The sequence below is a fragment of the Cervus canadensis genome, chromosome 28 (genome assembly GCF_019320065.1).
Source record: "Cervus canadensis isolate Bull #8, Minnesota chromosome 28, ASM1932006v1, whole genome shotgun sequence".
In the NCBI taxonomy this organism is placed as follows: Eukaryota; Metazoa; Chordata; class Mammalia; order Artiodactyla; family Cervidae; genus Cervus; species Cervus canadensis.
In genome coordinates this window covers 21,315,394-21,373,047 of record NC_057413.1, presented here as the reverse complement: position 1 = coordinate 21,373,047, position 57,654 = coordinate 21,315,394, and the positions used below count along the sequence as shown (strand labels likewise).

At 36.9% G+C, this 57,654-nt stretch overlaps 5 protein-coding genes across 5 annotated transcripts; 1 reads left to right on the top strand and 4 right to left on the bottom strand.

Annotated features, from left to right (window-relative positions):
• The first annotated feature begins 7,989 nt into the window (after nt 1-7,989).
• On the top strand, nt 7,990-8,952 carry LOC122429571 (putative olfactory receptor 2B8). The gene has a single exon (XM_043450003.1). It carries the CDS (start codon nt 7,990-7,992, stop codon nt 8,950-8,952), a length of 963 nt encoding a protein of 320 aa, XP_043305938.1.
• Nucleotides 8,953-13,714: 4,762 nt separating this feature from the next.
• LOC122429243 (olfactory receptor 2G3-like) lies at nt 13,715-17,754 on the bottom strand. Its single transcript, XM_043449480.1, has 2 exons — nt 16,839-17,754; nt 13,715-13,746 (listed from the first exon to the last, which is right to left on the bottom strand). Exons 1-2 carry the CDS (start codon nt 17,752-17,754, stop codon nt 13,715-13,717), a joined length of 948 nt encoding a protein of 315 aa, XP_043305415.1.
• A 6,464-nt stretch (nt 17,755-24,218) lies between these two features.
• Nucleotides 24,219-25,169, bottom strand: LOC122429242 (olfactory receptor 2G3-like). Its single transcript, XM_043449479.1, has one exon. It carries the CDS (start codon nt 25,167-25,169, stop codon nt 24,219-24,221), a length of 951 nt encoding a protein of 316 aa, XP_043305414.1.
• Nucleotides 25,170-40,305: 15,136 nt separating this feature from the next.
• Nucleotides 40,306-41,238, bottom strand: LOC122429653 (olfactory receptor 2H2-like). The gene has a single exon (XM_043450178.1). It carries the CDS (start codon nt 41,236-41,238, stop codon nt 40,306-40,308), a length of 933 nt encoding a protein of 310 aa, XP_043306113.1.
• An 8,565-nt stretch (nt 41,239-49,803) lies between these two features.
• On the bottom strand, nt 49,804-50,736 carry LOC122429735 (olfactory receptor 2H2-like). The gene has a single exon (XM_043450323.1). It carries the CDS (start codon nt 50,734-50,736, stop codon nt 49,804-49,806), a length of 933 nt encoding a protein of 310 aa, XP_043306258.1.
• Between the last annotated feature and the right edge of the window lie 6,918 nt (nt 50,737-57,654).

Below are 57,654 nucleotides of genomic sequence, written 5' to 3'. Positions count from 1 at the left end.
GTGCACCAGGCCCAAGCACTTGTCTCATGCATCCAACCTGGGCTGGTGATCTGTTTCACCCTAGATAATATACATGTTTCAATGCTGTTCTCTCGAAACATCCCACCCTCGCCTTCTCCCACAGAGTCCAAAAGTCTGTTCTGTACATCTGTGTCTCTTTCTCTGTTTTGCATATAGGGTTATCATTACCATCTTTCTAAATTCCATATATATGTGTTAGTGTACTGTAATGTTCTTTATTTTTCTGGCTTACTTCACTCTGTATAATGGGCTCCAGTTTCATCCATCTCATTAGAACTGATTCAAATGCATTCTTTTTAATGGCTGAGTAATATTCCATTGTGTATATGTACCACAGCTTCCTTATCCATTCTTAGAGAGGTCTTATCCTCAGACCCCAGCCTAACTATCCTATCTCTTTGTTTCTGCTATGTTAACTATACAGTCTATTTTGGTGAATGCTGTTATGTGTTTTGTAAAAAAAAAAAAAAAAAATTGATTCACTTCAACTAGTTCAAGTTGGCTGAGTTGTTTTCAAATACATTCTATATCATTATTATTTTCTTGTCTAGTTGTCCTACTTATTATTGAGAGAAATGTGTTGATAGTTCCAATGATATTTGTACATTTGTCTATTTGTCCTTTGATGTTTTCAACTTCTGCTTCATAAAGTTTGAGATTTTATTAGTTGCACACACACTTGTGACTGTTACCTATTTAAGATAGATTGACAATTTAAACTTTATATAATATTCCACTTTTTCTCCTATAATGCTCCTTATCTTGGAGTCTGATTTATTTGATATGAACATAGTTAAGTCTGCTTTTAAAGCTTTGTGTTTGTATGGTATATTTTGCTAACTCTTTTAGTAAAAAGAGTTTAAAAAGAGTCAATTTATCTTTTATTTTTAAAGTCTATTTTTCTGAAAACAGGATATAGTTGGGTGTTGTTATTTATTAAGCATAACAATTTCTGCCTTTAGTTTAGAATGATATTTCTGTTTTTGTGTAATGTAAGTGAATTAATATATGGTTGGGTTCAAGTCTACAATTTTTTGCTTGTTTTCTATTTGTCTCAATTCTTCTGTTTTTGTTTTATTTCTCCTTTGTTGCCTTCTTTTGTATGAATTCATTTTTTTTTATTATTTCATTTTATCTCCTTTATTAACTTCTTAGATTGTGTCTTTTTTTTGTTGTTCAAGTTGCTTTAGTGGTTAAAGTACATATTTTTAACTGATAGGAGTGCACCATCAAGCCATTTTATTCTAATCCAGAAACAATAAAAGAAAACTAAAGCAATATAATTCCATGTCGTTTCTCTTCCTTGTGCTCTTATTGTCATCTATAGATTTTATTTCAATATATGCCAAATAACACACGTGCATTTTCCACACACATTTTTATGTTTTAAACAGTCAGTTGTCTTTAAACCGATTCATACATACGTACATAAAACAGACAAATCTTTGATATATTTATCCACATATTAATACTTGTGTATCTCATTTGTTCTGTATTTTCAGACTTCCCTTCAGCCTGAAAGGCTTCTTGAACTTTTCTTGTACAGCTTTTCTCATGCAGATGAGTTATTTTAAACATTTATAAAATCTGAAAATGTCTTATGTTGCCTTAATTTTAAAGATAATTTTCACTGAATATAATATTCTAAGTTGATAGCTTTTTCCACACCTTAAATATGACATTTTATTGTCTTTTGGCTTTCATTGTTTCTGATAATAAATCACTCACTGTTATTACTATCACCTTGTATTCAATCTTTCTTTTTCTCTGGCTTCTTTCAAGCTTTTCTCTTTGTTTTTAGTTTTCATCAGTTAGATGTAAGTTGACTACATTAATTTTATTTTTATTTATCAAGATTTGGCTTTGGTGAAATTTTAAAAATGTGTAGTGTGCTATTAACCAATTTTGTATTATTCCAAGCCATTATTCAGCTTCCCTGATAGCTCAGTTGGTAAAGAATCCACCTGCAATGCAGGAGACCACAGTTTGATTCCTGGATTGACTGGAAGAACTGACTCATTGGAAAAGACCCTTTCCCAATTGGGAAAGATTGAAGGCAGGAGGAGAAGGGGATGACAGAGGATGAGATGGTTGGATGGCATCACTGACTCAATGGACATGAGTTTGAGTAAGCTCTGTTGGTGATGGACAGGGAAGCCTGGCGTGCTGCAGTCCATGGTCACAGAGTTGGACACGACTGGGCAACTGAACTGACTGACTGAAACCATTATTATCTTTTCAAATAATCTTTCTAATTCTTTTTTTCTCTTGTCATGATATGGGACTTCAATTACTCATATGTTAGAGGAGTTGATTTATCCTACAGAACATGAATGCTCTGTGTTTTGTTTTCTGATACCATATTTTTTATATCTAATACTTAGACACTTTTTTGTATAATGCTCATCTCTTTGATGAAGTTCCCTGTATGTTCATAAATATTGTCTGCCTTCACCACTCAAAATTTAAACATATTTGTTACAGCTTTTTAAAAGTCCTCATAATCCTCGGGAAAATGTAAATTTAATCATAATGAATGAGATATCCCTTATGTACCAAATAGAAAGAATACTTTTTCCCAAAAGTTGACATTTCCAAGTGAAGAGGCTATAAAGGAAATAAATGCTCAACTTTGAAAATTTACTGGCAGTTTTTAATTAAAAATGAGTATACTCAATACCATTTAAACCAGAAATTTCAATCCAAAGTACAGACCCAAAGAAATGTTTGATTTTTTTCCCCTTGGTTATGCCATGTGGCTTGTGGGATTTTAGTTACCCAACCAGAGTTAGAACTCAGGCCCTTGGCAGTGAAAGTGGGGAGTCCTGACCACTGAACCACCAGGAAATTCCCCAGAAATGCATAAATTTGTCCACTGAAAGACATATCCAATAATGTATATATTGACACTATTTGTAATAGCCTTCCAATGAAACTATCCAAATGTAGGCAATAAAAATAAATTGCATTATATTCATAAATGTATAAGTATCTGGTAATGAGAATGAATGATGTAATGTACATGTAAAAACATAGATGAATCTTACAGACACAACATTGAGATACAAAATTGTACATCTTAGATGAGTTTAGTTATTTAAATTTCAAAACCAAGCAAATAAGGCTTATGGTTTTGGTAATCAAAAGAGTGTCTTAGGGGATAGTGACTAGGAAGAGACACAGGGGGAGCTTCTGACCTGATGGGTATATTCTCTCCTGCTTCTATGTGCCACTTCACAGGAGTCTTTCAACTCTGTAAAAATTCATTGAGCTTATATTTATGACTTTTTCATTTTTCTCTATATGTTTTACTATTATACAATAAAAATGTAATAAGAGAAGTTAGACCACAAATTACAACCAAAAAAATCATATTCATATTGTTGCTAAAGGGCCAGTCTCCTAATATATAAAAAGCTTCCCCAAACCAAGAGGAAACTTATAAACTCAAAGTAAAATGGACAACAACATCTTCAAATGCTAATAGCTTTTTCACAAATAGGCAGCAGCATCTGAACATACAGAAAGAACAGCAATCTCATTCATTATAACAGAAATACAAAATACAGTGACACAAAGATACAGTTTCTTAACTATCAGGTTGAAAAATAAATCCAAAAGTTTGACAACATACTATATTGGTGAAGCTCTGGATTACCAAATGATGTAATTCATATTAAGCTTTTTTTTTTTTTTCTTTTTTCTTTTTTAAAAAGAATGGAACACTTCATGAATTTGCGTGTCATATTAAGCTTTAATAAAAAGCTGCCAAGCCCTGATAGCTCAGTTGGTAAAGAATCTGCCTGCAATACAGGAAACCCTGGTTCAACTCCTGGGTTAGCAAGATACCCTGGAGAAGGGATAGGCTACTCACTCCAGTATTCCAGCCTGGAGAAGTCCATGGACTATGGGTCGCAAAGAGTCGGACACGACTGAGTGGCATTCACTTCACTTTCTTTCACTTTCAAGCACAAAGTAAACACCACTTATTCATTTTAAGATTCATGAGTGTGTATACTATGGCAGAACTATGTATAATTCACTTGCTTTGTAAGCAGTTTATGATGCTATTTTTTGTATTTTCCCCATGGCCCAAGCACTTTTCTCTATGAGTTTTAATTGCAACTGGGAGATTGGTTCCCCAAGGTCAGAATTTCTAGCATGCCCCATCCAAAGTCACTACATTCCCTGAGGAGTAAAAAACAAGGAGACCCTAGGTATCCTTGTATTCTTTTAAATATGGCATAAAAAAAAGAGGAGAGTCAATATTGTGATGAGATTTAGACACAAGGAATTTGTGCTAGGACGAACTAGCGAGAGTGAGACACCTTACAAGCTGAACAATGCAGCAAAACTGAGAAGTGAGTGACACAGAGCCTCTGCAGAGGCTTCTTTCAGAGAAAAAGGAAACTTGATTCCAAAAGAGGGGAAGTTACTTTTACTCTTTGTGCTATTCTTAGTCTTAGAAACTGTTGCTTAGAAGACTGCCACTTTGACAATCAACAGGTTTGTTTGTGGAGACCGAGACTACAGACAACAGCAGAAGGGAGAGGTACAATGATGGCATGGAATTAAAATAATTTTATTAAAGATAAAATTAATTAGAGGTAAAGAAAAAGGAATAATGATATTTAAATATTTGAATAGTAAGAATGAATAGGGTATTCAGTTTCCATCGGGTAACTTTTTTTCTTTTTTAATTTCCGAGATTGTTAATTTTGGGGAGAGCTCACTGGCAGGTGAGGAAAATTATGCTGAGTAATCCTTCTAAAGCATGAACTGATCTCTCGCCCCAAGTCAATGTAGATTTGGTAAGAAATCTTAGAGTTTTGGGAAATGACCCAAATAATCAAGTGGATGAGCTCCTATTTACTAAGGAACCATATTTCTACATATTTGTAATTTGTAATCAGGAAAGGATTCCTAGTGGATTTAGGGGTAGTACAAATTCATCTCAGCAACATGACAACAGAATACAGAAAGTTTGCTGATGTGCAACTTGCACAAGTTTCAGTGAATTTATTATTATGCCAGTTCGGTAGCATAAAAGGTACAAAGAGATACTGTATTTGTTTCTAGGACCAATTTGATTACATACTTCCTGTTCACAATGTCTTATTCTGTCAAAGATAAAGAAAAAATTCCATTTTATACTATTTTATTCTAAGAATGCATACAGTAAGAAAACATATACTAACTTACTATATACTAAGAAAGCATGAGGAAAAACGTTTTGAATGACTGTTGTGAGGTATTTGTTTAGATTAAGTAGGATGTAAAAGTATTTTCTGAATACATCTTCAGCTTATATTTATCATATTTATCATATGACACTTGGTCTTCAGAAAATGTCCCTATGTAGTAATTGCTATTCTTAGCAATTGTTCTTTTCAGGAAACATTAAAATCAGAATCCCTTCCTTCCTTTCTTTCTTCTTCCTGTCCTTGCTTTCCTGCCTTCCAAAAGGAGTAGTGAATAATATCCTTTGAGAGGTGAACATTACAACTGGCCACAGACTAATTTTTGAATTAGTTGAATTCTGACTTTGGTGACTTCATTTCTGTGTCATAGTCTTATGCCCCATTATGATTCCTTCTCAGTTTGGAAAGTTTTCTACACTGCCCTCATAACCATCCATGCATAGAAGATTACATATGCTGTAGAAGGACCTCTTCTTTCCATAAAAATGACTCTCATATTCATATCAAAGAGATCACAATATGAATGGTGAATGATGTATATATGGAAACAGTATAAATTTTATCAGGACACTATGCTAATCCAAAGGGTTTAAGCTTTTAATTTTTTTCCTTACTGCCTGTCAAATAATTCTGCATATTTGTATTATGGATTTGACTAATCATAAAAAACGAATACTCCAGTATTCTTTCTAGGAGAATTCCATGGACAGAGGAGCCTGGCGGGCTACAGTCCATAGGCATCATGAACAGTTGGATACAACTGAACACCTAAAACACACACACACACACATACACACACACACACACACACACACACAAGAAGCATGCTTAATCACTGAATATAATTTGGAAAAGTGGAACATAATTATGTAATGAAAATCATTAGTAATCTCAAACCCAATTATTTTTTGTAGTTTTCTCATCCTTTAGTAAGCATAATTTACATGTTTTTTAGCAATATTAAAAAATGTCATATTTTATATTATGCATGTTTCATATACTAAAATATTATGATGATGAATAGGCATTGCATATATGTAATTAATTTTATTGACTATAACCATCTAATCAATAGATAAATTATATTCAACATTTTGCTATTCTGAAACATTAAAGTTATTTTTTCTGATTTTTTAAATCATGTAAATATACCAGCAATGCCTATCCTAGCATGTAAATATGTATTTTATATCTCAAGTGTTTTCTTAAGGAGAAGTTGACAAATGATATTTTTAATATCACTTAAAATAACATTCCTTTATTCTTTTAAATTATTGGTGATGTTTAAAAATTTTCAGTATGAAATTTTATTTGCATTTATATGCTGATCTTTTGAAATTGCGTCTTTATTTAGTATTAATAATTATTTGCTATATGGACTTAATTTTAATAGGATTTTTAATAATTAGATCTCAGGATAGTAATTATGTATAAATTATGTCAAAATATTTTATTCTTCCTAGTCTTTTACTTCTTATTTAATTTTATTATTTCACTATGCTAGCTGATAAACCATCTCACTGATCTTTCCAGGACACGATCCTGTTTTGCTTAATGTACTTTGCCATATCTAAGTTCAGACAAGAGTATCCTTGAATCCAGGCATACAGATAATTGAAGATAACAGATTTCATATCTTTTTTTTTTATATTTACTAGCTAATATCCAATGTGACAAATAAGATGTTATTAAGTGAATGTTTATTCATATGTTACAGGTTTATTCATGAATCCTGTGGCTGCATACAATAGTGTTTAAAAAACAGGATTTTGTCAGAGGCAGAGACAAGGAGTCTGATGCTTACACTACCATTTACTACCTATGTAATTATAGGCCATTTACTACCTATCTAATCCAGGACTCACACCAGAGAGTTTGTATAATATTTTTCACAACTTTCTCCACTTTGCTACGGCCCATTTTGAGAATTTTTATCCTTAGAAGTGTGGCTAAATGGAGGGAATAGTAAAAACATCCATGGAAAACACAAATTTTTTAAATATAAATATATATATATATAGACATATATATCAAAACTTTTTTGGATAAATATATACTATTTGGTAAAAATGTGTTCAACATAGGTAAAATAAGTGAAAATTTTAGTCCCACTTATGTTAACTTCTACTAACTATTTCTTGGCTAAATGTGATAATAAATTAATTCTATAAGGGATTGTCTTTGGTCCTTGGAATTTTATCCATATTAACTTAATTACAATAAGCAGAAAGGAGACAAACAGTAATTAAAAAGGAGGATTTATATTCTTTAACTGACAGTGCCTATCAAAGATGATAAATTTCATCTGCTATGATATAAATGTATTAAGATCAGCAAGAAAGTGAACTGAATTGAGAAAAAAATAAGTTAGAAAAATATATCGAGTGAATTAGAGGTTTAATGAAGCTCCAATGAAGTCTTGGTGTCTCTCCATCTTAACAGATCCAACACTTTCTTTTTGCAATGAGTATTGTGTAATACATCTTTACAATATTTACTTTTGTAATACCTCGACTTAGCTATGTGCTTACCAAATGAAAGTCATGGCTTAAAATATGGTTGTTAAAATATAGATATATTATCATTAACTCTCATTCTTCTTGCCTAGGTAGTAAAAGGAAATATATTAATGATTTTATTTGTTTCAGCATCCCCTACCCAGTTCCTCTGTTACAGGTAGGTTCATGAACCAGCATTAAGTTCTAAGCAAAGGCTAATCAAGCTCCAAAATCTGACTGTGGTGTGTCCAGCAAGTAGAGTCACAGCAATGAGAAGATTCAATAACACTCTTCATCACTCCAAGGGCTTTGTTCTGGTGGGCTTCTCTGAATGGCCCAAACTAGAAATGGTTCTTTTCGTGGTCATCTCCATTTTCTACATAATGACTCTCCTTGGGAATTCAGCCATCATTATCTTGTCGTGCCTTGATCCCAGACTCCACATCCCAATGTATTTCTTTCTGGCTAATCTCTCTTTTTTGGACCTTTGCTATACTACCTCCACTGTCCCCCAGATGCTGGTCAACATACAGGGTGGCCAGAGAAAAATCAGCTATGGAGGCTGCATAGCTCAACTATTCATCTTCCTTGGCTTAGGATCCACTGAATGTGTCCTTCTCTCAGTAATGGCCTTTGATCGTTACGTAGCTATCTGCCAGCCTCTGCATTACACAGTTATCATGCATTCTCGGCTATGCCAACAACTGGCAGCTGTGGCTTGGGTAACAGGTTTCAGCAACTCTCTGGTACAAACTGTGTTGACTTTCCTGTTACCTCGCTGTGGTCAATATCAGGTGGAGAATTTCTTCTGTGAAGTACCTGCCATGCTTCAATTATCATGTGTTGATACATGGATCAATGAAGTGGAGATGTATGCTGCTGTGGTGGTCATAAAAGTTATCCCAGTGGGATTAATCCTGTTCTCTTACATTAACATTGTTAGGGCAGTGGTAAGAATCCAGTCTTCTGAGGGTCGCAAGAAGGCTTTCAACACATGTGGGTCTCATCTGCTTGTGGTCATTATGTTCTATGGCTCAGCCATTAGCGGTTATGCATATATGGCACCCAAGAGCAATTCTGCCAAGTTGAAGGGCAAGCTTCTTGCACTCTTCTATGGACTTGTAACTCCAATGCTCAACCCCCTCATCTACACCTTGAGGAATAAGGATGTAAAGGAAGCAGTAAAGAAGCTGCTGGGGACAGAACAAGAGCAAGGGTGGAGCATGGCTTAGGAGAATGTAGTCCTCTTATCATTCAAACACCACACTCCCAGGATGTCTTTACCAACTTTCATTATTCCTTTCACTCCCAAGTAACAGTGGCTGATTGTTACTATTATCACCCAAGTATTTCGTAGAAAGTCAAATGTTGGTTATTCTCCTCTTGAAATAATGAAGCAGCTTGAAAAGTGGATAATGAATATTTATAGGTTTTAATTAAATATTGCATTTTGACTCTGTCTTTTCTAATGAAACTTAAAAATTAATATCCAAATATGATACTAAAACTGGTGATTAAGGAAGCAATCTTGAGATTTCTTTAAAAAGCAGAAAAATGACTACTTGAAATGACTAAATTATGCGGAATGCACCTATAGACCATGAAGAGTGCAGTTCATTTCTTCTTTTCATATACTTTCTTTAAAATGCTGTCAGTGTAGCTGTTGTATATGTAATATAATTTAAATCAAATGAGAATGGAAGCTCCTCAGGGAGCCAAGTGCATGCTGTGGTTCTCCACACTGTTCTGAAGAAAAGGGGCATACCTGTAGAAAACTCTGTGCTTCTGACTGTTAGTTCACTTATCCTTCCCTGCTAGCAACCTCTTACAGAATATTTTTACAACTCTGCATGTCATTCTACAGAAGTTTTTCCTCATGGCACTCATCTCACACACTAGCAAAGTAATGCTCAAAATTCTCCAAGCCAGGCTTCAACAGTGCATGAACTGTGAACTTCCAGATGTTCAAGCTGGATTTAAAAAAGGCAGAGGAACCAGTGATCAAATTGCCAACATCCACAGGATCTTCAAAAAAGCAAGAGAGTTCCAGAAAAACATATACTTCTCTGCTTTATTGACTATGCCAAAGCCTTTGACTGTGTGGATCACAAAAAGCTGTGGAAAATTCTTAAAGATATGGGAATACCAGACCATCTGACCTACCTCTTGAGAAATCTGTATGCAGGTCAAAAAGCAACAGTTAAAACTGGACATGGAACAGTTCCAAATTGTGAAAAGAGTAAGTCAAGGCTGTATATTGTCTCCCTGCTTATTTAACTTATATGTAGAGTGTACATCATGAGAAATGTTGGACTGGATGAAGCACAAGCTGGAATCAAGATTGCCGGGAGAAATAGAAATAATCTCAGATACGCAAATGACACCATCCTTATGGCAGAAAGTGAAGAAGAACTAAAGAGCCTCTTGATGAAAGTGAAAGAGGAGAGTGAAAAAGCTTGCTTAAAACTCAACATTCAGAAAATGAAGATCATGGCATCATTTCATGGCAAATAGATGGGGAAACAAAGGAAACAGTTACAGACTTTATTTTTCTGGGCTCCAAAATCACTGCTGATGGTGACTGCAGCCCTGAAATTAAAAGACGCTTGCTCCTTGGAAGAAAAGTCATGGCCAACCTAGACAGCGTATTAAAAAGCAGAGGCATTACTTTGCCAACAAATGTCCGTCTAGTCAAAGCTTTGGTTTTTCCAGTAGTCATGTATGGATGTGAGAGTTGGACTATAAAGAAAGCTGAGCACCAAAGAATTGATGTTTTTGAACTGTGGTGTTGGAGAAGACTCTTGAGAGTCCCTTGGATAGCAAGGAGATCCAACCAGTCATCCTAAAGGAAATCAGTCCTGACTATTCATTGGAAGGACTGGTGCTGGAAGCTGAAAGTCCGATACTTTGGCCACCTGTTGCAACTGACTCATTTAAAAAGACTCGTGCTGTGAATGATTGAAGGCAGGAGGTGAAGAGGACAACAGAGGATGAGATGGTTGGATGACATCACTGATTCAATGGACATGAGTTTGAATAAGCTTTGGGAGTTGGTGATGGACAGGGAAGCCTGGCATAGTGCAGTCCATGGGGTCACAAAGAGTCAGACACAACTGAGCAACTGAACTGAACTGAACATACGAGGAATGTGTACATCTCTCAGTAATGGTGTTTTATCTAAAAGTATCTTGTTGCCCAGACAGTATATATTTTATTCTTGGTGCTCAATCATCTTTATCAGCATTGTAATAGCTATTCTTAGCAGGCCAAATGGGAAAACTATATTTTCTTGAAATTGAAATGCAGGAAATCATATAGCTTCTTTACAAGGTTGTATTTCCCTAAACCCATGTTTTACAAACTCTGTTTTTATGTAATAACTACTGGATGTAAAAGCCTATGCTGTACTATGCTTAGTCACTCATTCCTGTCCAACTCTTCGTGACCCCATATACTGTAGCCCATCAGGCTCCTCTGTCCATGGGGATTTTCCAGGCAAGAATGCTGCAGTGGGTTGCCACTCCTCCAGGAGACCTTCCCAACCCAGGGATTGAATCCAGGTCTCCCACATTGTGGGTGAATTCTCTACTGTCTGAGCCACCAGGAAAGCCCAATACCAGAGTGGGTAGCTTATCCCTTCTCCAGGGGATCTTCCTGACCCAGGAATTTTTACCAGCTGAGCTACCAAGGAAGTCTGGATGAAAAGCCTACCTCTCAGCAACAGTGTCAGGGCTTGAAACAGTCAAGAGCCTCTTGGATGTACTCTGAAAATAACCTAAATATCTGAAAGAAGTTCCTACTTGGATACATGTCACTATATAGTCATCACATCATTTCTTACCTTCTTATGCAAATTGTGATGTTCACATTGGAAACATAGGAGAAAAAAGCAGACTGAGTGGATTTAGCACAAAGTACAAAAAAAAAATCCACTCTCAAAGATTGTAATGCAATAGGTCATTTAATTAATGGTGATGTACCCTTGTTCTTTCCAGATAATGTTTCAGCAGTGGATATATAGTTTATTTCTCCTAAAGAGTATGGAAGTGAGTTGCTTGAAGATGTTATAAAATGCCTATCATCTTTTTTTCTCAGAGTATTTTTTAAGAGCAGTTTTAGCTACAGGGGCTTCCCTTGTGGTTCAGCTGCTAAAGAATCAGCCTGCAATGTGGGAGACCTGGCTTCAATTTCTGGGTTGGGAAGATTCCCCTGGATAAGGGAAATGCTACCCACTCCAGCATTCTGGCCTGGAGAATTCCGTGTACTGTATAGTTCATGGGGTCGCAAAGAGTCTAACAGGACTGAGCGACTTTCACTTTCACTTAGTTTGACAGCAAGTTTAAGAAAAAGGTTCAGAGATATTCCATATATCTGCCTCACCTCCCTCCCACCACCACCCCCCACCCCCCCGCCCCCCATGACACAGACAAAGCCTCGCGTACTATCAACATCCCACAACAGAGTGCTACATTCGTTCTAACTAATGAACCTATACTGACACATCATTATCTCTCAAAGTCCGTGCTTTACATTAGGGTTCATTCTTGGTGTTGTACATTCTATGAGTTTGAATACATTTATAATGACATATGTCCACCATTGAAGTATCATACAAGATATTTTCACTGTCCTAAAAATCCTCTGTGCTCTCCCTATTCACTTTCCTTCCACCCTAACACCTGGCAAACACTAATCTTTTCGATCTCCATAGTTTTGCCTTTTCCATATATGATACAGTTGGAATCATTATAGGCTGTAGCCTTTTCAGACTGACCTCTTTCACTTACTGATATGCATTTAAGTTTCTTCTATGGCTTTTCAATGCTTGATAGTGCATTACTTTTTAGCACTGAATAAGAGTCCATTGCCTGGAAGTATCACACTTCATTTATTTATTCACTTACTGAAGGATATCTGGTTGCTTCCAAGTTTTGACATTTACAAGTGGAGCTACTGTAAACATCCATGTGCAGGGTTTTGTGTGAACATAGGTTTTCAACCCCCTTGCATAAATACCAAGGAATATGATTGCTAGGTCATAGGGTAAGAATATGTTTAATTTTGCAAGAGACTGCCAAACTATCTTCCAAAGTGGATGTACCATTTTGCAATCCCATCAGCAATGAATGAGGATTTCTGGTGCACCACATGCTCACCAGCATTCAGTGTTGTCAATGTTCTGAATCTTGGCAGTGCTTGTAGGTGTATAGTGGTATCTCATTGTTTTAATTTGCATAATTTGCATTTCCCTGATGACGTGATATGGAGCATCTTTTCATATGCTTATTTACCATCCGAGTACCTTCTTTGATGAGATGTCAAACTCTCTGGCCCATCTTTTAAATCGAAATGTTTAATTATTGTTGTTTTACTATTTCCTTGTATATTTTAGACAGCAGTTCTTTATGAGATTCTTTTGCAAATATTTTCTCCCAGTCTGTGGCCTTTCTAGAGCTAGCTTCTTTTAAGTTTTACCTATATAATTTATTCTTCCTCCTCTGTTCAAAACCTCACATACTTTAGCACTATAAAAATAGAAATTTCCTTGTTTTTTCTAATATGTATATGTATTTGATGTATGCATTTGAGAGGTACAAGATGTTAAATATTTCAAATATCCTTGCATATATGGTCCAGTATTTTGGGCTTTGTCTCTTGGTCACACATTTTAACTATGAATTTGGACATAGTTTAATTCCGTTTAAACTAATTTAAGATTTAATTCCTTTTAAACCAGCATTCATTGGCTGTTCAAATTGTGCTAGCTATTGTTAGACATAAGTAGTGATCTTCTCTTGTAGGACGTTTATAGCTACACTTTATCATATTAATAATGTTCCCTTCTAAAGCTAGTATGTCAAATGTGGTTTTATGTTAGCTTGAATGGATGTTGAATTTTATCAAAGGAATTTTCTGCACCTATTGAAATGATCCTATGGTTTTTTTTCCCTTTTTTTGTTAATACAGCATATTCTATCGATTGACCTTGCAACATTAATACAACTTTGAATTCTTGGAATAAAATCACCTTGGTCATAATCTATTCTCCTTTTGTTATATTTTAGATTCAAATGCTAATAATTTGCTTAGAATTTTTCATTACGTTCATGAGAAAGAGAGAGAGATCTATAATTTTCCTCTCTTGAAAGACTTGGGAATCTTAATATCAAGATTTATTATTAATAAAATGTCTTATGGGCACAAGAATAGACAAGGAAAATAATGAAACACAATGGAGAATCCAGAAAGAGACCCACATGATTTTAGACACTAGATTTATAACAAACTTGGTCCTGAAGAGAAGAGAAGAAACAGTAATTTTTAAATAGTGCTTTGTCAATTGGGTATTCATAAAAAATAAATACTGACATTTCTCTCACAAAAATTATTTTAGAGAATATAAATGTGAATGCAAAACGTCAAACCATCGGAATATAATACTGATGAGCATGTTTATGATTTGGAGGTTGGAAAGAAAAGTTTTTTTAAAAAAATAATGCATAAATAGCACTAATATAAGGAAGTCATTGATAAATCAGATTTCATTAGCAACTTTTCTAATCACAAGATACCATTAAGAAAGTGAAATGTCAAACCATAGTGCAGGAAAATATGTTTATAAACTTACTACAGCAAAAGTTAGACCAGAAAATAAAAACATCTACAAATCAAAAAGAAGAAAAAGCAGATAATCTAACATAATCCTAAAATCTTGAATAGATGCTTCACAAAAATTGATTCTTAAATTACCAATCAATATACAAAAAAGATGCTTAACTACTTTAGTCATCATGGAAATGCAAGTTAAACTCACAATTTAATACTACTATAAGATTCCCAGAATACCTAAACTAAGACAGACCAATACCTCCAAGTGTGATTAAAAAATATGAGCAGAAGGTATTCTCATACATGGCTGGTGGGAGTCTAAAATGGTTTCTCCACCTGAAAACTATTAGGCAGTGCACCTACTAAAGCTTAGCATGTGCATACCATATTACTTAGAAATTCTATTCCTAGATACACTCATCAAAATATTTAAATTAAAACACTCATACAAGCAGTACTGATAATAAAACCAAATAGAAATGATCAAATATTCAGTAGTTAAAATAATCAATAAATTGTCTTATATTCATAATATAGAACTATACAGCAATGAAAGCAAAATACTGCTACATGCAATGTTGTGGATGAATCTCACAAACAAGTGAAATGAAAAGACTATGTACTGCTTTATTGAATCTATGCAAAGTTTGTAAACATGTAAAACAAACTTTGTTTTTAGCTATCTGGGTACTAATTATATGTGGGCAAGAAAATTAGATAGTGAATGGAATTGGAATGGGGAGGGGCTTGGAGAGTGTATAATGTTCAAGTTTCATATCTGGGAAATGGTTGCATGTGTTTTTATTTTATTTTTGTGATTAATCATCAAGGTGACAGTCATGTGTAGTGTTTTCTTCTTTATGTCAAGATTGTATAACTAGAACTTTATGCTAACATTCTTACAAAGAGAAATATATAGAGCAGTTTTTAATGACAAAATTATTAAGCAGTCTAACATTTCAAAAGAATAAACTTAAGTAATGATAATACATATGTGTTTTCCATACATAATTACATATCAGATTTTAAAACTTTAAAATTGTTCAAAAATAATGCAGCTTGACACAGTTTTATTTTATCATGTAGCCAATAATAAAAGCCATTAATCAGATTCAGAAAATATGTTTTAACTTGGAGTTACAATTTGAGCAAAAAAAATTCTAAAAAGTCTATTCATAATTTAAAGCAAAATGATACATGATCTTAGAAGTCTAAGTTTCTTTTGCTTTAGGTTGATATAGCACATAACTTATCTTTGTAAATCAGCCATAACACCATGGCATTTTAAAAGAAATTATATTTTAATTAATTATCTCCCTCTGCATGAAGAAAAGGAATACTGATTTGTTTACTTAAAAACATATATATTTATTAAAATTGAAATTTTATCAATTCATAAATATTTGATAAGTAAATGTAGTAGAAAATGATTTAAAGTAGAAACAGCATTGCTACATAGTAAAGAAAAAAGAAATAAGGACATATAATCAAATATTGTTAGATGTCTCAAGAGGCCTCATTGGTGAGAAATCTTAGGTATCACGACTCTCTTTTGAATTTGACAGGACATTCTCTTTTCTCAGAATCCATGTCCTTTAATAATGGCATTGGTTTCCCTCAGTTTTCCATTAAAAGACTAGCTTGTTTATAAAAATTAGATTTAAATGCCCTGTCAATTTTCACATGGCAGGGACTGGATCCTATAATCTGTCACTTGATAGAAATCATTTAATCATCTAAATGCAACATGAAAATTCAAAATCCACCATTTCTGGCACCAGTGTGGATACAATTTCTATGGACAATCAAAATATCAAGGAAAAGCTAACCTGACAACAGCTCAAATTAGAATGTAAGAATGAGAACAATTAAACAGCAGACTTAAACAGAATGGCCAAGGGATGGTGAGTTGCAGAGTCAAGGAATTCAGTGCAGTTAAGGTGGATTTTCAAACTACACGCTTCCAAGGTCCAAGGTCCAAGGTCCAAGGTCCAAGGGTGGGATCCAATGGGCACTATTGCAGCAGACCGCCAGAAATAAGCTGCTAAAGAGTAGTTACTACTACTCTTTAGTAGTAGTAAAACTACTAGGTTTAAAAACACCTAGCTTGTGAGTATCACACTGCTTATTTATACAAAGGAACCAACCAATAGATTGATTTCATTTAACAAGGCTAAGCCAAGACTCACCTAAGAGAAAGACAGAGAGAGAAGAAAATAGGTTCTGGAAATAGTAAGTCATGCTTGTAATTTATTGACTGACAGATAACAAAGATGTCTGTTTAGACAGTTTATCCTCAAGTACTTTAAATAAGGAAATGAAAGAAAGCAATTTCAGGCTCATGGGTTCTCTAGAAAGTCTTGCAGGTTTGGTTTTGCAGCATATGTGTGAAGCTGTCTCCAGATAATGCCTTCTGGTGTATCTTTCCTTCGGCACCTCAGCCTTAGTCAGGCCACATCTCTACTTTTACCTCACCAGAGTTTCTCACTCTGCTGTGCTCTATCTTTCTGTAGCAGCCTCTTCAAAGCCCCCTTCACATCTTTGTTTCTCAGAGTGTAAATGAGAGGGTTAAGGGTGGGAGTCACAACAGTATACAAAAGGGTTATGAACTTCCCTTGACTGTGAGCATAAGAACTGTTGGGTTGGATATAGACAGCTGTGATGGTTCCATAGAAGAGAGTTACTACCAAGAGGTGAGACCCACAAGTGCCAAGGGCTTTTCGCCAGGCTTGAGCTGACCTGATCCTCATTACTGCTTGAGCAATGCATCCATATGAGATCAAGATAAGTGTCAGAGGGAGGAGGAGAAGCACCAAGGAAGCCATGAAGAGTTGGACCTCATTGGCATGAATGTTTACACAGGCCAACTTGACCATGGCAGGCACTTCGCAGATGAAGTGGTAAATCCTGCGGTTCCCACAACGGGGCAGGCGAAGGGTGATGGTGCCCTGAATTAGGGTGTTTCCCACTCCGCTCAACCATGCCATTCCTACCAGAGACTGGCAAAGTCGTGAGTGCATAACTGTGGCATAATGGAGTGGTCGACAAACAGCAGCATAGCGATCAAACGCCATGACAGCTAGGAGAACACATTCAGTGGATCCCAGTGCCAGGGATGCGTAGAGTTGAATGGCACAGCCCGTAGGACTGATTGTCTTGTATGGACCATGGAGGTTCCATAGCAGTTGGGGAGCAATGCTGGTGGTAAAGCAGAGATCAACTAAGGAGAGATTGGTAAGAAAATAATACATGGGTGTGTGGAGCATGGGATCCAGACAAGAGATCAAGATGATTGCTGTGTTGCCTACCAGTGTCAGGAGATAGGAGATTAACACAACCACAAAGAGGATCTTCTCAAGCTGTGGGTGGTCGGAGAAGCCCACCAGAATGAAATCCCCTGCCAAACTCTCATTAATCGTCATCATCACCCTACTCTTGAAAAGAAGAGAGGCACATGTAAAAATATAGAAGTCAGATAGTGAGAAACAGTTAAGATCAGAAATACCGTTGGGAGAAACTGATCCTGAAGGTGAGATAAGAAGAGAGAGAACCGTTTGTCTCTAGGAGGGAATTAAAAGTGTGCAAGAGCTTAGAGAAAACTGTTAAACATATGATGACATAATGTGGACCATATAAGAAATGATTAATCATTAATTGCTACTTAGTCCTCCCAAACGAAGGTTTCCCTGGTGGCTCAGATGGTAAGGAATCTGCCTGCAATGAGGGAGACCTGTGTTTAATCCCTGGATCAGGAAGTCCCCTGGAGAAGGGAATGGCAACCCACTCCAGTATTCTTGCCTAGACATGGACAGAGGAGCCTGGTGGGTTACAGTCCATGAGGTCCCAAAGAATCGGACAGGACTGAGTGACTACGTTTTCTTTTATTTTTCTCCCAAACAATATGTCAATTATTGGCTCCCTCCTGACATTCATTACCACTTGATGTGTTTATAAATCCCTCAAAGGCTAATCTTTAAGACCCTTTGGATAAATCCAAGGCTTAAACATGTCTTTTGATTCCTTTTTCCGCTTACTCTTGCAGTCTAATCATAAGACACTTTGCCCATGGTGTTCCTTATTCAGCAGTATTCCTCAGATATTTCTCAGCTCCTCGATGGTTTTTCAGTTTCAATCTTACCAAACTACTTCCTCTGCTGAAAATAGTCCCTCCTTATCTTGTTTACTAGTTAGCTCTTATTCACTTTTTACTTCTCTACTTGCCAAGAAAGGCTGTCATTTTTTAAATGTACTACATCTTTTTTTAATCTCCTTTCCAAAAATGTTTTTGTCTCTTATCCTCAAATCCTTCAGCAGCCAATCAGCAGCAAGTATGTAATGAAAGTGCTATGAAGTTAGTGACATATCACTAAGGAATCAAACAGATTTGTTCCTCTGCTACTATATACTATAAAGTTATATAAAGAAAAATTCAGACTACTCAAAACATAGTTTTAATGAAATAAGTGAGATTTTTGAGAAGCTTTGGGTCCTTTAACCAATATAAAAATACTATATCTAATTTAAAAAAATGTTTTTAATAAGGCACTAAACATTTACTTGCAACTTACAACAATGTTTCTCTCTGAAGACTCTAATATCATTTACACTACACTGTCCTTTAAGTTTTTTCATAAAAAAATGTTGAAAGAAAAGTATTATATAGATGGTATCTATTAAGCAACTAAAATGCTATGATGATTAGATATTTCACATTATCATTAGCATGACTTTGAGAAGTGCATGAATGGATTGGCTAATAGTAAATGAGACAAGGGAACTGGTTAGGAGGCTGTTGCAATACTTCAGGAAACAGATGGCTTGGTGGTAGCAGGGAAGATTTATATTTCTAGACAGGCTCTACAGAATAAGTCTAGACAAACTTAGAGACTCCAGATGCAGAAAGTGAGAAGGAAGTGTCAATAATCGGCCACAGGTTTATTTCTTTAAAAATCAGGTGTCATCTATAGAGAAGCATGAAAGTGGAAAAAATCTGTAAAGAAAGTGCTAGATATACATATCTCTTTATGATTTTTAAAAATTTTATGAATAAGAATATCAAGCATGATTCAATTCTACTTTTGATTCTTTGTCACACATCTTCCTAAGTCATCCACTTGAACATACCCAGGATGCTGTAATTGGAAACCACCAGTACCTTCTCTAACAGAAATTTTTTACTTTGAAATTTTCTATCAATTGTACTCATCATTGCATAACTATCCAAAATTAAGTTTGAATGTGATCATTCAGTCATGCATTTTAACCAATCTATTCTTATATCATTTAATTTTCTAAAAAGACTTTTTAATTCATATCATTCTAGACGGTAACACAATCTAGGTGGTCTCTTAGTTTTTGGTTTGTACTCTTCATTACCTTCCTTTATATGATTGTCAGAATCAAACAACACTGGGATCTTAAACAACTTTTATTTCTTAAAATGTAAAATTGAATTTAAGGCTCTGGTGCAATTTCAGTTTCCCTTTCTGCTTTCAGAGTTATCTCCCATCATTTATAATTTGTTCTGACAAAGTCTGTCTCTCTGTTCACATAAAATTCTAATTTATTGAAACTTCTTGCTAACTGCTTTTCTTCTCCTTTGATGAATGTATTTCTTTCATCCTTAACAAATTCTACTAATCTGTTAATATTTGTCTCTTAGATTAACATCGTCTAAGATGCACTCGCATCCTCACTGTACAATACACTTGTCTTCTGAAATCCTGAATTGCAGTGTAATATTGTGTCAGTATGCATAAGGACCTCTTTCATTAAGCATGCCAAGTGTTATGAAATGGAAAGTAGCCTCTAGATAATGGGTTAAGATTTTATCTTAAATGTCTTTTGTATTATCCTTAGCACACAGGTCTTTTTTAAAGCATAGTTAAAGCCAAACAAATATGTTTTGAATAAAATAACACCTTTATTTTATGACCAAACTAGACAGCATATTAAAAAGCAGAGACATTACTTTGTCAACAAAGGTCCGTCTAGTCAAGGCTATGGTTTTTTCAGTGGTCATGTATGGATGTGAGAGCTGGAATATAAAGAAAGCTGAGTGCCAAAGAATTGATGTTTTTGAACTGTGGTGTTGGAGAAGACTCTTGAGAGTCCCTTGGACTGCAAGGAGACCCAACCAGTCCATCCTAAAGGAGATCAGTCCTGGGTGTTCATTGGAAGGACTGATGTTGAAGCTGAAACTCCAATACTTTGGCCACCTGATGCCAAGAGCTGACTCATTTGAAAAGACCCTGATGTTGGGAAAGATTGAGGGCAGGAGGAGAAGGGGACGACAGAGGATGAGGTGGTTGGATGACATCACCGACTCAATGGACATGGGTTTGGGTGGACTCTGGGAGTTGGTGATGGACAGGGAGGCCTGGCATGCTGCAGTTCATGGGGTCGCAGAGTCAGACACGACTGAGCGACTGAACTGAACTGAACACCTTTATTAATTCTACTAAACCACTTTTTCCCCAAATGGCAAAACTGTGTGTTTAAGATATATATTTAAACATAAAACAATATAACTACATATAATAATGTTAACCTGAAGACTAAATATCTACTACAAAGGACCTACATTATTCGATTGCTGCACCAACTCCTCCCATTATTTAGTCAAGAAATTTCAGTCAGCAACAATATTAGAAGACCTGTTTTAAAAAATGTAAACCTCTGAAATATATTATATATATATATATGATCTCTAAGCGCTTTTTTCTGATACAATCATCGTACCTAAATATATTTAACTCACTCCTTAACCCAGTTCCATTCATGTACTTGTTCCTGGGAAAGTAGAACACATGAGTATCACAATTTACTGCATCCCACATTTTAAACTGTGTATATTTATATATGAATGGAGTCTCTTCAGTTCTCTACCATTTTTGAAAAAATAGAATGATTCCAAGTCTAAAGGGAGGAAGAACACATACATACAAATATACATGTACAAACATAATGTAAACAAGCATCCATGTATGTTTGTTACAACTTTATAAGAAAGAGTTCATATCTTCAATACACTAACAAACTGTATAATTGGAAAGAATTTAAGAAAGCTAAGAGTGAGAATTCTTTCAAATGTAGAGAAAGCATGCTTTCTTTATTTTCTGTTTCTGTATTTATCTTCCTGAATGTACATTCTTCAAAGTTAAGGGAGTGGTAGAAATGTAGTTTAATTCAAATTGAACTCCCTTCTAAAAGAGTAAGAATAAATTTAGTACAATGTTCAGAAATAAAAACACTTTATAGAAGGTGGATATGAAAGCTTGGAGGATTATTGGCCAGGGTAGTTTGAGGAAGGGGCTTCCCTTGCGTCTTCCCAGGTGGCTCAGTGGTAAAGAGTCTGCCTGCCCATACAGAAGACTCAGATTTGATCCCTGGGTTGGGAAGATCCCCTGGAGGAGGGCATGGCTCCTCACTTCAGTATTCTTGCCTGGAGAATTCCGTGGACAGAGGAGCCTAGCAGGCTACAGTTCATAGGCTTGCAAAGAGTCAAACACGACTGAATGACTGAGCACACACACTCATACACACAGTTTGAGGAAGAATTACATGAGCAATTGAAGAAAATTATAATGTCGCTATATAGATAATTTGTAGAATATGTAAATAAACAAGAGAAAGCATGTGGTTCTCATTATTTCCTCACCTCTGAAAATTTTGTCCTTCACTCTTCCAACTAGTTTAATAAGCCAGGAAAGTGATGCTTATGCATGAGCTTTCCAAACCACAAGGTTCTAAATATGGATCTCTAAATCCAAGACTAAATGGGGTGGTAGTGTTTATTTCTGGAGCCAGAACAAACTAAAATTTGTTACGGTAGCAGGAATTTATATTAAGCCTGGAATGGAACCTTAGGGACTCTATCTTCTTAATTGGGCAATTAATACTAAGTGCAATAGTGACCAAGAACAAAGGTCTCTTAGGGAAACTATATGGAAATAACTACTTCTGATCACATAGATCTTCAGTCTTGAAGACTTACAGACCCTGAGTCATATGCTAAAGTCAAATCTTAGAAAAGTGAAATTAAAGTTCTCCACCTCAGCACAGTGTATGTACAGAGGCATGATTTCCATGCAATTATTGAGCAAGTCACTTCCTAGGCAGGTTGATAAGAAGTCCAGGGGTCCCCAAGGAGAAAGGGTTCTGGGGTTCTCGAAAAGGAGATACAGGTCTGGAATTCTCAAGGAAAAGGAAAAGATAAATGTTTCTTTCTCCTCTACATTCCTTAGTCTTAGTCACATCAAACGTTTTTTTTTTTTTTTTTTTGGAACTGATAATTACACAACAAACAACTCAGTTTAAACTCTGTACTAGGGATTATATAACAAAAATATATCCTGCTTGAGGACAGTTTCTCCTTCTTTAAAGCCTTCTGATTAATCCTGATATCTTAGAATATATATTATGGGAGTAGGTCTGGTGGGATCATTCTATTATTAAGTTCTAATCCTGTTATCCTAAAATGTAAATTGTGGGAGTTGGTCTAGTAAACTTTTTACAAGCTTGAGACTTTCTTGTGACTTATTGTAATAACTAATTTAAAAAGTATATAATTCCCTTGCTTAAGACTAGTGAGTCCATCTCCCTTCTGATGTACATGTCAGAAGCTTTCTCTGTCCCTTTTTATACTTTAATAAAACTCTGCTACACAAAAGCTCTTGAGTGATCAAGCCTGGTCCCTGGTCCCAAAGCTAACTCTTCTTTGGAGATCACGAATCCAACACCATTCACCATAAGCTATCATTATCACCATCACTTTCATATTTAAACAATCACCATATAACCAGGAAAAAGGTTTTAACTGTTAAGATGTAGGAACACTCATACTGGGGCAAACACAAAATACACAGAGATGATTCCTCCAAAAGTTAGAAAGACAAAGGACAAAAAACCTCTCAACCCTATATCTCCCATGTCAGGAAATATAGCTGCTAGAAATATTGGAACCCTCAAACAAACATGCACACACACACACAAACACACACTCATGAAATGAATTAGATTTATGCCCTGTCACTTTTCACATGGCAGGGACTGGATCCTATGATCCGTCACCTGACAGAAATCATTTAATCATCTAAATGTAAAATGAAGACTCAAAATCCACCATTGCTGGCACCCATGTGGACACAATTGCTATGAACACTCAAAATATCAATGAAAAGCTGACCTGAGAAAAACTCAAATTAGAATTTAACAGTAAGAAAGAAACAAAAAATTAACAACTAAACAGAATGGTCAAGGGAGGGTGAGTTGCAGAGTCAAGCAGTTCAGTGCAGATAAGGTGGATTTTCAAGATACAGGCTTCTACTGGCCCAAAGGTGGGATCCAGATGGGCAATCCTACAGCAGACCACCAGAAATAAGCTGCTAAAGAGTAACTCGAAAACACCTAGCTCATGAGTATCACATTGTTTATTTATGCAAAGGGATCAACCAATAGATTAATTCCATTTAACAAGGCAAAGCCAAGACTCACCTAAGAGAAAGGGCAGAGAGAGAAGAAAATAGGTTCTGGATATAGTAAGTCATGCTTGTAATTTATTGACTGACAGATAACAAAGACGTCCTTTTAGACAGTTTATCCTCAAGTACTTTATTTTTTTTATTTTTTTCATTTATTTTTATTAGTTGGAGGCTAATTACTTTACAATATTATAGTAGGTTTTGTCATACATTGACATGAATCAGCCACAGAGTTACATTAAATAAGGAAATGAAAGAAAGCAATTTCAGGCTCATGGGTTCTCTAGAAAGTCTTGCAGGTTTGGTTTTGCAGCATATATGTGAAGCTGTCTCCAGATAATGCCTTCTGGTGCATCTTTCCTTCGGCACCTCAGCCTTAGTCAGGCCACATCTCTACTTTTACCTCATCAGAGTTTCTCACTCTGCTGCGCTCTGTCTTTCTGTAGCAGCCTCTTCAAAGCCCCCTTCACATCTTTGTTTCTCAGAGTGTAAATGAGAGGGTTAAGGGTGGGAGTCACAACAGTATACAAAAGGGTTATGAACTTCCCTTGACTGTGAGCATAAGAACTGTTGGGTTGGATATAGACAGCTGTGATGGTTCCATAGAAGAGAGTTACTACCAAGAGGTGAGACCCACAAGTGCCAAGGGCTTTTCGCCAGGCTTGAGCTGACCTGATCCTCATTACTGCTTGAGCAATGCATCCATATGAGATCAAGATAAGTGTCAGAGGGAGGAGGAGAAGCACCAAGGAAGCCATGAAGAGTTGGACCTCATTGGCATGAATGTTTACACAGGCCAACTTGACCATGGCAGGCACTTCGCAGATGAAGTGGTAAATCCTGCGGTTCCCACAACGGGGCAGGCGAAGGGTGATGGTGCCCTGAATTAGGGTGTTTCCCACTCCGCTCAACCATGCCATTCCTACCAGAGACTGGCAAAGTCGTGAGTGCATAACTGTGGCATAATGGAGTGGTCGACAAACAGCAGCATAGCGATCAAATGCCATGACAGCTAGGAGAACACATTCAGTGGATCCCAGTGCCAGGGATGCGTAGAGTTGAATGGCACAGCCCGTAGGACTGATTGTCTTGTATGGACCATGGAGGTTCCATAGCAGTTGGGGAGCAATGCTGGTGGTAAGACAGAGGTCAACAAAGGAGAGATTGGTAAGAAAATAATACATGGGTGTGTGGAGCATGGGATCCAGACAAGAGATCAAGATGATTGCTGTGTTGCCTACCAGTGTCAGGAGATAGGAGATTAACACAACCACAAAGAGGATCTTCTCAAGCTGTGGGTGGTCGGAGAAGCCCACCAGTATGAAATCCCCTGCCAAACTGTCATTAATCGTCGTCATCACCCTACTCTTGAAAAGAAGAGAGGCACATGTGAAAATATAGAAGTCAGATAGTGAGAAACAGTTAAGATCAGAATTGCAGTTAGGAGAAACTGACCCATAGGTGAGATAAGAGGGGTGTGCCATTTGGGAGAGGAGAGAGAACCGTTTGTCTCTAGGAGGAAATTAAAAGTGTGTAAGAGCTTACAGAAAACTGTTATACATATGATGACATAACATGGACTATATAAGAAATGATTAATCGTTAATTATTGCTCAGTTCCCCAAAGTGTTTCATTTTTTCTTATAAATCCACCCTCTTATTCCCCAATAACATCCTGTAAGCTTGTAAGTTAAAGAAAATAAGGAGATGTTATCCAATCAAAAAACATCTTTGTAGACATTCTATCAGTTGTCAATAATAAAAATAGCAATAAGAATATTTTCTGAAAAAAATTATATGATTATTTCCATACTCTACAGTAACACATGCAATTCTCAAACTCATGCTAAGGTTAATGTGAAAAACCTAATCATCATAGAGTTTAATTAGTTAATAGATACCATCTATATAATAGTTTTCTCTCAGCATTTTTTCATAATAAAAAAATGGGTAGTCTAGTTTAAATGGTGTTACAGAGTCTTCAGAGAGAAGTATTGTTGTAAGTTGCAAGTAAATGTTTAGCACCTTATTAAAAACAGTTTGTTTTTAATCAGATATTTTATTTTAATATTAATTAAAGGACTCAAAGCTTCTCAAAAATTTCATTTATTTCATAAAACTCTGTTTGGGGTATTCTGAATTTTTCTTTATATAACTTTGTATTATATAGTAGCAGAATATCAAGTCTGTTTGATTCCTTTGTGATATGTCACTAACTTCATAACACTTTCATTTCATAATAACTGCTGGCTCGCTGTTGAAGAATTTGATGATAACAGACAAAAAACATTTTTGGAAATGAGACAAATAAAGATGCAGTACATTTTAAAAATGACAGCCTTTTTTGGCAAGTGAAGTAAAGGGTGAATAAGAGCTTACTAGTTGATAAGATAAGGAAGGACTATTTCAGCAGAGGAAGTAGCTTGGTAAGGCTTTAAACCAAGAAAGCATTGAGGAGCTGAGAAACAGCTGAGGAATATTGCTGAATAAGGAACAAGATGGGCAAAGTATCTTATGGTTAAACTGCAATAGTAAGCAAACAAAATAATCAAGAGAAATGTTTGAGATTTGAGATTTGGATTTATCCTGGGATCTTAAGGGTTAGCCTTTAAGCCTTTTAACAGGTCAAGTACAAATGTCAGGAGGGAGTCAATAATTGGCACGTGTTTTTGTTCATTTGCTAAGTCATGTCCGATTCTTTATGACCTCATAAACTGCAGCATGCCAGTCTTTCCTGTTCATCACTATCTCCCAGAGCTTGCTCAAACTCATATCCATTGAGTTGGTGATGTCATCCAACTATCTCATCCTCTGTCACCCCCTTCTCTTCTTACCTTCAATCTTTCCCAGCATCAGAGTATTTTCCAATGAGTTGGCTTTTTGCATCAGTTGGCCAAAGTATTGGAGCTTCAGCATCAGTCCTTCCAGTGAATATTTGAAGTTGATTTCCTTTAGGACTGATGGGTTTGATCTCCTTGCTATCAAGGGACTCTTGAGAGTCTTCTGCAGCACTGCAATTTCAAAAGCATCAATTCTTTTGCACTCATGTTGTTTGCATTTAAAAAACAACAGGCCTCAGATTGCAGAATGGATTGACAAGTAGTGAATGAAACAAGGGAACTGGTTAGGTTGCAGTACTTCAGGAAACAGATGGTTTGATGGTAACAGGGAAGATTTATATTTTTAGACAGACTCTGCAGATTAAGTCTAGACGAACTTGAGACTCCAGATGCAGAAAGTGAGAAGGCAGTGTCAATAATGGGGCACAGGTTTATTTCTTGAAAAATTGGATGTCATCTACAGAGAAGCATGAAAGCTGAAAAATTTTTGTAGAGAAAATGCTAGGTATACATATCTCTGTTGATGATTTTAATAAAATTGAATGGATAAGAATGTCAAACATGATTCAGTTCTACTTTTGATTCTTTGTCACACATCTTCGTAAGTCATCCAACTTGGACATACCTCAGTTCAGGTCGGTCGCTCAGCCGTGTCTGAGTCTCTGTGACCCCATGGAAGGCTTCCCTGTCCATCACCAACTCCCGGAGCTTACTCAAACTCATGTCCATCACTTTGGTGATGCCATCCATCCATCTCATCCTCAGTTGCCCCCTTCTCCTCCCACCTTCAATCTTTCCCAGCATCACGACTTTTCAAATGAGTCGGTTCTTCACATCAGATGGCTGAAGTATTGGAGTTTCAGCTTCAGCCTCAGTCCTTCTAATGAATATTCAGGACTGATTTCCTTGAAGATGGACTGGTTGGATTTCCTTGCAGTCCAAAGGACTCTCAAAAGTCTTCAACACCACAGTTTAAAAACATCAGTTCTTCGGTGCTCAGCTTTCTTTATAGTCCAGCTCTCACATGACTACTGGAAAAACCATTGCTTTGACTAAATGGGCCTTTGTTGGCAAAGTAATGCCTCTGCTTTTTACTATGCTGTCTAGGTTGGTCATAACTTTTCTTCCAAGGAGTAAGCATCTCTTAATTTCATGGCTGCAGTCACCATCTGCAGTGATTTGGAGCCCCCCAAAATAAAGTCTGTAACTGTTTCCATTGTTTCCCCATCTATTTGCCATGAAGTGATGGGACAAGATGCCATGATCTTAGTTTTCTGAATGTTGAGTTTTAAGCCAGATTTTTCACTCTCCTCTTTCACTTTCATCAAGAGGCTCTTTTAGTTCTGCTATAATTGGAAACCTTCAGTACTTTCCCTGACAAAAATATTTTTCACTTTGCAATATTCTTTCAATCATATTCATCATTTGGATAGCATAACTACCCAAATTTAAGTTTGAATGTGATTATTACATTCATGCATTTTAACCAACATATTCTTATTTCATTTAATTTTCTTTTAGAAAAAAGTCTTTTTAAGACTTTTTAATTCACATCATCCTAGATGGCAACACATTCTAGTGATCTCATATCTTTTGGTTTGTAGTTTTCATTACCTTCCTGTATATGATTGTCAGAATCATACAACAATGGGATGTTTATCAAGATACAACTTTGATTTCTTAAAATGCAAAATTGACTTTAAGGCTCTGTACACTTTCAGTTTTCCTTTCTGATTTCAGAATTACGTCCCATCATTTAGAACTTGTTCTGGCCAAATCAATCTCTCTGTTTCCATTAAAGTTCTAATGTACCAAAATTGCTTGCTAACTCCAAGTCTCCTCCTTTGAATGTCTAACCCATTTCTTTCACTCTTAACAAACTCTACTTACCTGTTAATGTTCATCTCTAGATCAACATCTTCTAAGATGCACTTGCATCGTCACTGTACAATACACTTGTCTTCTGAAATCCTGAATTACTTTGTAATACTGTGTCAATATGCATAAGGACCTTTTTCATTAAGCATGCCAAGTGTTATAAAATGGAAAGTAACCTCTTAATGGGCTAAGATATCTATCTTAAATATCTTTTGTATCATTCTTAGCATGCAGGTCTTTTTTCAACATAGTCAAAGCCAAATAAATATGTTTTGAATAAACTAATACCTTTACTAATTCTACTAAAGCATGCTTCCCCTGAACTAGCAAAAAAAGTGTTTAAAACATATATTTAAACATAAAGCAACATAGCTACATATAATAATGTTAATTTAAAAATGAAGTATCTATTTCAAAGGACAAAAGCAGTTATTCAACTGCTGCACCAACTCCCCCCATTATTTAGTCAGTGAGTTTTAATGTCATCAGCAGCAATATCACAAGACTCTGAAATATACTTCCCAGAAATGTTAGAGGGTTTTCCTAAGATATATAGATAGATAGATAGATAGATAAAATCTCCAAGTATTTCTTCTGATAAAGTGACCGTGCCCATATATATTTAACTCACTCATTAACTCAGTGCCGTTTATGCAACTTGTCCCTAGGAAAATAGAATGAATGCGCATCACAATTTACTGCATCCCACATTTCACATTTTGAACTGCATATATTTAAATATGAATGAAGTCTCTTCAATTCTCTACCATTCTTGAAAAAATAAAATGATTCCAAAACTAAGGGGAGGAAAAACACATACATACAAACACAACATAAACATACATATATGTATGTATCCAAATGTATGATTTTATCAGAAGAGTTCATATCTTCAACACCTTAACAAATTGTATAACTGGAAATAATTTACAAAAGCCAAGAGTGAGAAGGAAATTCTCCCAAATGTAGAGACAGCATGCCTTCTTTGTTTTCTTTTTCTGCATTTACCCATCCTGAATGTACATTCTTCAAAATTAAAGGAGCTGTACAAACATAGCTTAATTCAAACTGAACTCCCTTCTGAAATAGTAAGTTTAAAATGATCAGAAATTAAAACACTTTATAAACAATGGACATGAAAGCTGGGAGAATTATTATTGGCCAGGGTGGTTTAAGGAAGACTGACATGAACGATTGTGGAAAGTAATTATTATTTTGCCTTTATGTAGATAACTTGTAGAATATGTAAATAGGCAAGAGAAAATATGTGGTTCTCATTATTTCCTCACCTCTGAAAATTTTGTCCTTCACTCTTGTAATTAATTAAATAAGCCAGGAAAGTGATGTTTATGCATGAGCTTTCCAAACCACAAGGTTCTAAATATGTATCTCTAAATCCAAAACCAAGCTGAGGTGGTAGTGTTTATTTCTGGAGCCAGAATAAACTAAAGTTTGTTACTATAGCAGGAATTGATATTAAGTCTGGAATGGAACCTTAGGGACTCTATATTCCTAATAGGGCAATTAATACCAAGCCCAATAGTGACCAAGAACAAAGGTCTCACAGGAAAACTATGTGGAGAGAACTACTTCTGATCACACAGATCTTCAGTCTTGAAGACTTATAGACCCCCATGCACATGCTAAAATAAAATCTTAGAAAAGTAAAAATGAAGTTCTCACTCTCAGCACAGCGTATGTATATTCCCAACCCAGGGGTCGAACCCATGTCTCCCGCATCGCAGGCAGACACTTTATTGTCTGAGTCACCAGGGAAACCCAGTGTATGTATAGAGGCATGATTTCCATACAATTATCACCATTATTTTCATGTTTAAATAATCTCTGTATAATCATCAAGACCTCAGAAGTGGAATACAGGTACGTGTGTCACAAATTGAAGTATGCCAATAGGACAGGAGACTCCAATAGAAGACTTGGTAGTAACACATTTACTTTGGCCAGCATTTCCAAAAAATCTCAAAAGTTTCTCTGATCAAATAAGTTTGAAAAACTCAGCATATACACTCCTTAGAAATCCACAAAGTACACTGGTATGGTAAAGGCAATGCCTGCTTTCATTAGATTTCTTCCAGAATATCCCCAAATTATTTGTCCACAAAACATTTTATTGAGTAATGCTGTGAACATTTTGTGTAAAGAGGATGGTGGGACAAGTTTTCAGGGACATTTAAAAAGTTTAAAAAAGGCAATTGGATATTCACATCACCTGGGAATGACTGGTTATAGTTTTACAATGAACATGGATTTTATGGAGAGTAATTATAAAATGTCTGAGGTTAGACTGAGGAGGATAAAGGAAACTTTATCTGTTTATGACTCTGAGAGGATCCTGAAATTGGCCTCAGTTTATTATGTCTTATAAAGAACAAGCCATATATATATGTGTGTATATATATATATATATACATGATAGATTAAAAATAAGGGCATTGTTATATGCAGATGAAATTAAGCTAATAACCCTTCTTGAATAGATTAACTGGTAGACACAAAATAGCCAAAATTATAAACTATTTAAAAACTTCAAAGAGCATGAGAACTAGGAAATAATGAATAAAAACATTTTAAGCATTTTAATATCTTCTCACAGTTGGTAGAAAAATATGTTTAAAAGTGATCATTATAATTTGAGGGTAAAGGAGACCATGCACAAAGAACTAAAGCATATCAGAAAACTAATGTGTAAATAGAATGTGAAATCATCAAATTGGTGAGACGTTTTCTACCATCTTTCCCCCACTAACAGTATTTTTGAGACTTTCTTTATGGAACTCCAGGAATCCAGGGCCTCTGAGGATGCAGGCATTGACAAAGGTAAAAGAACAGTTTCACTTTACTTTGTCACCTCTCCCCCACAGTGGCCCAGTTCATGTCAAGAGAGATCTTCTTGGCCTGTGATTTCTCCCATGGGGAAAAGTGAGACAAAGGAGTGAATGCCCAGCTTCCTGGGCAGTGTGGGATGCTGCCAAAGAGACCCACTTCTTTTAGAATACTGAGGTTGGTAGCATGACTAGTGGGTAGGAAAAGGCTGGGAGAACAGCAGCCAGGACTCTTGGAGTGCATCAAAGAGACAGGGATCCTAACCAAGTCGTGGACCCCCTTAGAAAGCCTGGCCTTGAGTCACTGAGGATACCTTATCTGAAGATCCCTCAGAGGGTCCATGGGTATTTCAGAGGCTCTGCATGCCTCACCCACATACTTCGCTAGCCAGTGGCCAGTTTCATGTATGCACTGGAGGCAAGCCTTTGCAGATGGCTGCAGAGTTTATGCAGAAAGCTGATCCAACTCTGGAACTGGGAGAAAACACACGAACTTGAGCATTCAACACTGTCTTAGGGAAAGTAAACAGAAGGCTATTGGTACCAAGCCAGGCTTTGCAGGGTAAAGAGAAGGCATACAAACTTAACATTTTGCTCCCCAAAGGAGACACTTGTCCTTACTGTGTGAGCTGCTGTGTGAGTTGGCCATCACGTTGAGTTCCAAGGCAGCGGATGGATTGTTGTTTAGTTGCTGAGTCGTGTGCGACTTTTTGTGACCCCATGGACTGTAGCCCGCCACGCTCCTCTGTCTATGGGATTTCCAAAGTAAGACTAAAGTGGGTTGCTATTTCCTCCTCCAGGGTATCTTCCTGAACCAGGAATCAAACCCATGTCTTTTTTATTGGCAGGTGGATTCTTTATCACTGAGCCCCACCAAGGAAGTCCTTGAGCATCTCACTCTCTTTCTGTAGATAATGATTGAAATTAAACTTTCTTTGTATGTACATCAACCTGACCTCTACTATATGGCTCTCAGGGTCTCCAGACAAAGGTCAGCATAGAATAAATCCTGAAAACAGTATAAGTGTAATGAAAAAATCAGATATTACCTGGTTTGGCATTATTCTAAGTGACAGGGACTGAGAAGAGAATTTGACTGCAGTTGCTTGTATCCTTACCTCCAGTGAGACCTATGTATTTATTTCTATATGATTTAGCATTTATTTCTAGACAGAGTATCATTATTTGTCAGTTTAAATATTTAAAAACACTTACAGACCTTCACTACTTCTGATATCTTATTTTCTTAACTGACCCTGAATTTTGTGAACATTTAGGTGGAATTTTTATGTACATATGTATTTTTGCTTTTCTCTTTTTATCATGGAAAATGAATAGAAAAATGTGAACTGGAGATGAAGATAATAAACAGGGGGGCTAATTATGGATAGTGACATCAAATTCTACAAGAATGTGTTGTTATTTTTCAGTTGATCAGTCACGTCTGATTTTTTGTGACCCCATGGACTGCAGCATGCCAGGTTTCCCTGTCCTTCACCATCTCCCTGAGCTTGTTCAAACTCATGTCCATTGAGTCAGTGATGCCATCCAACCATCTTGTCCTCTGTTGTCCCCTTCTCCTCCTGCCTTCAATCTTTCCCAGCATCAGAATCTTTTCTAATGAGTCAACTCTTTGCATCAGGTTGCCAAAGTATTGGAGCTTCAGCATCAGTCCTTCCAAAGAATACTCAGGATTTATTTCTTTAGGATTGACTGGTTGGATCTCCTTGCAGTCCAAGGGACTCTCAAGAGTTTTCTCCAACATCACATTTCAAAAGCATCAGTTCTTTGGTGTTTGGCCTTCTCTGTGCTCCAACTCTCACATCCATACATAACTACTGGAAAAACCATAGCTTTGACTATATGGACCTTTCTTGGCAAAGTAATGTCTCTGCTTTTGAATACGCTGTCTAGGTTTGTCATAGCTTTTCTTCCAAGGGGCAAGCATCTTTTAATTTCATGCTACAGTCATCATCTGCAGGAATTTTGGAGCCCAAGAAAATAAAGTCTGTCACCATTTCCATTGTTTCCCCATCTATTTGCCATGAAGTGATGGGACCAGATGCCATGATCTTTGTTTTTTGAATATTGACTTTTAAGCCAGTTTTTTCATTCTCCTCTTTCACCCTCATCAGGAGGCTCTTTAATTCCTCTTCAACTTCTGCCATAAGGGTGGTGTCATCTGCATATGTGGGTTATTGATATTTCTCCTGGCAAGCTTGATTCCCAGCTTGTGCTTCGTCCAGTCCAGCATTTCACACGATTTGCTCTGCATATAAGTTAAATAAGCAGGGTGACAATATACAGCCTTGATGTACTCCTTTCCCAATTTTGAACTAGTCCACTGTTTCATGTCCAGTTCTAACTGTTGCCTCTGCATACAGAAAGATAAGAGAGAGTGTATATGAAGGTAAATTTATTATGACAGTGTGCCTGTATCATATATAGGTACTGCTGTAGCTAATGCTTGTTAAGTACTTTGCCATTTTTCTAAGTGCTTTTAAGGGAATTAACCCACTTACTCTTCATTGCAACCCAAATAGGTAGGTATTATTATCACATCCTTTTACAAATGGTAAAATTGAGAAACAGATATTTAAGAAAATTTTAATTTTTAACCTAGTTTAGATGGCTGTACTAGGAGCTGAACCCTGATAGAATATATCCAGAATAACCATTTCTATGCTATTCAGTATGGATTTGAATGTGTGTGCTTCTGTGAGTGTACATGGGTTCATGTATATGCACATTTTATACATATTCTTTGGTGAATACCCCAGTACATTTGCTGTTCATAATAATTTGGAACCTCAAAAAACATACTATTGTTTTTTTATATTCTGGCATCAAATGGTAATGAGGAATAAACAATAATGTGTTATGAATGAATATAAAAGCCTAAGCTCAGATGAGGCTAATGAACAGATAGAGACCAGAAGAATGGAAGTAAAACCTCTTCATCCTTCTGCCATTTTCATGGAAAAATTTGTTTAGAATTTTGGTTGATGACATTTCAGAAGAACAAGCTAAACTGTGGTACATCCACAAAAAGAACAAGCAATATTTTGTTAGGAATTGATAGTGATGATTAGAATGAGAGAAAAATAACCATAACATTTGAAATATTTGAGGAAGAGAGATTTATCCATAATTCACTTCAGAAAACAGAATATGTGCCAATGGGCAGAATATATGGACAACCAGAGTAAAGCTTAGCATTCATAAAATTCTTCACTCTGTGTCTGTGTCTGAGACTATGCTCAGGAAGACATGAACAATTAATTGTCCTTGGGGTAGTATAAGTGTTCAAATAGCAGTTACAGAGTGGTGGAAACACAGAGTGGAAGGGGCATGTAAGTGACTATTATGGGGGTAAGGGAGAGGAGTTGTTGGGAAGAAAGTTCAAGAGAGGAGATGAAGCTATGCTGGACTTGAACATAGGCTATTTAGTAGAAGAACAAATGGGGAGGCATGTGTCAAGCCCCTTACCCCCAGGAAAATAAGCACAAAGAAAAGGAAATACATGCAATATTGGGCATAACAGTGTCATTTTTATTATTTTTTTAAAATGTGATGTCTATTTGAAATAATAAGAATTTAAATTATTTGGGTAATCATATCGCTTATTAGACCTTTGGCTGCCCTAAACCATAAATGAAATAATTTATTTGAATATTACTACAATAATAATTATTGGGATTCCCTGGTGGCTCAGGCAGTAAAGAATCTGCCTGCAATGCAGGAGACCTGGGTTCAATCCCTGGTTGGGAAAATCCTCTGGAGAAGGGAAAGACTACCCACTCCAGTATTCTTTCCTGGGGAATTCCATAACAGAGGAGGTTGACAGGCTACAGTCCATAGGGTTGCAAATTAATACTAATCAAAGTTTGTCTCATAATTAGAGAAATACAGAGATAACAGAAAAACAGAGATAACACTTAACTTACCTTATCAATGGCTTCTGACTTCATCATGTTTTTCTTCTCCAATATGGTTGAATATCTTTTGACCATTCCATTTAACTTTCTATTATGTTCAGCTAGAGTTTCTTATCTTTCTTAAAATGATTCCTTAGGATTAGCTTCTATTAAATATATTCAAAAGCCACACTTATAAAAGAATCACATGTTGCAAGTATGCCTAACCAGGCTCTAGAATTAAAACCAGTAAGGATCTAGATGATCCTGATGAAGAGAAGCAAAAGGCAAAGGAGAAAAGGAAAGATATACCCATTTGAATGCAGAGTGCCAAAGAATAGCAAGGAGAGATAAGAAATCCTTCCTCAATGTTTCATCAATGTTTTGAGGAAAACATTGATGAAAGAAATCAGAGAGGACACAAACAGATGGAGAAACATACCGTGTTCATGGATTGGAAGAATCAATATTGTCAAAATGGCTATTCTACCCAAAGCAATCTATAGATTCAATGCAATCCCTATCAAGCTACCAACGGTATTTTTCACAGAACTAAAACAAATAATTTCACAATTTGTATGGAAATACAAAAAACCTCGAATAGCCAAAGTAATCTTGAGAAAGAAGAATGGAACTGGAGGAATCAACCTGCCTGACTTCAGACTCTACTACAAAGCCACAGTCATCAAGACAGTATGGTACTGGCACAAAGACAGAAATACAGATCAATGGAACAGAATAGAAAGCCCAGAGATAAATCCATGAACTTATGGACACCTTATCTTTGACAAAGGAGGCAAGGATATACAATGGAAAAAAGACAACCTCTTTAACAAGTGGTGCTGGGAAAACTGGTCAACCACTTGTAAAAGAATGAAACTAGAACACTTTCTAACACCATACACAAAAATAAACTCCAAATGGATTAAAGATCTAAATGTAAGACCAGAAACTATAAAACTCCTAGAGGAGAACATAGGCAAAACACTCTCCGACATAAATCACAGCAAGATCCTCTACGACACACCTCCAAGAATATTGGAAATAAAAGCAAAAATAAACAAATGGGACCTAATGAAACTTAAAGCTTTTGCACAACAAAGGAGACTATAAGTAAGGTGAAAAGACGACCCTCAGATTGGGAGAAAATAATAGCAAATGAAGAAACAGACAAAGGATTAATCTCAAAAATATACAAGCAACTCCTGAAGCTCAATTCCAGAAAAATAAATGATCCAGTCAAAAAATGGGCCAAAGAACTAAACAGACATTTCTCCAAAGAAAACATACAGATGGCTAACAAACACATGAAAAGATGCTCAACATCACTCATTATCAGAGAAATGCAAATCAAAACCACAGTGAGGTACCATTACACGCCAGTCAGGATGGCTGCTATCCAAAAGTCTACAAGCAATAAATGCTGGAGAGGTGTGGAGAAAAGGGAACCCTCTTACACTGTTGGTGGGAATGCAAACTAGTACAGCCACTATGGAGAACAGTGTGGAGATTTCTTAAAAAACTGGAAATAGAACTGCCATATGACCCAGCAATCCCACTTCTGGGCATACACACTGAGGAAACCAGGTCTGAAAGAGACACGTGCACCCCAATGTTCATCACAGCACTGTTTATAATAGCCAGGACATGGAAGCAACCTAGATGCCCATCAGCAGATGAATGGATAAGGAAGCTCTGGTACATATACACCATGGAATATTACTCAGCCATTAAAAAGAATTCATTTGAATCAGTTCTAATGAGATGGATGAAACTGGAGCCCATTATACAGAGTGAAGTAAGCCAGAAAGATAAGAACATTACAGCATACTAACACATATATATGGAATTTAGAAAGATGGTAACGATACCCCTATATGCAAAACAGAAAAAGAGACACAGAAGTACAGAACAGACTTTTGAACTCTGTGGGAGAAGGTGAGGGTAGGATGTTTCGAGAGAACAGCATGTATATTATCTATGGTGAAACAGATCACCAGCCCAGGTTGGATGCATGAGACAAGTGCTCGGGCCTGGTGCACTGGGAAGACCCAGAGGGATCGGGTAGAGAGGGAGGTGGGAGGGGGGATCGGGATGGGGAATATGTATAACTCTATGACTGATTCATGTCAATGTATGACAAAACCCACTGCAATGTTGTGAAGTAATTAGCCTCCAACTAATAAAAATAAATGAAAGAAAAAGAAAGCCTTCCTCAGCAATCAGTGGGAAGAAATAGAGGAAAATAATAGAATGGGAAAGATTAGAGATCTCTTCAAGAAAATTAGAGATACCAAGCGAACATGTCATGCAAAGATGGGCTCAATAAAAGACAAAAATGGTAGGGACCTAACAGAAGCAGAAGATATTAATAAGAGGTGGCAAGAATACACAGAAGAACTGTACAAAAAGGATCTTCACAGCCCAGATAATCACGATGGTGTGAAATCACTACCCTAGAGCCAGACATCCTGGAATGTGAAGTGAAGTGAGCCTTAGGAAGCATCACTATGAACAAAGCTAGTGGAGATGATGGAATTCCAGTTGAGCTATTTCAAATCCTGAAAGATGGTGCTGTGAAAGTGCTGCACTCAATATGTCAGCAAATTTGGAAAGCTCAGCACTGGCCACAGGACTGGAAAAGGTCAGTTTTCATTCCAATCCCTAAGAAAGGCAAAGCCAAAGAATGCTCAAACTACCACACAATTGCACTCATCTCACACGCTAGTAAAGTAATGCTCAAAATTCGCCAAGCCAGGCTTCAACAGTACATGAACCGTGAGCTTCCAGATGTTCAAGCTGGTTTTAGAAAAGTCAGAGGAACCAGAGATCAAATTGCCAACATCCTCTGGACCATCGAAAAAGCAAGAGAGTTCCAGAAAAGCATCTATTTCTGCTTTATTGAGAAACCTAAGCCTTCAACTGTGTGGATCACAATAAACTGTGGAAAAATCTGAAAGAGATGGGAATACCAGACCACCTGACCTGCTTCTTGAGAAACCTGTAAGCAGGTCAGGAAGCAATAGTTAGAACTGGACATGGAACAACAGACTGGTTCCAAATAGGGAAAGGAGTATTCAAGGCTGTATATTGTTACCCTGCTTATTCAACTTATATACAGAGTACATCATGAGAAACGCTGGGCTGGACGAAGCACAAGCTGGAATCAAGATTGCTGGGAGAAATATCAATAACCTCAGATATGCAGATGACACCACCTTTATGGCAAAAAGTGAAGAGGAACTAAACAGCCTCTTGATGAAAGTGAAAGAGGAGAGTGACAAAGTTGGCTTAAAGCCCAACATTTAGAAAACTAAGATCATGGCATCGGGTCCCATCACTTCATGGCAAATAGATGGGGAAACAGTGGAAACAGTGACAGACTTTATTTTCTTAGGCTCCAAAATCACTGCAGATGGTGACTGCAGCCATGATATTAACATACACTTGCTTCTTGGAAGAAAAGCTATGACAAACCTAGACAGCGTATTATAAAGAAGAGACATTACTTTGCCAACAAAGGTCCATATAGTCAAATCTATGGTTTTTCCAGTAGTCATGTATGGATGTGAGAGTTGGACTATAAAGAAAGCTGAGTGCCAAAGAATTGATGCTTTTGAACTGTGGTATTGGAGAAGACTCAGGAGAGTCCCTTGGGCTGCAAGGAGATCCAACTAGTCCATTCTAAAGGAAATCAGTCCTGAATAATCATTGGAAGGACTGATGTTGAAGCTAAAACTCCAATACTTTGGCCACCTGATGTGAAGACCTGACTCATTGGAAAAGACCCTGATGCTGGGAAAGATTGAATGTGGGAGGAGAAGGGTACAGAGGAGGATGAGATGGTTGGATGGCATTACCGACTCAACGGACATGAGTTTTAGTAAACTCTGGGAGCTGGTGATGGACAGGGAGGTCTGGCATGATGCAGTCCATGGAGTTGCAAGGAGTCAGACATGACTGAGCAACTGAACTGAACTGAACTGACTGAAGGATCTTGATAATATTTTATAAATAAATAAACACTGTGAATATATGGGAAAAAGTCAATATTTTAAAGAATGTTATTAGAACAGATAAAAATGTTATATTCAATATGAGGAAAAACAATTTTGCAAATTCTATAAAATTATATTATCTATAAAAGTGAATAACATATAAGAGACAAAAGACGTTTTGTGTAAAGATATCTCTTTACTTTGTCAAATTAAATATTGACATTTAATGACAATACTTAAAGCTCTATTTGCTTATTTACTTAGATTCCAGATATAAAGCTAAATAATTGATCGAAAGGGAGGGAGAGGTTATTTTGTGCTGAGAAGACATGTATGAAAGAGAAATACTCATCTCATGGCTCATAGCCCTTGGAAGCTTTCCCTGTGGGCAGAGGAGATCTGAAAAATCCCAGGTGTACTTAATCCCAGATTCCTCTAGTCAATGAACTGGAATCAACAATCCTCCAAATAAGAAAATCTGTTAGATAACTGTGGTTCTTTCAGCGAACCTTTTCATTTTCATATAAACTAGGCACAGGACACATACGGCCTAGGAACTATTGAGTGTGAGACCTGGAGAGTGATAGGAAGGTCTCAGGTAAACCCCCGTATCTGTAGCTATGATGTGAGCTCTACCACGATGAGGCAGATGATTTCTTCTGTGATGAGAAAGCAGATCTGTCAAAACAGTATCATTATCATTAATGAGTATCTGTCACTAGTTAATCACTAGATCAGTAACTCCAGACTTATGAAAGCATAATACAAATACATATGCACATAATATAAATATTTATTTATTAATAGAAGCTTTACAAAATAGCTGGAAAAAAGTGACACATTTCTGAAAGGAGAATTTAGAATTGGTAACTTCAGGATGTCATTGAAAGAAAATTTCATACCATTTTATTCAAGAGATTTAGCAGTGATCCTCATAAGTAAAAGGAGAAACAGAAGTGGATGATGTTAAAAGTTCCCAACATCTGAGGGACTGCGTGAGGATAGTTCACATTTCTCCTTAGCTTGAATTACTTCCCACTAACCTTCTTAGTGCCCACATAACTTCTTTGTTTCGCAAGGTGTAGATCAAAGGATTAAGTGAGGGTGTCATTACAGTGTAGAAGAGGGTGAGGAATTTACTGTAATTCCCTGTGTATTTGCTTTTGGGTTGGATGTAGACAGAAATTATTGTCCCAAAAAACAACACCACAACAATTAGGTGGGACCCACAAGTCCCAAATGCTTTCCTCCTGCCTTCAGTGGATTTTATCCTCAGCACACTCCTAACAATGCAGCCATAGGAGACCAGAATAAGCCCCAGAGGTATCACCACATAGAAAACAGAAGCTATGGAGAGCTCATTTTCCAGGAAGGTTGTGTTCACACAGGCAATCTTAATCAGGGCAGGCTCCTCACACATGAAATCATCCACCATATGATGGCTGCAGAGAGGCAACTGGAAAACAAGGATGGTCTGAACCGTGGACTGGACAAAACCACTGATCCAGGCCAGAGCTGCTAGCTGCTGGAGAAGCTTTGGATGCATGATAACTCCATAGTGGAGGGGTCGACAGATAGCATTGAAGCGGTCATAGGCCATAACAGTCAGCAGGATGCACTCTGTGGAGCCCAGCCCCAAAGCAACATACAGCTGGATCACACAACCAATGTAGCTAATGGTCTTGTCAGGCCCCTTGAGATTCCAAAGCATTTGTGGGACAATACTGGTGGTGAAACAGAGGTCCAGGAAGGAGAGATTAGAGAGGAAGAAATACATGGGCGTGTGGAGTTTGGGGTTAAAGTACGAGACCAGTATGATCGCTGTGTTCCCCATCAGTGTCAGAATGTATATGATAGAGACGACGAGAAGGAGCACCATCTCCAGGTGGGGCTGGTCAGAAAAGCCCAGTAAGATGAAACCGGCTAGAGTGCTATCATTTGTTCCTTTCATTGCTTAATGGTGAGTCACCTTTCCTGATCATTCCTATATTCTTCTTGTGGGAAAGAAAGTCAGATATCATAACCCAAAATATATAACAAACTAAGTTATGAGCACTAAGTCACTGAGCATTTTGACACTGTTTTTTTTTTTATATAGAGAAACACCAGAGTAAAATTATGCAAAATAAATAGTATAATAGGTTGTCTACTTACAAAGAGACACACAGAATCTAAAAGCACCAAATGCAAGGAAATGTATAAACATAGAATAGACTTTAGAGAATAACCCAGAACAGATTGGAGAAGTATTCCAAATCCTCTGAAGACAAAATACACGGGCCATCAATGGGCATATTGTGAAAAACCAAAGAAATGGAAAGTAAGATGACTGTTACACATATACACACATGATAGATGACAGATATAAAAGAAAAATATTGACAAATACACTGAGTGAGGAAGAGTCTGAGAAACAAGGCATATAGAATTCAAAATGTGGAACAAAATAGGAATTGTTAGAATTTTCAAAAATAAAGTGTTAGTGATAATTACATTAGCATGCATTGTTTTTCTGTGAAGCAAATAAATACTGATACAGTAAGTTGGAGGAAAACTTCTGAATCTCCCATTTGAGTCACAGCTCTGCTATTTTGTGAATATACTCTCCAGGAAATTCTATTTACAATCCCCAAAAAGCAAGCTCTCCCCATATGACATGAATAGTTCACATGCTTTAATGTAGTTTTGTGACAAGAGTACATGAATTCAGCCACTAATGCAATCCAGTGACCTTCCCTCAAGTAAGTTATGTTGAATTTATCAGTGTCTTTGCACTATTAACTTGCAAAGATCAAGAAACACAAGTATGAAACTTTGTACTTCCGAATGGTCAATTTTGAAGTCTTCAAAACAGGTACAGTCATTTATCTTGGATACTGAATCTAAACAAGTTGCTTAAAAACAACTGAATAAACAACAAAACCATTCAATGACAATTACTGATCTCCCCTTAATTATTCTAGCAAGAAAATTAAACTTACTTCTAAGAATTCCTCACCTTTATAGCACCTCTCAGGGAATTATTGCTCAGTCCAGTTTAGAGAGAATAAGTGGCTTATTTATTTTTTTTTTTTGGCATCCATAGAAATAATCAGTTGCATTTTAAATTTTGGCCAAGACAAAACTCTCATGTGTTTTGCATAGAGGATGATAATTATTTCCCGAACTATAGCAAAAGAAAGAAACTGATCTTGGTGGTCGCACTGGTTAGCATTTTTCTATCTGTCCACGCATTTTGGTGGTAAAATTAAAACCCCAAGTGTTATGATGCACCAAAATTGACATTGACCTTACCTGGCTAAATTTCCTCTATATTCAGTAAAGTGTAAAACAACTGTGCTTTTGAAAGATCCAACATCTCCTGGGGAAAAGACAGCAGGTGAGTGGCCTCACTTTGCTTGATGTAACTCTACAATGTAACACTATTTTCTCATGTATTTATGTTACAAGAAAAACCAACCATTTCCAAGCAGATACCACACTAAATCTGGTCTCACTCCCTTTCACGTTTCTGTTCTTAATCAAGATGAGGATAAAAGGATTTATATCTGCAAAGAGATGAAGCTTGGAAGTATTCCATAATTAAGAATAAATGTCAGTTTATACATGAAAAACTGCTTTTGTTCGCTGCTAAAGGCAAGTAGCTCTGGATTTCCTCAAATTTTAAAATTGATTTTCTTTTTCCCTCCCCCACCTAAACAGCAAAGTACTACTTTCCAGAAGGAATGGCAATCCATCTGTGGAGATTCTTGGGGATTTTGATGAGAAGTTCAATCATGATCACAGATCTAGGACAAGCAGTGGAGGAACCCTACGTGTGCAGTTGGTTGGCTCCCTTTTTCCTGTCATCTCATGGTTCAAGTCTCTTCAGATGGATGGTGGTTAGCTTGCTTACTCTGCACACACCTCTGGAGTTCTTCCCAGGCAACTTCCCGTCATTATAATAGAGAGGAAGACATTCCCCGGAGAGATCAGAGCCATGGAGACTGTGCTTCTGTTGCTGCTGAAAGACAATTGTGCATCAACTTTTAAACACACATGCGCAAAATTGTCAATGTTATTTAGATAGTATCTTAAGACTTTTACTTTTTGAAATTAATTCATTAAAATTGTTATTAGTTAAACTCAGTTTTGAACATAATATGGAGACATGCATACATCTGGACATACGTGCTTGAAGTTTACACACAATTAATGAAGATCCAAGAATATATCTATAGACTTCTGGGTAAGAGGAAATCTTGGGGAAGAAGTGGAGTCTAGTATCTAGTGTAAAAGGGGAAAGACTATTTTAAATTCATGAACTCTTCTTAGAAGTGGCTAAACATATAGTTTTTATATCAGAAAAGATTTATGCTACACACATAGCATTGTTATTACTTCTGGAAGAATTGGCATTGTTTTATAGTTGCTTTTAAAACACATGGTGTATCTCCTGCTTTGTGTGAAGTGATCTACTGTGTGCAGTTTATTTTTAAAGTGGATATAAGTTTATGTGTAGAATAATACATGCATATAATTTGAAAATAAAGTTCATATCTTGAAGTGTATCCAAAAATTCAACCTAGTAAATTTGAAGATCTAATTGGTTTTATTGAATGAGTCATGAATTGGACAGCATCCCATTTATCAAGTAGAGAAGAGCTGTACAAAACAGGAGGAATTTATATGCCAAAGGGGAAAGAGTGGCTTGTTGCAGGATAAGTTCACTTGCATGAGAGGAATGGTCTGGGTCTATGTGTCAGGTTACCTCACTGGTGCTGACTAGAAAATTGCAGACTGATTAAGACTACATTGCTTGGAGATGGTGTATTTAAATAAGACTACATTGCTTGGGGATGGTGTGTTTAAATTAGGTACTTGGTCTTGGTTTGCTGAAGTGGTCTCAGAAGAGCTGACTCCATTTGGGGCCTTTTGTTTCTCTTTTCAGTTCAGTTCAGCTCAGTTTGGTCGCTCAGTTGTGTCTGACTCTTTGCAGGTCATGGACTGCAGCATGCCAGGCCTCCCTTCCATCACAAGCATGGAGAGCCTGTTCAAACTCATGTTCATCAAGTCAGCTATCCAACCATCTCAGCCTCTGTCATCTGCTTCTCCTCCTGCCTTCCATCTTTCCCAGTACCAGGGTCTTTTCCAAGAGTCAGTTCTTTGAATCAGGTGGCCAAAATATCCTGAGTTTCCACGTCAGCATCGGTCCTTCCAATGAATATTGAGGACTGATTTCCTTTAGGATTGACTGGGTTGGAACTCCTTAAGTCCAAGGGACTCTCAAGAGTTTTCTCCAACACGCCAGCTCAAAAGCATCAATTCTTCAGTGCTCAGCTTTCTTTATGGCCCAACTCTCACAGCCATACATGACTACTGGAAATGCCAGAGCTTGACTAGACCAATCTTTGTCACCAAAGTAATACCTCTGCTATTTAACATGTTGTGTAGTTTGGTCATGGCTTTTCTTCCAAGGAGCAAGCATCTTTTAATTTCATGACTGTAGCCACCGTCCATACTGATTTTGGAGCCCAAGAAAATAAAGTCTGCCATTGTTTTCCATTGTCTCTCCCCTATTTGCCATGAACTAATGGGACCGGATGCCATGATCTTAGTTTTCTGAAATGCTGAGTTTTCAGCGAACTTTTTCACTCTTCTCTTTCACCTTCATCAAGAGACTCTTTAGTTCTTCTTCGTTTTCTTCCATAACAGTCGTGTCATCTGTGTATCTGAGGTTATTAATATTTCTTTAACATATTGTTTCTGTTGTAACATCGAGTAAAAGTCTGAATAGCATGAAATTTGATTCTCCATACCCTTACTCCTGTCTCTCACAATATTCATCTTATGTTCATTCAGTAGAAACCCAGCAGTTTTCAAATATTTCTTCCTTTCATTAAATTTATGGAAATTACACCATATACTTCTCAAAGTCCAACTTAAATCTCATCTTTCACAAATGTGTCTTTCATGTTCTAGTTAATGAAAGTATGAGAAACGGAGATCTTTTAGGGAATTAAAGTACTCTATTATATCTAGGGGAGAAAGAGTATAATAGAAAATGACAAGAAATACATGTGAAAGATTTTAAAAAGGACCATATCACAAAAGGACAGATATATATCATGCTAAGGAAGTTGGACTTCCTAATATCCCTAGGAGAGTTTTTCATATTAGATAAGATCACAGACAACTAGCCAACCTGATCACACTGACCTAAGCCTTGTCTAACTCAATGAAACAATGCCATGCTATGTGGGGTCACCCAAGACAGATGGGTCATGGTGGAGAGCTCTGACAGAATGTGGTCCACTGGAGAAGGGAATGGCAAACCATTTCAGTATTCTTGCCTTGAGAACCCCATGAACAGTATGAAAAGGCAAAAGGATAGGACATTAAAAGATGAAAACCCTAGGTCGGTAGGTGCCCAATATGCTAAAATAACTCCAGAAAGAATGAAGGGATGGAGCCAAAGGAAAAACAACCCCCAGTTGTGGATGGGACCGGTGATAGAAGCAAGGTCTGATGCTGTAAAGAGCAATATTGCATAGGAACCTGGACTGTTAGGTCTAATAATCAAGGCAAATTGGAAGTGGTCAAACAGGAGATGGCAAGAGTGAACATTGACATTCTAGGAATCAGCGAACTAAGATGGACTGGAATGGGTGAATTTAACTCAGATGACCATTATATCTACTACTGTGGGTAGGACTCCCTATGAAGAAATGGAGTAGCCATCATAGTCAACAAAAGAGTCCGATATGCAGTACTTGGATGCAATCTCAAAAACGACAGAATGATCTCTGTTTGTTTCCAAGGCAAACCATTCAGTGTCACGGTAATCCAAGTCTATACCCCGACCAGGAATGCTGAAGAAGCTAAAGTTGAACGGTTCTATGAAGACCTACAAGACCTTCTAGAACTAACACCCAAAAAAGATATCCTTTTCATTATAGGGGACTAGAATGCAAAAGTAGGAAGTCAAGAAACACCTGGAGTAACAGGCAAATTTGGCCTTGCAGTACAGAATGAAGCAGGGCAGAGGCTAATAGAGTTCTGTCAAGAGAACGCACTGGTCATAACAAACACCCTCTTCCAACAACACAGGAGAACTCTCTAAACATGGACATCACCAGATGGTCAACACCAAAATTAGTTTGATTATATTCTTTGCAGCCAAAGATGGAGAAGCTCTATACGGTCAGCAAAAACATGACCTGGAGCTGACTGTGGCTCAGATCATGAACTCCTTATTGCCAAATTCAGACTGATATTGAAGAACGTGGGGAAACCATTAGACCATTCAGGTATGACCTAAATCAAATCCCTTATGACTATACAGTGGAAGTGAGAAATAGATTTAAGAGACTAGATCTGATAGACAGAGTGCCTGATGAACTATGAACAGAGGTTCATGACATTGTACAGGAGACAGGAATCAAGACCATCCCCAAGAAAAAGAAATGCAAAAAAGCACAATGGCTGTCTGAGGAGCCCTTACAAATAGCTGTGAAAAGAAGAGAAGTGAAAAGCAAAGGAGAAAGGGAAAGATATTCCCATTTGAATGCAGAGTTCCAAAGAATAGCCAGGAGAGATAAGAAAGCCTTCCTCAGTGATCAATGCAAAGAAATAGAGGAAAACAATAGAATGGGAAAGACTAGAGATCTCTTCAAGAATATTAGAGATACCAAGGGAACATTTCATTAAAGATGGACTCAATAAAGAACAGAAATGGTAGAGACCTAACAGAAGCAGAAGATATTAAGAAGAGGTGGCAAGAATACACAGAAGAACAGTACAAAAATATCTTCATGACCCAGATAATCATGATGGTGTGATCACTCACCTAAAGCGTGACATCCTGGAATGTGAAGTCAAGTGGGCCTTAGGAAGGATCACTACAAACAAAGCTAGTGGAGGTGATGGAATTCTGGTTGAGCTATTTCAAATCCTGAAAGATGATGCTGTGAAAGTGCTGCACTCAATATGCCAGCAAATTTGGAAAGCTCAGCACTAGCCACAAGACTGGAAAAGGTCAGTTTTCATTCCAATCCCAAAGAAAGGCAATGCCAAAGGATCCTCAAACTACCGCACAATGGCACTCATCGCACATGCTAGTAAAGTGATGCTCAAAATTCTCCAAGCCAGGTTTCAGCAATATGTGAACCAGAGATCAAATTGCCAACATCCGCTGGATCATCAAAAAAGCAACAGAGTTCCAGAAAAACATCCATTTCTGCTTTATTGACATACAAAGAAAGTTTAATTTCAATCATTGTCTACAGAAAGAGAGCAAGATGCTCAAGGACTTCCCTGGTGGGGCTCAGTGGTAAAGAATCCACCCGCCAATAAAAGAGACATGGGTTTGATTCCTGGTTCAGGAAGATACCCTAGAGGAGGAAATGGCAACCCACTTTAGTGTTCTTACCATGGAAATCCCATAGACAGAGGAGCCTGGTGGGCACAGTCCATGGGGTCACAAAGAGTCGCACACAACTCAGCAACTAAACAACAATCCATCTACTGCCTTGGAACTCAACATGATGGCCGACTCACACAGCAGCTCACACAGTAAGGACAAGTGTCTCCTCTGAGGAGCAAAATTTTAAGTTTGTATGCCTTCTCTTTACCCTGCAAAGGCTGGCTTGGTACCAATAGTCTTCTGGGCTGGAGGAAGCACAAGCTGGAATCAAGATTACCAGGAGAAATATCAGTAACCGAAGATATGCAGATGACACTGCCCTTATGGCAGAAAGTGAAGAAGAACTAAAGAGCCTCTTGTTAAAAGTGAAAGAGGAGAGTGAGAAAGTTGGCTTAAAGCCCAGCATTCAGAAAATTAAGATCATGGCATCTGTCCTATCACTTCATGGCAAACAGATGGGGAAACAGTGGAAACAGTGACAGACTTTATTTTCTGAGGCTCCATAATCACTGCAGATGGTGACTGCAGTCATGATATTAACAGACACTTGCTTCTTGGAAGAAAAGCTATGACAAACCTAGACAGCATATTAAAAAGCAGAGACATTACTTTGCCAAAAAAGGTCCGTCTAGTCAAAGCTATGGTTTTTCCAGTAGTCGTGTATGGATATGAGAGCTGGACTATAAAGAAAGCTGAGTGTCAAAGAATTGATGCTTTTGAACTGTGATGTTGGGGAAGACTCCTGAGAGTCCCTTGGACTGCAAGGAGATCCAACCAGTCCATTCTAAAGGAAATCAGTCCTGAGTCTTCATTGGAAGGACTGATGCTAAAGCTGAAACTCCAGTACTTTGGCCACCTGATGTGAAGAACAGAGTCATTGGAAAAGACCCTGATGCTGAAACGATTGAATGTGGGAGTAGAAGGGGACGACAGAGAATGAGATGGTTGGATGGCATCACCAACTCAATGGAAATGAGTTTGAGTAAACTCTGGGAGTTGGTGATGGACACGGAGGCCTGGCATGATGCATTCCATGGAGTTGCAAGGAGTTGGACATGACTGAGCAACTGAACTGAACTGAACTGACTGAAGGATCTTGATCATATATTATAAATAATGACTGTGGATATATGGGGAATAGTCAATATTTTAAAGAATGTTGTTAGAACAGATAAAAATGTTATATTCAATATGAGGAAAAACAATTTTGCAAATTCTGTAAAATTATATTATGTATAAAAGTGAATAACATATAAGAGAAAAGACATTTTTTGTGAAGATATTTCTTTACTTTGTCAAATTAAATATTCACATTTAATGACAATACTTAAAGCTCTATTTGCTTATTTACTTAGATTCCAGATATAAAGCTAAGTAATTGATCAGAAGAAAGGGAGAGTATTTTGTGCAGAGAAGACATGTGTGAAAGAGAAATACTCATCTCATGGCTCATAGCCCTTGGAAGCTTTCCCTGTGGGCAGAGGAGATCTGAAAAATCCCAGGTGTACTTAATCCCAGATTCCTCCAGTCAATGAACTGGAATCAACCATCCTCCAAATAAGAAAAACGGTTAGGTAACTGTGGCTCTTTCAGCGAACCTTTTCATTTTCATATAAACTAGGCACAGGATACATACGGCCTAGGAACTATTGAGTGTGAGACCTGGAGAGTGATAGGAAGGTCTCAGGTAACCCCCCGTATCTGTAGCTATGATGTGAGCTCTACCACGATGAGGCAGATGATTTCTTCTGTGATGAGAAAGCAGAGCTGTCAAAACAGTATCATTATCATTAATGAGTATCTGTCACTAGTTATCACTATATCAGTAACTTCAGACTTATGAAAGCATAATACAAATACATATGCACATAATATAAATATTTATTTATTAATAGAATCTTTACAAAATAGCTGGAAAAAAAGTCACACAACATTTCTGAGAAGAGAATAAGAAGAATTTAGAATTGGTAATGTCAGGATGTCATTAAAAGAAAATTTCACACCATATATTTGGGAGGTTTAGCTATGATCCTCATAAGTGAAAGGAGAAACCAGAAGTAAATGATGTTAAAAGTTCCCAACATCTGAGGGACTGCGTGAGCACATTTCTCCTTAGCTTAAATCTCTTCCCACTAACCTACTTAGTGCCCACTTAAACTCTTTATTTCTCAAGGTGTAGATTAAAGGATTAAGTGAGGGTGTCATTACAGTGTAGAAGAGGGTGAGGAATTTACTGTAATTCCCTGTGTATTTGCTTTTGGGTTGGATGTAGACAGAAATTATTGTCCCAAAAAACAACACCACAACAATTAGGTGGGACCCACAAGTCCCAAATGCTTTCCTCCTGCCTTCAGCGGATTTTATCCTCAGCACAGTCCTAACAATGCAGCCATAGGAGACCAGAATAAGCCCCAAAGGTATCACCACATAGAGAACAACAGCTATGGAGAGCTCATTTTCCAGGAAGGTTGTGTTCACACAGGCAATCTTAATCAGGGCAGGCTCCTCGCACATGAGATCATCCACCATGTGATGGCTGCAGAAAGGCAACTGGAAAATAAGGATGGTCTGAACCGTGGACTCAACAAAACCACTGATCCAGGCCAGAGCTGCTAGCTGCTGGAGAAGCTGTGGGTGCATGATGACTCCATAGTGGAGGGGTCGACAGATAGCATTGAAGCGGTCAAAGGCCATAACAGTCAGCAGGATGCACTCTGTGGAGCCCAGCCCCAAAGCAACATACAGCTGGATCACACAACCAGTGTAGCTAATGGTCTTGTCAGGCCCCTTGAGATTCCAAAGCATTTGTGGGACAATACTGGTGGTGAAACAGAGGTCCAGGAAGGAGAGATTAGAGAGGAAGAAATACATGGGCGTGTGGAGTTTGGGGCTAAAGTACGAGACCAGTATGATCGCTGTGTTCCCCATCAGTGTCAGAATGTATATGATAGAGACGACGAGAAGGAGAGCCATCTCCAGGTGGGGCTGGTCAGAAAAGCCCAGTAGGATGAAACCTGCCAGAGTGCTAGCATTTGTTCTTTTCATGGCTTAATTTTGAGTCACCATTCCAGGTCATTCCTATATTCTTCCTGTGGGAAAGAAAGTCAGATAGCATAACCAAAAAAATATAACAAACTAAGTTATGAGCACTAAGTCAAATAAGCCCTTTGACACTGTTTTTTTTTTTAATATAGAGAAATAGCAGAATAAAATTATGCAAATAAATAGTATCAAAGGTTGTCTTGTTACAAAGAGACACACAGAATCTAAAAGCACCAAATGCATTGCAAGGAAATGTATAAACATAGAATAGACTTTAGAGAATAACCCAGAACAGATGTGAGAAGTATCCCAAATTCTCTGAAGACAAAATACACGGACCATCAATGGGCATAGTGTGAAAAACCAAAGAAATGGAAAGTAAGATGACTGTTACATATATACATACATGATAGATGACAGATATAAAAGAAAAATATTGAGAAATACACTGGGTGAGCAATAGTCTGAGAAACAAGGCATATAGAATTCAAAAAAAAATTCAAAACATGGAACAAAATAGGAATTGTTAGAATTTTCAAAAATAAAGTGTTAGAGATAATTACATTAGCATTCATTGTTTTTCTGTGAAGCAAATAAATACTGATACAGTAAGTTGGAGGAAAACTTCTGAATCTCCCCTTTTGAGTCACAGCTCTGCTATTTTGTGAATATACTCTCCAGGAAATTCTATTTACAATCCCCAAAAAGCAAGCTCTACCCTATATGACATGAATAGTTCACACGCATTAAGGTAGTTTTGTGACAAGAGTACATGAATTTAGCCACTAATGCAATCCAGTGACCTTCCCTCAAGTAAGTTATGTTGAATTTATCAGTGTCTTTACACTATTAACTTGCAAAGATTAAGAAACACAAGTATGAAAATTTGTACTTCTGAATGGTCAATTTTGAAGTCTTCAAAACAGGTACAGTCATTTATCTTGGAGACTGAATCTAAACAAGTTGCTTAAAAACAACTGAATAAACAACAAAACCACTCAATGGCAATTACTGATCTCCCCTTAATTATTCTAGCAAGAAAATTAAACTTACTTCTAAGAATTCCTCACCTTATAGCACCTTTCAGGCAATTATTGCACAGTCCAGCTTAAAGAAAATAAGTGGCTCATTTTCTTTGACATCCATAGTAATAATCAGTTGCATTTTAAATTTTGGCCAAGACAAAACTCTCATGTGTTTTGCATAGAGGATGATAATTATTTCCCGAACTATAGCAAAAGAAAGAAACTGATCTTGGTGGTCGCACTGGTTAGCATTTTTCTATCTGTCCACGCATTTTGGTGGTAAAATTAAAACCCCAAGTGTTATGATGCACCAAAATTGACATTGACCTTACCTGGCTAAATTTCCTCTATTATTCAGTAAAGTGTAAAACAACTGTGCTTTTGAAAGATCCAACATCTCCTGGGGAAAAGACAGCAGGTGAGTGGCCTCACTTTGCTTGATGTAACTCTACAATGTAAGAATGTTTTCTTGTGTATTTATCTTACAAGAAAAACAACCATTTCCAAGCAGACACCACACTGAAACTGGTATCGCTCCCTTTCAGGTTTCTGTTCTTAATCAAGATGAGGATAAAAGGATTTATATCTGCAAAGAGATGAAGCTTGGAAGTATTCCATAATTAAGAATAAATGTCAGTTTATACATGAAAAACTGCTTTTGTTCGCTGCTAAAGGCAAGTAGCTCTGGATTTCCTCAAATTTTAAAATTGATTTTCTTTTTCTTCCCCCACCCAAACAGCAAAGTACTACTTTCCAGAAGGAATGGCAATCCATCTGTGGAGATTCTTGGGATTTTGATGAGAAGTTCAATCATGATCACAGATCTAGGACAAGCAGTGGAGGAACCCTACGTGTGCAGTTGGTTGGCTCCCTTTTTCCTGTCATCTCATGGTTCAAGTCTCTTCAGATGGATGGTGGTTAGCTTGCTTACTCTGCACACACCTCTGGAGTTCTTCCCAGGCAACTTCCCGTCATTATAATAGAGAGGAAGACATTCCCCGGAGAGATCAGAGCCATGGAGACTGTGCTTCTGTTGCTGCTGAAAGACAATTGCACACCACCTTCTAAACACACATGTGCAAAATTGTCAATGTTATTTAGACAGTATCTTAAAAGATTTATTTTTAATTAATTCATTAAAATTTTTATTAATTAAACTCTTTTGAACATAATATGGAGACATGCATATATCTGTAAATATGTGCTTGAAGTTTACACACAATTAATGAAGATCCAAGAATATATCTATAGACTTCTGGGTAAGAGGAAATCTTGGGGAAGAAGTGGAGTCTAGTATCTAGTGTAAAAGGGGAGAGACTATTTTAAATTCATGAACTCTTCTTAGAAGTAGCTAAAAATAAGGTTTTTATATATTAGAAAAGATTGATGCCACACACATAGCATTGTTATTACTTCTTGAAGAATTGGCATTTTTTAATAGTTGCTTTTAAAACATATGGTGTACCTCCTGCTTTGTGTGAAATGATCCACGGGGTGCAGTTTACTTTTACAATGGATATAAGTATATGTGTAGAATAATACATGCATATATCTGAATATAAAGTTCATATACTGAAGTTGTCTATCAAAAATTCAACCTAGTAAATTTGAAGATCTAATTGGTTTTATTGAATGAGTCATGAATTGGACAGCATCCCATTTATCAAGTAGAGAAGAGTGGAACAAAGCAGGAGGAATTTATATGTCAAAGGGGAAAGAGTGGATTGTTTCAGGCTTAGGTCACTTGCATGTGAGGAATGGTCTGGGTCTATGTGTCAGGTTACCTCACTGGTACTGACTAGAAAATTGCAGACTGACTAAGACTACATTGCTTGGAGATGGTGTATTTAAATTAGGTACTTGGTCTTGGTTTGCTGAAGTGGTCTCAGAACAGCTGACTCCATCTGGGGCCTTTTGTTTCTCTTTTCAGTTCAGTTCAGCTCAGTTTGGTCGCTCAGTTGTGTCTGACTCTTTGCAGGTCATGGACTGCAGCACGCCAGGCCTCCCTTCCATCACAAACCCGCAGAGCCTGCTCAAACTCATGTTCATCAAGTCGGTTATCCAACCATCTCATTCTCTGTCATCTGCTTCTCCTCCTGCCTTCCATCTTTCCCAGCATCAGGGTCTTTTCCAAGAGTCAGTTCTTCGTATCAGGCGCCAATGTATTGGGAGTTTCCACTTCAGCATCAGTTCTTCCAATGAATATTGAGGACTGATTTCCTTTAGGATTGACTGGTTTGATCTCCTTGCAGTCCAAGGGACTCTCAAGAGTCTTCTCCAACACCACAGTTCAACAGCATCAATTCTTCTGTACTCAGCTTTCTTTATAGTCCAACTCTCACATCCATGCATGACTACTGGAAATGCCAGAGCTTGACTAGACAGACCTTTGTCAGCAAAGTAATGTCTGGTTTTTAACATGTTGTCTAGGTTGGTCATGGATTTTCTTGCAAGAAGCAAGCATCTTTTATTTTCATGATTGCAGCCACTCTCCGTAATGATTCTGGAGCCCAAGAAAATAAAGTCTGTCACTGTTTCCATTGTTTCCCCACCTATTTGCTATGAAGTGATGGGCCGGATGCCATGATCTTAGTTCAGCCAAATTTTTCACTCTCCTCTTTCACTTTTGTCAAGAGGCTTTTTAGTTCTTCTTTGCTTTCTGCCATAAAGGTCGTGTCATCTGCATGTGTGAGGTTATTGATATTTTTTTATATATTGTTTCTTTTTTAACATCAAGTAAAAATCTAAATAGCACAAAATTTGATTCTCCATATTCTTACTCCTGTCTTTCATGACATTCATCTTATGTTCAATAGTAGACACCCAGCTGTTTCTGAATATTTTTTCCTTTCATTAAATTTATGGAAATTACACCATATACTTCTCAAAGTCCAACTTAAATCTCATCTTTCACAAATATGTCTTTCATGTTCTAATTAATGAAAGTATGAGAAACAGAGATCTTTTAGGGAATTAAACTATTTTATCTAGGGGAGCGAGAGTGTAACAGAAAATGACAAGAAATACACTTGAAAGATTTAAAAAAGTACCATATCACAAAGGAACTGATACATATTATGCTAAGGAAGTTGGATTTCCTATGATACCTAGGAGAGTATTTCATCTTAGATAAGATCATCGACTCCAGATTCAGATCAACTTAGATTCTAATTCCTTGGGCAAGTTGTTGAACTTCTAGAAGATAAATTTTTCAAATCAATAGTGAGTGGAATAACAGTCAGGTCCTAGGGTGGTAGGTGATAAGTGAGTTACCGCATGTAACATACTTGGCAGAGTACCTGGCACCTAGCAAAACTCAGTCCATGTTTACCCATTGATAGATTAACGGTGAGACTACTCATGGGGTGTGGTTAAAACACAACAATATTTTTATTCCTTTATTCATCTTGCCTGTAGCATGTAGCAGTTCTTTTCTCGGTCCTGGTTTATAGCTTCAGAGTGTGCTATAACATTTTTGGTCATTTACAAATGGTAAAAGTGTCCACTTTTAGTAATAAAGTATTCTCACATCAGTAATTAAAATGTCCACTGTTGAGTGACAGTTAATTTATATGTAAAGATTCTGTGTTTCCTGAGCTTTAGCCTGTTCCCATCTGAGACCTTGCAGTGGGGATTTGGTTGAGCTGAGTCCCTGCTTTCCACCTTGTGATGTTCCCCTGTGCCTCTAGCTTGATAAGCACAGTTTCAGAACTTGCCAGGGCAAACCCGTGCAGAGGGAAAAGGAGACATTAGGCAGGAAACTTTAGTTGACTAAACAGATGAAACAAAATTGGTTGATAATTCTAAAGTGCTTGTTAACATACATGGGTTTATTTTAAATTATTCTATATCCATTTTCCATATTTGAAATTTTTACACGTTAAGAGCACTAATACCTTGTTCACCGTGTTACTGACTTCTGGCCTCATTTGGTTTTTTTTTTTTAGACAAAATAACGCTTTTAAAATTATGAAATGTATTCATTTATTATTCAACATATGTAAATGTTTTATAAATGTCCTGTGTGTGCCTGAAAAATTTTGTATGTCTTCATGCCTTCAGTGTTTTCACTACATTAATTTTGTAATTTTTGCTGTGCTGTTTATACTTTCTATATCCTGATTCATTTATGTTTGTATATCTTTTCTACCAGTTATCCATTCAATTCTGGCTGTGAATTTGCCTATTTTCTTTCTTACATGTTAGGTTTTGCTTTATATTTTAAAGTTATTTGATAGAAAGCATTTTAATTAGAGATTATTACAGGTTTGAAGTTAACTAAATAGTTTACATTATGCAATGTCTCCCCTTCTTCCTAATAATAGTTCTTCCCTTAAAGGCTACCCTGTTTGATACCAGTAAGATCATGCCAGTCTTCTTTATTGGCTAGTATTCACGTGGTATGCTTTTTCTGTATTTTTACAGTGCATCTTCTTATAGACTTGTCTTATTTTTTAAATTACTCTACTACATACAAAAGGAATATATGGAAAGTATTAATGTTCTATCCTAGTGTGGGCATAAGGATATCATTTTCAATAGCTTTTAAAATTTTATTGTATAACTAAAATGATAAGATTTTAAATGATTTGGGTAATCTTATTGCTTAGTAAGCATTTGCCTGTCCTAATCAATCAGTGAAGTAATTTGATTTGACTCTAACCAGTTTTAATCATTAATGTCAATAAAATTTTATCTTATGGACAGAGATATTAAAAGTTCACTTAGACGCCACTTGTTAACCTTATCAATGCCTCCTAACTAGATCATTTATTTTCTTCTCTAATACAGTTGCTATTCTTTACTAATTTATTAAAATTAATATATCCAGATAGAATTATTTATCTTTGTTAAAATGATTCCTAGGGTTTAATCTCTATTAAAAGAATTAATTTTTTGGCAGCAGCACACAGCATTTGGGAAACTAGTTCCCCAATAAGGGGTCAAACCATGCCTCCTGCTTTGGAAGCACGCAGTCTTAACCACTGGACCACCAGGGAAATCTCTATTTAAGAAAACAGCAGACTCCATTTATAAAACCAAAGCATGTTGCAAGTATATCTAAGCAGGCTCTAGAATTAAAGCCAATAAACTACTGATAATATTTTATAAAAAAATAGCTATGTGGATATGTGTAAATTAAGGTCAACATTTTTAAGTTGAACATCTTACCAAGATTATAAAGTATGTTATTAGAATAGACAAAACTTTATATTAAATACAAAGAGAATTATTTTATAAAGTTATGATATCCATAAAAGGGAATAACATATAGGAGGCCAAATACATGTCTTGGTAGAGAAATCTATATATTGTGACAAATATAGATATTTAGATTAAATGACAATACTTAAAATTCTAATACATATTTGCTTAGATTCAGGATAGAGAGTTAAAGAATTGATCAAAAGAGATTAAGAGCCATTATGTGAGGACAAGAGATGTATAAATGAGAAATACTCTGTCTCATGGCTCCTATCTCTTCAAAGCTTTCTCTGTGGGTGGGAGAGATCAGAAATATCCCTGGATGTACTTAGTCCCAGATGCCTCTAGTAAATGAACAAGAATCAATAATCCCCCTGAAAGAAAAACTGTTAGGTAATTGTAGGTTTTCCAGTGGCCCTTTATGCTTGTTTGTAAACAATGGAGAGAACAGTTATGGCCTGTGGAACTATTGAATGAGAGATCTGGAAAACAATAGAAAGTTCTCAAGAAAGTTCTATCTCTATGAGGCAGGTGATTTCTTCTGTGATGAGAAAATAGATCTGTGATGAACATATCCACCCTGCCATTAGTTAATCCCTAGAGCAATAACTCCAGGATTTGTAAAATTATAATATGTATACATATGCACCACTATAAATATTTATTTATTTATTCATAGAATCTTCAGAAA

Bases quoted from the DNA above. Each gene is read 5' to 3' on its own strand.
- LOC122429571 (XM_043450003.1), top strand. From the start codon at position 7,990: ATGAGAAGATTCAATAACACTCTTCATCACTCCAAGGGCTTTGTTCTG.
- LOC122429243 (XM_043449480.1), bottom strand. From the start codon at position 17,754: ATGATGACGATTAATGAGAGTTTGGCAGGGGATTTCATTCTGGTGGGC. The intron at 13,747-16,838 runs AGAAAGATAGAG...TATGACCAAGGT, and splicing joins GGCTTTGAAGAGGCTGCTAC to GATTTTATTCCAAGAATTCA.
- LOC122429242 (XM_043449479.1), bottom strand. From the start codon at position 25,169: ATGACGACGATTAATGACAGTTTGGCAGGGGATTTCATACTGGTGGGC.
- LOC122429653 (XM_043450178.1), bottom strand. From the start codon at position 41,238: ATGAAAGGAACAAATGATAGCACTCTAGCCGGTTTCATCTTACTGGGC.
- LOC122429735 (XM_043450323.1), bottom strand. From the start codon at position 50,736: ATGAAAAGAACAAATGCTAGCACTCTGGCAGGTTTCATCCTACTGGGC.